Source organism: Sorex fumeus, unplaced genomic scaffold (assembly GCF_029834395.1).
Source record: "Sorex fumeus unplaced genomic scaffold, SorFum_2.1 ptg000125l, whole genome shotgun sequence".
NCBI lineage: Eukaryota > Metazoa > Chordata > Mammalia > Eulipotyphla > Soricidae > Sorex > Sorex fumeus.
The window spans coordinates 3,079,184-3,148,639 of NW_026606182.1; the positions used below are offsets into that span (position 1 = coordinate 3,079,184).

At 57.9% G+C, this 69,456-nt stretch overlaps 2 protein-coding genes across 2 annotated transcripts; both read right to left on the reverse strand.

Moving 5' to 3' along the window:
- Positions 1–5,602: 5,602 nt before the first annotated feature.
- NPTXR (neuronal pentraxin receptor) lies at positions 5,603–30,135 on the reverse strand. Its single transcript, XM_056137473.1, has 7 exons — positions 30,127–30,135; positions 29,556–29,621; positions 24,672–25,676; positions 12,416–12,635; positions 10,568–10,815; positions 6,527–6,706; positions 5,603–5,890 (listed from the first exon to the last, which is right to left on the reverse strand). The coding sequence occupies exons 1-7, from the start codon at positions 30,133–30,135 to the stop codon at positions 5,666–5,668; spliced, it is 1,953 nt and encodes a 650-aa protein (XP_055993448.1). The 3' UTR covers positions 5,603–5,665.
- Positions 30,136–40,424: 10,289 nt separating this feature from the next.
- Positions 40,425–45,811, reverse strand: CBX6 (chromobox 6). Its single transcript, XM_056137394.1, is given in 6 exon segments — positions 40,425–40,671; positions 40,673–41,403; positions 44,986–45,052; positions 45,187–45,252; positions 45,431–45,474; positions 45,644–45,811. Coding segments are annotated over 6 exon segments (1,209 nt in total). The 5' UTR covers positions 45,713–45,811; the 3' UTR covers positions 40,425–40,439.
- Between the last annotated feature and the right edge of the window lie 23,645 nt (positions 45,812–69,456).

A 69,456-nucleotide genomic window follows, 5' to 3' on the forward strand; every position in this document is an offset into this window, starting at 1 on the left:
ACATTACTCTCTCTCTACTTTGATTACATTCAATATTTAGACACCAGACCCACCATTATTATTTGGGATTTTACCCCAACACTCAGATCTGCTGAAGAGGCAACTATAGACAATTTGTTTTCTATTGCTGGTTATGAGTAACATATGATGTCGTGTGGCTGCAGTAGTGGCCGCGTGATTTTGAGATTCCGAAATTTTAACAATTAAATCTGGAGGGATTTCTGCCAAACCCTGCTGGGTTCCGAGATTTGTTCCTGAGTCTTGGATCATGGCCGTTAAGCAGCTTGATCAGGAGCCAGAGAGGCAATTCGTGGGCGGTGACTCGGGGTCTCATTGGGACGGGTAGGAAAGGGATAGCCTGCATTCTTGAGTCCTTCCAGAGACTATAAAAACCAGCTCCCGAAAGAGAACAGTGCAGTCTCCTGCCCCCGCGCCTGGCTGCCGGGGCCCCTTGGAGGGGAGCGGGTTGAGCTTTCCTCCCCGCCCCGACCAGGGCTCCGGCAGCCGAAGACCTCCAGGACCAGCCACCACCATGCTAAGACCACTCTCCGCACACCTGAAGGTACCGGCAGAGGAACAAAGGCAAGCAGGTCCCGGGGCTAAGATCTCCAAGCCTACTCGGATCAGGGCTGAGCATCCTCCACTCAGATCCTCTGAATTCCAGTAGGCGGGGGTCACACCCAATAACTGGCCCCCTGGCGTCGTGTAATCCCATCAACAGCCAAGACTCAGAGACTATAAAAACCAGCTTCCAGAACTGCGCGGCCGCATTCGCGGCCCTGCGACATCTTATTATGACATCTTATTATCTCATTCCTACTTTGGACAAACTGGCAGGCTACTGAATGTAGCCTGCCCACACGGCAGAGTCTGGCAAACTCCCCATGGCGTACCCAATATGCCAAATACCAGTAACAATGATGGGTCTCATTCTCCTAAAGAGCCTTGAATATAGCACTTTCTTAAAAGTCTCAGGGCTAGGATGAAGGAAACGTTACTGGGGCCTGCTCGAGGCAATCGACGAATAACAGGATGGTCGTGATTCGTGATTCCCTTCTGCCGTGAGGCGTCTACTCCAGCATTTCCCTTTAATACTGTCCCTACAACTGGTGCCCAGGGCGGGTCCTGGCTCTCCTGCTGGTTTGCTGTGAGCTGATGCCAGACAAAGGTGAGGTTGCCCCTTCCATCCACGGGCCAGGCTGGGTTCCAGATGGTTGGTTGAGCCCAGGTAATTGCACTTTTTTTTTTGGCTTTTTGGGTCACACCCGGCAATGCACAGAGGTTACTCCTGGCTCTGCACTCAGGAATTACTCCTGGTGGTGCTCAGGGGACCATATGGGATGCTGTGCAAGGCAAACGCCCTCCTCTCTGTGCTATTGCTCAAGCCCCTGTGTTTTTAAGGTTTTGAGCAATACCTGGCAATGTTTGGGGTTACTCCAGGCTCTGCTCTCAGGAATCACTCCTGGCAGTGCTTAGGGGACTATGGGGATTGAACCTCCATGGATGGGCCACGTGCAAGGCAAACGCCCTCCCGCTGTGCTGTTTCTCTAAACCTGGGGACTGGTTTTCAGCCCCTGCAGAAAGCGCCTTCACAGAGGGAAGCTACTTGTCACAGGGTCAGCACAAGCCCCCACAAACCTCTGGTCATGGATTTTATTTTTATTTTATTTCATTTATTTATTTATTTATTTAATTTTTTTTGCTTTTTGGGTCACACCCAGCGGTGCACAGGGGTTACTCCTGGTTCTGCACTCAGGAATTACCCCTGGCAGTGCTCAGGGGACCCTATGGGATGCTGGGAATCGAACCCGGGTCGGCCGCGTGCAAGAAAAAAGCCCTCCCCGCTGTGCTATTGCTCCAGCTCCCGGCCATGGATTTTAAATGAGCCACTCATAAACATCTCAAACATCAGTGCACTTCCTCGTGCGGCTTCTGGGGGAAGCAGGTGGGAGTGACCAGGGCTGAGTGACCAGGGCTGGACAGTGAAGTTTGAGTGGGATAGGGGAGAGATGGTGCTTGGCAAGAAACCCAAGCAAGAGAGCATACAGATGGGATTTGGGGGTGCCAGGCACAACCAATGATATTGAGGGAATCATGTGGTGTTGGGGATTGAACCGGGCGAACCCACCTGAGAGACTATCTGCTCCCGGGGACGTCAAGACATGTGAGTTTTCGAACACTTCTGGATTGGCTGTTGGATCAGATAAAGGCTTGCAACTCGGTTCTGTTGTTTTTTTTTTTTCTTTCCTTTTTTTTTCTTTTTGGGTCACATCCATCAATGCTCAGGTGTTTCTCCTGGTTCTGCACTCAGGAATTACTCCTGGCGGTACTCAGGGGACCATATGGGATGCTGGGAATCGAACCCGGGTCAGCAGCGTGCAAGGCAAACGCCCTCCCCGCTGTGCTAGAGCTCCAGTCCCAACGTGGTTCTGTTTTGAGGTGCGGATCCCGTGGGGCAGCTTTACTCTCTGTGCAGTGAAGTGGGCGCAGCTTTGGGGGAGCCTGGGAAGGTGGACTCTGCTGGCCTCAGTTCCCTGACCAGGGCCTGGGGACCCGGTTCCACCAGCTGAGACTGTCCTGGCAGAGCAGGAAGCGGGCGGTTGGGCCTCGGAGGGTAGAACCTCAGGTGGGTCTGGGTTCTGGGTCAGGGTGGCCGGGCGTGGGGTGCAGCAGAGCTGGAAGGGACAGCTGGGATTTGGGGGACTCTGACAGAGGGACCCTGAGGAGCCCCAAGTGTTCAGGCAGCCTCTGAGGAGGAGATGGGCCGGGACACACCAGCACACCCCTCCCTCCCTCCTCCCCCGGGACCGAGGGGAAGCCATACTTTGGGGTTCACAGGGTCATCCAGGCCGACTAGGACTCCGGGATCACGCAGGGACCTGGATCTGGGGCGCGGGTGGGGACGGGGTACGAGGATTGAGGCCAAAGCACAGGCCGTGGAACTGGGGCGCCTTGCACGTGGGATTTGGGCTCTCACACCGTCCCTGCAGAAAGCGGGGTGTGTCTGCAGGCGGCTGCAAAACCTGACCCGTGTGAGAACAGGAGATGGGGGGGCCTGGGGGACAGCCTCCCACTGTCTTCCCCTCCTTTCCGCCACCCCAGGTAGACCCCCAACCTTGCAAGCAGAACCTCAGAGTAAACACTGTGTTTATTGTCAACGCTCAGATTTACAAAAACAAAGTAACAAAACCATAACACGTCACACACGCGCACACACGCATCTGGAGTCACTTTATGTACAAAAGGGGGCGAGGAGGAGGGGGACCCGAGTGGGGGCACAGGAATCCTGGTGTCCCCCCCTCACTGCTCTGTCGGGTGCCCCCCTCCCCCCAAGAGGGTTAGGGACTGGGGGGAGGTGGAACTTGGGGTGACAGGCATGAGGGAGGAGGAGTGAGGAGCGCGTCCCCCCTAGTTTGCTCACGCAAGGGGGGTGCTGGGGACCTGACAGCCCAGTTGTAGGAGTGACAGGTCCCCATGTGGGGCGAGAGCTGGACAGAGCAGGAAGTTGGGGTCCGGTCTCCCAAATCCCATTCTGCCGCCCGCTGTGGTCCTGGCTTCGGAGCATTGGGGAGAGGGGGTCTGGCCCCCGGTACACGGATGGGGGCATCGCGAGCCCACAAAGGTGGGAAATCTGGCAGGCATGAGCTGGGAAGCACCTGGCTCCGGGCTAGGCCGGAAGCAGGGGTTGGGGGGCCATAGGGGTCCCCCCTTCTCTGCCCGCCGCAGGGGATGGTCTGTCCCTTCTCTGCCAGCTCCCTTCCTCTGTCTATCCACCTCCAGCTGCTTCCTTCAAGGTCAAAGCCACCAGGAGCCATGAAACCCCAGCCGGGCTCGACAGAGTGGGGGTACGCGTGCCCGGGGAGCCCCTAAGAGGTCCTGATCCAACTCACTCCAGGCCCATTCCCCTGTAGCTGGCCCCCGACAGGGTCCTTCATACCTCTGGGTCTTGGTCTCTCCGTCTGTCTAATGGGCTGATGGACAGTCCCATCAGAGCCGAGCTGTGGGCCAGAGCCGGAAAGGGGGTCAGGAGGACTCTTAGCATTGTGACTGACCCTGCACCCCACAGGGGCACCCCTGAGCACCCTCCCCCTGCAGGGGTGGATAGGAAACCGGGACCCCGCCACTCTCAAGGGACCCAAACTTAGAGCCTGCACCCCACATCTCCCAGGCCACGATGGTACCCAGACAAAGGATAAAGGACTTGGGGCCATGCCTTGCGGGGGGGCACTGACCGCCTGCTCAGACTCTCTCCTTCCCCCCAACCCCCCACCGCGGCCTCTGCCTTAAACACGGTCACAGCAGCCCCCCAGTCTCCTGTCAGCCTAGCACCGGCAGATGTCAGGATGAGGAGGTTCGTGACCCAGCTCCGCGGCTGACGTCACATCACGTTGCGGTTACCAGGGCAACAGAGAGGGGACGTGCTGGCTGCAGTTCCCGTGGGGGAGGGGGTGGAGGGAGTGGCGGTGTCTGGGGGCGTCTGACCTATCTACCTGTGCTCTGGAGGTGGAGAGGGAGATCTGGGGGCTCACAAGGCCGGGAGCAGTGTCCCACCCCCCCTCTAACCCCACCCGGCCCAGGCCTGGGTCCTGCATCATTCTCGAATGGAGTCAGGCTCTGTGTCCCTGGGCGTGGAGACGGGCAGAGAGCATCCTGCTGGGAGCATGAACACACTTGGTGGGTGGCTGGGGGGGGGGGGAGGACTCCTCAATTCTCCCCCCCCCCACTCTCCTCATCCCCCCTTCCTTCCAGGGGGCTCCATAAAGGGAGATGCATGGGGGGGTCTGCCCCTCTAATATCTGACATCGCAGTGAGGGAGGCGCTGGGGAGAGGGAGCAGATGCCCTGGGCTGGGTCCTGACCCCGCCCCCCCCATCCCCTGTGCTGTGTGTGCCTGTGTAAATCACTGACCCTCTCTGAGCACTGCCCTGGCCTCAGGCCCGCGGCCCTCTTGCTGATCTTCCGCTGAGCATACAGGTGGGACCAGCTCTTGGGAACGTGCTCAGTCTAGCAGGGGTGCCAGGTGGGGGGCAGAGAGAGGAGGGTTTCACTGTCTGTGCTGGGGGGTCTGTGGCTCACAGGGCCGTGCCCAGCTCTCTGGGGCCAGACACAGGCCTGCAGGCTCTGCTTGCTGTGACACCCCTCGTCCACCCAGGGGTTCTCAGGCTGACCCATCCTGGGTCCCGGGAGCCCAGAGCACAGACCACCCCGCATTTCTCCCGGGGTTCTGGCCAGGCGGGGAAGGCAGAGAGAGGGCGGGACACACACCACACGGCTGGACCGGCCTTGGCTGCTGCTCAGGTGATGTGTGCTCACTCCTCCCCTTCCTTCCCATGCGGAGGGGTCCGCCTCACCTGTCCCCAGCCCTGGGAGAGTGGACACAGCTGTGGGTGGGCACGGGGGGGTAACTATGGCCCTTTGATGTCCCGGGAGCTGGGGTGGGGCTGTCCAGGGCCAGGCACGAAACACTCAAACCACAGAACACCAAGGAGGGGTTCAAGAGAAGGGGGAGGGTGGGGAAGGGGTGCCCCAGAATCCCGGGACCCTCCATCCTCAGCGGTCACCCCAGAGCCGAGCAGGGAGTCCTGGAGGATGGGTGCAGGCGTGGGGGAGAGGGGAGGGGGGAATGTGCCCCCCAAAGTCCCCTCATTCCGCCAAGGCAGGGCCCCTCAGGCCTTAGCTGTCCCCTTGCAGACGTCGAAGGGGGCCTTGGTTGCACCCCCAAAGGCCTCCACCAGCTTGTCTTCCCAGGGCAGGACGTTGCCCAGCAGCGGGCCTGTACAGTTGGCAATGCCTTGGACCTGGGCGGGCGTCAGGACGTGGTCCCACAGGTTAAACTGGGCAATGTCACCCACGAAGGCCTGAGTGGCATCAAACCGGCCGCCCAGGGTATCCTGGGCAAAGAGAACAGCAAAGAAAGAAAGACAGACGGGTGAGAAGGAGCAGAAAAGGCGGGACCTCTTGGCCAGACCCTGCCCCAAAGCTCTAGGCCCCGCCCCCAGGCTAAGCCCCGCCCCAAGCACTAGGCCCTGCCCCAAAGCTGTAGGCACCGCCCCCAGGTTCCAGCCTCACACCAAAGCTATTGGCCTCGCCCCCAGGTTCAGCCCCGCCCCAGGTTCAACCCAACCCTAAGCTCTCCGTCCCCCCCATGATTAGCCCTGCCCCAAAGCTTTAGACCCGGCCCCAGATTCCAGCCCCACCCCAAAGTTCTAGGTCCCGCTCCCAGGTTCAGCCCTGCCCCCAAACTCCAGACCCCGCCCCAGGCTCAGCCCCGCCCTGAAGCTCTAGGCCCCGCCCCAGTTTTCAGCTCCGCCCAGGCTCCAGGCTCCGCCCCGAAACTTTAGGCCCCGCCCCAAACTCCAGACCCCGTCCCAGGTTCCAGCCCTGCCCCAAGCTCTAGGCTTTGCTCTCAGGGTGCCGGACCCCTGCAGGGCTCTGGCTCTTCGGGATTTCTGCAACCCTCTGCGGAACCACTGGTGGACTGCTATGCTCCCCAGTTTTTCTGCTCCACCCCTCCGCCTCAGCCTCACCTGCTCTTGGCCCAAGATCAGGATTCCGTGAGGCTTGATGGGGTGCCAGGCGGCCAGGTTCTCACCAGAGCCCCGCGGCTCTCCGTCCTGGTAGGCAGACCACAGGCCGTCCCTGGTGGTCCAGGCAATGCAGATGTGGTGCCAGGTGTTGTCCTTCAGGCTCAGGGGCAGCTGGGCCACCTAGACAGAGGGCCCCAACTCCAGGTCAGAGGGCTGGGGGTCCCAGGCTAGAGCAGTGGGGGTCCGCCCTCCCCTGCTTGAGTCTGCCCACAGCCCCACCCCGCGGCTCCCTCAGCCCGTGGAGGCTGTTCCAGGGAAGTTTCAGTGGTCTTCCAGGTTGTCTCCTTAGTGTCACACAGTGCTCAGCCACGGCTGGACTAAGTCCCGTGAGTCCTGGGGGCGGGGCGGGGGGAGGGGCTGCTCGCTCCTCCCGATCCCCCTTTCCCCCAGCACCCCGGCCCAATGGATCTAAGCTCCTGTGAGCTGAGAGGTTCTCACTGCCTGTGCATCTGGGGCTCAGGGGCCGGGACAGGGGTGATTCCTGAAATCATGACTGAAGGCAACACTCTCGCTGCCCGCTTGGTGCCACGCCCCGTTCTGGGCTCTGGGACATGGGGTCTGGCCAGAGCCACAGTGAGTTGGGTCCGGGTAGGAGGAAAGGACTGGATTCAGGATAATAAAAACAAGGGGCGCATACAGGGCTCTGGGGTAGGGGGCAGCTGGGGTGAAGGCACAGGGGCCAAGCGGACAGCAGCCGGGGAGTCTCAAGATGAGGGAAGGACAGTGGGGTGTGACTGGTCACCTACAAGGCCCACCACGGGAGGGGACGCAGGAGCCAGGCTCTGAGGTTGGAAGGAGGAGGAGGAGGAGGAGGAGGAGGAGGAGGAGGAGGAGGAGGAGGAGGAGGAGGAGGAGGAGGAGGAGGAGGAGGAGGAGGAGGAGGATCTTAGGATCTGTTGGGTGCCAGGCTGCTAGAAAGACTTAGAAAGACTCCAGCGGGCCAGGGGCAGGCAAGGGCCCTGTCCAGGGTGCTGAACCCCAGCTCTCGATGGAGCCCTCAAGAGCTCAGTACCCAGCTGGGGCAGGCTGCAGCCACAGAGTGTAGGAAGTGGGACCAGTAGTAGGACCTAAATCAAGTGCAAACCCTGGTCATCTTCATCGTCATCTTCTTCCTCTCCTCCTCCTCCTCCTCCTCCTCCTCTTCCTCCTCCTCCTCCTCCTCCTCCTCCTCCTCCTCCTCCTCCTCCTCTTCTTCTTCTTCTTCTTCTTCTTCTTCTTCTTCTTCTTCTTCTTCTTCTTCTTCTTCTCCTTCTTCATTTACTACTTCTTGTTTCATCTACTTTTTATCTTCTTTTTCTTCTCTCAAAGTCTACTTCTCATTCTTCTCTTCTTTTTCATCTTCTTTTTTCTTCTTCCATTTCTTCTTAGTATTCTTATTCCTATCCCCTATTATTTCTTCTTCTTCCTCTTCTTCTTCTTCTTCCTCTTCTTCTTCTTCTCCTCCTCCTCCTTCTTCTTCATCTTCTTTTCTTCTTCTTCTCTTCTTCCTCTTTTTCCTTTCCTCCTTCTTCTTCCTCTCCTTCTTCTTCCTCTTCTTCCCCTCCTCCTCCTCCTCCTCCTCCTTCTTCTTCATCCCCTTCTCCTATTCCTATTCTTCCTCCTCCTCCTTTTTCTCCTCTTCCTTTTCCTCCTCTTTCTCCTCCTCCTCCTTCTCCTCTTTTGGTTTTTGGCCACTCAGCTATGCTCAGGGCTTACTTCTGGCCCTGTGCTCCGGGATCACTCTTGGTTGGCTGGGCTTGGGGGATGATATGCTGGGAATCAAACCCAGGTCAGCTGCAGGTGAGGCTAACACCCTCCCTTCTGTACTATGGCTCTGACCCTGCCTTCCCAGTCTTCTTAGGATCTGTTGGGCACCAGGTGTAATGAATGGCCCCCAGCATTGCCCTCCTCCACAACCCAGCACAGGTCCCTCTGCAGAGCCGTTTGGGGGCGGGGGTGCAGCCACTCCTCACAGCTCTGCATGGCCATGGGCTGGTCAGCAATGAGAAACAGTGCTGTTTCCATCTGGTCTCAGAAGACCACCGGGCTGCAGCAGTGGGCAGCAGGGGAGGCTCTGGGGATGCAAAGACGCTTTCCTCCTTCCCCTTCCCTCTTAGTCACCCACCAAACTGCTGCTACGTAGCCCCTCACCCCCACCCTAGGCTGACCCTTGTCCTGCTTTGAGTCCAGGTAAGAAGAGTAGCAGGGGCTGGAGCGATAGCACAAAGGGGAGGGCGTGTGCCTTGCACGCGGCTGACCTGGGTTCGATTCCCAGCATCCCATAGGGTTCCCCGAGCATGGCCAGGAGTAACTCCTCAGGCAGAGCCAGGAGTAACCCCTGTGCATTGCCGGGTGTGACCCAAAATGCAAAAAAAAAGAAGAAGAAGAAGAAGAAGAAGAGTAGCAGGGCTGAGAGGAGGCGGTTTCTGAACACCTACATGACAGTGACACCCCGTACCAGCTGTGTGGCCAGGAGCTACCAGCTCCCCTCTGCGAACCCCAGCACCCCCTTCTGCCAAATGGGCATAATAAGGGCTGTGGGGAGGGTCTGGCAGTGACGGGGCTTGTTAGTCCAGAGTCTGGAAGGACCCTCACATCGGGGAGAGCATCACGCTGAGTGAAACGAGGCAAAGGGAGGGGACGGGCACAGGGTGACTGCACTCGTTCGTGGGATAGAAAAAATCCCCATACTATGAGACTAATCATTGTCCTCCCATTGTTCATCGATTTGCTCGAGCGGGCCCAGTAACGTCTCCATTGGAGACTTTGTTGTTACTGTGTCTGGCATATCGAGTACGTCACGGGGAGCTTGCCAGGCTCTGCCGTGCAGGCGAGATCCTCTCGGTAGCTTGCTGGGCTCTCCGAGAGGGGATGAGACTAATGGCCAAAGATAATAAAAACAAGGGCCAGGAGGACTGGTCCACGGTTGGAAGCCTGCCTTGGGTGCTGGGGGAGAAGGGAGTTGGGCTAGAGAAGGGACCACTGTGACCATAATAGTCGGAAATGATCACTCTGGATAAGCACTGCGTGCTGAAAACAGGAAGGAGCAGACATAATAATCTCTCAGTATCTGTATTGCAAACCACAATGCCCAAGGGGGGGGGAGAGAGAGAGAGAGAGAGAGAGAGAGAAATAATTTTCAATATCTGTATTGCAAGTCATAATGCCCAAAAGGGGAGGGAAGGGAGAGAGAGAAAAAGAGGGAGATAGAGAGAGGGAGGGGGAGAGATAGAGGGAGAGAGAGAGGGAGAGAGAGCGAGAGGGGGGAGAGAGAGAAAGAGAGAGAGAGGGAGAGAGAGAGGGAGAGAGAGCGAGAGAGATAGAGGGAGAGAGAGAGGGAGAGGGAGAGAGGGAGAGAGAGCGAGAGAGATAGAGGGAGAGAGAGAGGGAGAGGGAGAGAGGGAGAGAGAAGAAAACACCTGTCACAGAGACAGGCTAGGGGGTGTTTGCAGGAGGGTGGTGGGAGGAAAACTGGGGACATTGGTGGTGGGAAATGTACACCGGTGGAGAGACTGTGCTGGAATATTGTATGACTGAAACCTGACCAGGAACAGCTTTGTAACTGTGTATCTCATGGTGATTCAATTGGGAAATAATTAAATAAATAAATAAATAAATAAAGGCGCATCTCCCGCCCATCAAGCTGGGGAAACGCTCCAAGCCGGGACAAACACGTTTCTTTCTGCCCACACCCTCTAAGGCAGAGATCATTCATGTTCCTGCTTTTTAGATCAGGAAACTGAGGCGGGGGATGGATGGCGGGGGATGGGGGGTGGGCGGAGTCGATAAAGGTCACCAGCGGGGAGGTCATAGTCTCCAGACCCTGAGTCACCATCGCAGCTCCACCCCGGGGGCGGGGTGGGGAGCATCTCCCAGAACCCCCACACTCGCGGCCGCTAATCTGGGGAACCCAGAACCCCAGCTGGCCCTTCAGACATACAGAACCAAGAGGACCACCCGGCGGTGCAGGGACCCCCCCTCCCCGGCCCGCACCGCCCTCACCTTGTCATTGATGAGCAGCTCCATGGGGTCCTGGCCGGCCTCCAGCAGGACCAGCTCGTTGGCCTGTCCCGGCACCGAGTAGGAGAAGGGGGTGCCCTGGCCGCCGCCGGCCGAGCGGGAGCGCAGCCACGCGCAGACCGTGAAGGCGTAGAGTTCGGGGACCGCCTTGCGCACGCGCCCGTACATGTAGTTGTTGCGGATGGGGATGCTGAGCTTGAAGGCGTCCGGGGGGCTGTAGGCCGAGGGCCCTGGGGGCGGGGACACAGCGGGGTCAGCGGAACCCAGGTGGGAGAGACCCCGCCCCGCTCGCTCCACGCTCTCGGGCCCTGTGGCCGTCCAGAAAGGCTGGGGACAGCCACACCACCAGCCCCAAGCCTCCTGTATGGGTTTGGTTAGGGGCCAGGCCCGGCAGTGCTCAGGGATCACTCCTGGCGGGGCTCGGGGGACCCTACGGGGTGCTGGGGGGCAAACCCGGGTGGCCCCATGCAGGGCTAGCGCCCAGCCTGCTGTCCCATCACCTGGGTCCCGCTTTCCTTCTCCTGAGGTCCTTTTCCACACCGAAGCCCGATGCCGGCTCTCGGCGCCCCTGGACTCCCGCCCCGTGTCTCCGTTTCCTGAGTGTCGTCTTAGGGTGTCAGAGATGACGAAAAAGAAGGCAGAGCAGATGGAGGCAGGGAGCAAACTTCCAAAGTCCCAGAGTTGGAACCGGAGCGATAGTACAGCCAGGAAGGGGTTTGCCTTGCACACAGCCGACCTGGGTTCGATCCCCAGCATCCCATAGGGTCCCCCAAACACCGCCAGGAGTAATTCCTGAGTGCATGAGCCAGGAGGAACCCCTGAGCATCGCCGGGTGTGACCCAAAAAGCCACTGTCACTGTCCTCCCGTTGTTCATCGATTTGCTGAGAGGGCCCAGTCACATTGTGAGCCTTGTTGTTACTGTGTTTGGCATATCGAATACGTCACGGGGAGCTTGCCAGGCTTTGCCGCGCGGGCGAGATACTCTCGGTAGTTTGCCAGGCTCTCCGAGAGGGGCGGAGGAATAGAACTTGAGTCGGCCATGTTGGCTGCATGCAAGGCAAACACCCTACCCGCTGTGCAATCGCTCCAACCCCCCCAAAAAGCAAAAAAAGGGGCTGGAGCGATAGCACAGCGGGTAGGGCGTTTGCCTTGTACGCGGCAGACCCAGGTTCGATTCCTAGCATCCCATATGGTACCCAGAGCACTGTCCTGAGTGCATGAACCAGGAGTAACTCCTGTGCATCTCCCAGGTGTGACCCAAAAAGCAAAAAAAAAAAAAAAAAAAAAAAAGCCAAGAAAAAATAGAAAAAAGAAAAAAAGAAAAGAAAAAAACACCCCGAATGAGTCAGGAACGGGGGCGGGAGGGGAGCCGGGCCTCTGGGGGCTCGTCTCTCTGCCCTGTCCACCATGCCATCTTTCTCAGAATCCTGCCCACCCCCACCCACCCCCCGCAGTACCAGGCTCTACACAGGCAACACATGTCGGTGTTAGTGAGTTGTGGGCTCTGTTCTCTGGAGTGCTAAGAAGCACAAAGTTTGGAAACTCTGGAGTCAGACCTAGACTTGACCTTGGACAAGTCCTTTGACCTCTCTGGACCTCATTTTGCCTGTCTGTGAAATGGCCAGAACCGCAGCACAGTCCGTGAAGGTTTAAACCCCCTAGTGAGTTGGGTCCATACCGCCTCCCGCCCCCGAGGGGAAACGCCGATGACTCTCCCGGGGGGTGGGTGGGGGGCTCTCAGCCTCCCCGGCTAGCATCAGTGCCCAGAGAGCAGGATGGGGTCTCCCAGGGTACGTGTCACCCTGGGCCGGGAGGCTGCCCACACTCACCATGCTCCAACTCGGTCACACGTCCTTGCAGAGCGTCCAGCTCCTTCTCCACCTCCTGCCGCTGCTGGTGGCTGCTGTGGCTCAGGGCCGCGCGCTCCTTCTCCAGCGCCAAGACCCTGGCCAGCAGCTGCCCCTCCAGCTCGTCCATCTTCGCGTGCAGGGCCGTGGGCACGGCGGGCGCTGGGCCAGCCGAGAAGTTCACGCGGGCAGGCAGTTCCTGCTGTTGGGGGGTGCAGAGAAACATGCAGGTGAGAGGCCCCGGAAGGGCAGAGGGAGAGAGAGGCGGGGAGGGGGGCCGGGAGAGCCTCAGTTTCCCCACATGGTCATCTCTCTGCCCCCACCCGGGTCGGGAATTGGGGAAGCTTGTGGTCATCCACTCACTGGCCCCTTGCCACTGTTCCATGATGGGGGTCCTTCTAACTCCCCGGGGGGCTGTGCACCCAACACTGCCTACATGCGGTGCCTCCGTTTCCCCTCTGCCCCTGACAGATGGGACACAAGGAAACAGGAGGCGTGCATACCTGAGCAGACAGGAAGCTCGCTACCTCCAGAACCTTCCCTGGGCCCAAACAGTCCTCCCGGTGCCGGGGCCAAGCCCCCTCTGCCTGTGGACTCCCTGGAAGCCTTGGGGGGACCCACCATGGCTCACCCCGAGTGTGCCGCACCCCAGGCCAGACGCTGAGACTGTCCACCCAAGACTTTTCAAAGCCACTCATGGTGGTTGGGGGAGAGGGGCGATGTTTAAATACCCACTTCACAGATGGGAAAACTGAGGCAGGCTTCCTTTGAAGTCCCCACAACAGCGAGGCATGGCCCTGAAGCTGCCACATCCCCTTCCCCCCCGCCCCTCCCTGGAGGAGCCTGACGCCTGCCAGGAAGGAGGGACAGACAGGCTGAGATTCACAAGGAAGTACGAGTCGAGGGCTGGAGCACAAGCTGTTCCTTGGTGAGCGCCACCGCGTTCCAGGACAGGAAGGGCGGGGAGCGGGGGGTTCTCTGGATCCGTCGTGCGTATCCCCCCCACCCCAGCACCCCAAGTCTGAATCAGAAGAACGTGATTCTGACCACCCCACTCGCCCATCTGCTGCGTGCGGCGGTGTGTGGGCCCCTGGCCCCGAGCCAGGTGGGCCTAATTGGGCTGGGGGTGGGGTGGGGGGATGGTCCAGCATCCCCACTCGGCTCCTGAGGGGGGCAGGGAAATGGGGGCTCGGGGCTCCCCCCCGGACTCCCGGAGTCCCTGGTTCTGGTCCAACTCAGCACCCACGTGCGGGCTCCGCAGACTGAACCATGCAGCTGTCCTTGTCCCAGCAAGACCCAAAAGGAAGCCCTGGAGAAGCACCCCAACTCCTCCTGACACCCGGAGTGCCAAGGAGACCCTCTGACGGAGCAGGGAAAGGAGGCTCAGAGAAGGCAAGTCACCCAGTGAAGGTCACACAGCCTCTAAGCTGTTATGCCAGGACTGTGATGTACACACCTCTGAAAGCAGGCTGCCCACAGAGAATCGAGGGGCCCTGAGAAAGCGGGGGGGGGACCCAGCAGGCTGTATCAGGTGGAAGTGGGGGGCAGCTTTGTGGGGTCCGGGGAGAGGGGAGGTGCCGGGGTCCAAGTCTCACTCTGGAGAGTGGCCCCACCCAGGCCAGCTGGGGCGCGTCCAGAGGTGGCTGCCCTCCCTCCCCCTGCACCAGCCAACCCATTCCCAGGCCCTCAACCCTCACACTCACACCCTGCTCCACCAGCTGGGTGGTCTGAGGGTGCCGTGCCTCAGTTTCCCCATGGTCAGAAGGGAGCAGAGATGACATCGTCCCCTAACACCAGGGAGCGGATGAGTGTGTTGAGAGCTGTCGTGCCTCAGTTTCCCCTTGGTCAGAAGGGATCAGCGATGACATCATCCCCTAGCACCAGAGAGCAGGTGAATGTGTTGAGAGATCGCAGGAACTGTGCTCTGATTATCTGTTGGGTTTGGTTTCAGGGCCATGCCCGAGAGTGCCCTGGGCTGGATCCGGCTCTTGTCTTGTGGCATCTCTCCTGGCAGTGCTCAGGGAACCAGACGTGGTGCCCAGGATCCAACAGGGATTGCCCATGGCAAGACCAGTGGCTTTCCGCCGTGCTCTCCCTCTGGCCCAAGCACTTTGATTCTGAATGAGGATGCCTGCCTCTGCTCTCAGTTCAGTGCTCATTAAACTCTTGAGACGGGACGGAGTGATAGTCCAGTGGGTAGGGCGTTTGCCTTGCATGTGGCCGACCCGGGTTCGATCCCCGGCATCCCATCTGGTAGTTCGAGTACTGCCAGGAGTAATTCCTGAGCACTGAGCCAGGAGTAACCCCTGAGCATCGCCGGGTGTAACCCCAAAAGACAAAACTAAATAAATACATACATAATCTCCCGAGACAGCTGACATTTCTTCACAAAAAAGGTTTGGCGGGGGTCCCTGTCGCCAGGGAAAGGCTCAGGAAAGGGCCATGAGTCTTTAGGGCACGTGGGGTGAAGCTAGAATGTTCCAAGGGGCCTTCCCTTCATTTTGGTTTGTTTTTTGAGGGGCCACACCTGGAGGTGCTCAGGGTTTCCTCCTGGTGCTGTGCTCAGGGATCACTCCTGGCAGGCTCAGGGACCGTAGGTGATGCCAGGGATCAAATCTGAGTGGGTTGGTTCTGGAGTGATAGCACAGCGGGTAGGGCATTTGCCTTGCACACGGCCAACCCGGGTTCGATTCCCAGCATCCCATAGGGTCTCCTGAGCACCGCCAGGAATGATTCCTGAGTGCAGAGCCAGGAGTAACCCCTGAGCATCGCTGGGTGTGACCCAAAAAGCAAAAAAAAAAAATCTGAGTGGGTCACACACGAGACAAGCGCCTCCCTGCTGTCCCACCTCTCCGCTTGTCCCTGCTGGACAAGCTTGATGCCCCCATGCATCCCCAGCGTTCATCTGCCGCCGCCTGCCCCTCCCTCACCAGAGTCCCCATCTGTCCCCGGCACCTCACCCCAGGCCCTCCGCACACTCGATTCCTTCTGCCAAGAACTCCCTTCCCGCACCCGCCTTTCCGGCCACGCGCCAGCCTCCAGATGGCAGCTTTGCTGGCGCCTGAGTGAGACACCCCGAAGGCGGGGGAGGGAGAGGGCTTCTCCGGTGCCCCCACCTCACACTCACTCAGACTCTCAGGGGGCACTTCCGGCACACCCACTGACCCATGTGTGGCCTCGGACACGTGGCCTGACTCCCTCCGCTGTAAAAGGGGGTGACGGCGTGTGTTTCCTTCTGGGGATTCGGAATGAAAGAATACAGAGCCTGGCTTTCCAGGAAGTGGCCGTGATTAAGATCATTCTCCTTTTTTTCACTGCTTCCGTTTTGTTTTGTGGGGCCACACAGGGCGCTCCTCAGGGCTGACTCCTGGCTCTGTGCTCAGGGCTTGCTCCTGGCGGGGCTCCAAGCACCATATGGGGTGCCGGGATCAAACCCTTGGGTTCATCGCATGCAAGAAGAGCTTCTCTGGTCCCCCATGTTATATATATATATATATATATATATATATATATTTTTTTTTTTTTTTTTTGCTTTTTGGGCCACACCCGGTGATGCACAGGGGTTATTCCTGGCTCTGCACTCAGGAATCACTCCTGGTGGTGCTCGAGGGACCCTACGGGATGCTGGGAATCGAACCCATGTTGGCCGCATGCAAGGTAAACGCCCTCCCCGCTGTACTATCACTCCAGCCCTTGGTCCCCCAGGATTATTGCCTTTTTTTTTCTTTTTGGGTCACACCCTGCCTCTGCACTCAGGAATCACTCCTAGCTCGGGGAACCCTATGGGATGCTGGGAATCGAACCTGGGTCAGCCGCGTGCAAGGTCAATGCTTTACCTGCTGTGCTATTGCTCCAGCCTGGACCAAAAAATAATTAAAAAAAAAATAAAAATAAAAGAGTTCTGGGGACCCTACCTCATTCTCCCTGCGGGGGGCGCCCCTCCACACCCCTGCCCCAGCCAAAGGCCTCACAAAGTGGCCAGTGGAGCTAAAAAGCGGAGAAAAGTGCTCAAGCCCCGTGAGTCAGCAGAGCCGCAAAGAGGCCAGCGGTGAGGCTGGGCACGTGCGCGGGCGACCTCGCCAAGGCTGTCGGCGGCGCGCGCGGGCGGGCGCGGCGCGGCGCTGGCTGCCACTCCGGGGACGCGCGTGGCGGCTCCTGGAACGCCGATGCCGCCTCCTGGACCCACGCGCCGCGGGCCTGGGAAGGAGCCAGAGGACTTTCAGCATCTGGCCGCCAGAAAAAGCAGCGTCCCCCGCGCGCGCGTCAAGGAAAGCCAAGTCTTTAGCAGCGGCTCGGGGCGGGGGGACCAGTCCTGCGGGTGCCGGCGACAGGTTCCACCCCAGCACCACCCAAACACACCCCGGACCCTCTCCCCAGCAGCGGCTGTGGGGGCCGCTCCAAACTGCGACTCACTGTGTGTCAACACGTGGTTTAGCCCACGATGCATCCATCGCCACTGAGTCCGCAAAGAAGGGGAAGAGGAGGGGGGAGGAGGGAAGGAGAGGCAGTCCCGGGTGGGGGGGTTACCAAGCACCGGAGCACAGCCCAGCGATGCCAAAGGCAAGTCCCCCCCGCATCAGGTAGCCCGAGTGAACGTCCAGACGACCTGTGAGTGACAACCAGAGACAAGCAAGTGCATGTCCTTGGGTCTAGTTGCGTGAAACCCAAACATGCGAGAATCGGGTCCACCTGGGCCAAGGTCGGCAAGGTGGTGCCTGAGGGGCTGGGTGGGCGTTAGGTGGGGGTCACACACAGGCATCTGGGCACTGGAAGTGATTGGATTCTGGATTTTTTTGGAGGGTCACACTCAGCGATGCACAGGGGTTACTCCTGGTTCATGCACTCAGGAATTACTCCTGGCGGTGCTCGGAGGACCATATGGATGCTGGGAACCGAACCCGGGTCAGCCGTGTGCAAGGCAAATGCCCTACCCACTGTGCTATTGCTCCAGCCCCTGGATTCTGGATTTGGGGGGCACCTCTGTGAGTGTCTTGCTAACATCTGCATCTCTCTCTCCGGTGAGATCCGGAAGGGCTGACCTAATGGGGCGACAGCAATGGACACAGGAGGACAGAGGCGGGGTGGGGGGGGGTCCTCGGGAGGCACCTGCCACCCTTCCCATTAGGCAGGGGGAAACTGAGGCTCCAAGTGGAGAAGGAATTTCCTGAGGCTGACACAGCAAGTCAGAGCTTGTAAAATGCACTGCTTCACCTGAGCCACAGCACTTGGGGGTCTGCCCTGCTCGGGGCTAAGCCTGGTTTAATCCCCAGCGTCACACAGGGTCCCCCGCCAGGAGCGACCACTGGTCACAGAACCAAGACTGTCATGGGGCTGGAGTGATGGCACAGCGGGTCGGGCATTTGCCTTGCACGTGGCCAACCCGGGTTCGATTCCCAGCATCCCATAGAATCCCCGAGCACCACCAGGAGTAATTCCTGAGTGCAGAGCCAGGAATAACCCCTGTGCATCGCCGGGTGTGGCAGAAAAAGTAAAAAGAAAAAATCAAGACTGCCAGGTGTGACCCCAAAATGAAGGACAAGACACCAATTTTCTTGCAGGAACCAAAGAGCAGGAACTGGAGGGGTACCCCAAGTCGATACCCCAACCTAGCTCTGGGGGTGGCCAGCCAGAGAGAGGGAGGGGGTGTTGGGGTCTGCGGGCAGCTGGATCGGGACCCCCAAAGCTTTCCCAGCCCCCCCATCTGTAGTCTCCCAGCGACCCCCACAGAGCTGGAAGCTGGGCCCTGGGAATCCTGGTTTGGGGGACCATGATTCCACGGCTGGGAGTGGACACAGCACTAGCCCCCCTGAGAGCAGGTGACGCCCCACATGCAGCGATGATGGAGGAACTGAAGTCTGAGAAGTCATCAGCAGAGCCTAGAAGTCATCAACCCTCCTCCGCAGGCTGGTCTCAGGATGGGGGCCCGCGATTTTGGGCTGGGAGCTGGTGCCCCCCATCTGTAACCCACCCCCCAATAATTCCCATTCAGGAGACGGCTGCCCTAGAAAACCAGAGTTTACCCCCCTGGGATTAAAGCTTGTCTCTTCTGCGTCGCCCCATTTCACAGGGGAGAAGACTGAGGTCGGAGAGCGAGTCCCCAGCAGGAACTCTGCCAGGTGGCCCTGCAACGCTTCCCACTCCAGCGTGCACAGAGGTCGGGGGGTTCTGGGGAGGAGGGTCTGGCCCTCTGGGCCACTTTCCAGAAGGGAGACAGGAACACGGGGTCTGCCTGACTCTGCATGTCTGTCCGGACCAGTGGCCTCATCCCTGCCTCACGATGGTCCCGGAAGTCCGAGCTGGACTGTGTGAACCCCATGGCCCCGACCATGCACAGGGCTGAGGAGGGGGATGGGGGGCCGAGGCGACAGGGGGGTGCCACCAGGGTCCTTCCCGTTGCTCGTCTAATGGCTCCGAGCAAGGGCTCCTGGTGAGCCTCTGGTTCTCTTGCGGTTGCTGGGCAGCCTCTGAGGGTCGGCGGCACCTTCTCACCAGCCCCTGGGAGGCAGCAATGATTCCGGCGTCCTGAGCAAGGCCCAGCCGCGGGCACAGCTCTGCCGGGCCCTCTCTCTCCTAGAAGCTGAGGTCTGGGCCATCCAGACGGAGGGGCTTCACGGCGAGAGCCAGGGTGGGCGGGAATCAGAGGCCTGAGGGCACCCACCTTGCAAATATTAGGTCAAGAGTCCAACCCCCAGGGCCCCACACATGTTAAACACCCATGCCCACCAGGCCACAGCCGGGTTTGCGTCAGCAGCACAAAAGCGTGCAGCACCCCCAGGAACACCCCCAGGAACACCGCCACCTCATACCCGACCCCTGGGAGGCATCACAGCTAAAACGTGCAAACACCATACAGTCTCCCCGCCCCCAACACCGCAAAAATAACGACGACAGGAAGGGAAGGGGAGGGGAGGGGTAAATTTTTTTTTTTGGCTTTTTTGGGCCACAGCCATTGGTGCTCAGGGTTACTCCTGGTTCTGCACTCAGAAATCACTCCTGGCAATGCTGGGGGTTGAACCCAGGTTGGCTGCATGCAAGGCAAACCCCCTACTTGCTGGACTATCACTCCAGCCCCAGTTTTGTTTTGTTTTGTTTTGTTTTGTTTTTTTGCTTTCTGGGTCACACCCCAGCGATGCCCAGGGGTTACTCCTGATTCTGCACTCAGGAATTACTCCTGGTGGTGGTTGGGGGACCCTATGGGATGTCGAGGATTGAACCTGGGTCAGTCACGTGCAAGGCAAACGCCTTCCCCGCTGTACTATCGCTCCGGCCCGGGGAAGAGGTCAATTAAAGTAAACAGTGAATTAAAGTAAACACTAAACACAAGGCTTGGGACCCAGGCACTGACAGGCTCCAATCCGGTGTCTGTGGCGGGGTGGCTTTTTGTTTATTTGGGGGCCACATCTGGGTCCACTCGGGGGCTATCTACGACTGATGCTCGGGGCTCCCTCCCAGAGGTGCCCAGGGAACCATAGGCAGGGTCGGGATTAAACCCAGGCCTCCCCCACGCAGAGTGCAGCCCAGCCCTTGCTGTGAACCTTCCAGCTCCTGGCAGTGCTCAGGGGCCCAGAAGGGGTGCCAGGGATCGAACCTGGATTGGCCTCATGCAACACAAGCACCCTTGCCGCTCCTGAGTATTTCCTGCCCTCTACACCTTAGTTTTCTCCTCTGTCCTGGGGGACAGACTCCGTCACTGAGCACTTTTCTTTTTAAATCACACCCGGCGATGTACAGGGGTTACTCCTGGCTCTGCACTCAGGAATTATTCCTGGCAGTGCTCAAGGGACCCTATGGGATGCTGGGAATCGAACCCGAGTTGGCCGCATGCAAGGCAAACACCCTACTAGCTCCAGCCCCTGAACACAAAAATATTTTTGGCTTCTGGGGTCATACCCAGTGATGTTCAGGGGTTACTTCTGGCTCTGCACTCAGGAATTACTCCTGGCAGGGCTCAGGGGACCCGATGGGATGCCGGGGGTTGAACCCAGCTCAGCTGTGTGCAAGGCAAACGCCCTAACCACTGTACTATCGCTCCGACCCCTCACCAAGCATTTCGGAAGATTGACTGAGATTCCACGCAGTGCCGGACTTGGCATGCTAAGTGCTCAGTCAGTGTGCCCTGTGCTCGTTCTGACAGCGAGACTTGGGGCTATTAGCATCGCGGGGCCTGGAGACCTGGCCGTGAGCAACCTCAGTTGACCCGTCTGTGGCTCTAGCTGGGGTCGGGGGTGGGAGGATGCGACCGGCCTGCCAGGCTGGGTTCAGGATGTCATTTGTATCCAACGCGCTCTGCTCAGATCAATCTTGAAGCTTCATTACACACACAGATTGCATTAGTGGAAAAAAAAAAAAGGAACATCGGGTTCTGTGTGCCCACGTGGGTCGGCCCATTGCTTGAGCGACTCGCGGTCCCAGCGCCACCAAATCCATCTCCGCTGACCTGCTAACACAACCCCGGGGATTCAGCCGCAGAAACAGTTCCACAAGACGCAAAAGAAACAAACAAGCCGCGAGGAGCCCGGGACAGGACGGGTCAAGCAATGAGCATCTAGCAGGGAAGTAATTAGACGCGTCCCCCGCCACAGGCGGCCATAAAGGTGCTGATGGATGGCGGCAATGGGTCCCCGGAGAAGTCGCATCGTTAAAATGCTGTCAGCAGTGTGGCTGGCAGCCCGGGAACCAGGCCTGTGGCAGCCTCACACTGGAAGGGCTGCAGAGCGGCCGGGACGGTGGGACTCAATGGAGGGCTGGGTTTTTTTTTTTAACCTTTTTAAAATTTTCCTTTTTTTTTTTTCTCTCTCTCTTTTTGATTTTTTAGAGTCCGGCAAGCTATCGAGAATATCTCGCCCACATGGCAGAGCCTGGCAAGCTACCCGTGACGTATTCGATATGCCAAACACAGTAACAACAAGTCTCACGAAGGAGACGTTACTGGGCCTGCTTGAGCAAAATCGATGAACAACGGGAGGACCGTGACCGTGAGCCTTTTGTGGTGTGAGGACCAAGCTCAGATCTCTAAGCTCATCCCTGCTCCATCCATTCACCCTGAGTCTTCCCTTTTCTTTTCTTTTTTTTCTTTTTGGGTCACCTCCAGTGATACACAGGGGTTACTCCTGGTTCTACACTCAGGAGTTACTCCTGGCGGTGCTCAGGGGACCAAATGGGATGCTGGGAATCGAACCCGGGTCGGCCACGTGCAAGGCAAACGCCCTACCCGCTGTGCTATCTCTCCAGCCCCACGTTTTTTCTTTCTTTGGTGTGTCTTTGGCTTTCGGCCACATCTGGTGGTACTCCATGGCTACTCCTACTTCAGTGCTCAGGAAGCCCCTCCTGGTGGTGCTCAGGGATTTGTGTGGTGCTGGGGGCTAAACTTGGGCCTCTGGCAGGAAAAGTCCTTGCTCCAGCCCTTTGTGTTATCTCCCCCCCCAATCCCAGATTATTATTATTTTTTTCTTTTTGGATCACACCCGGCAATGCACAGGGGTCACTCCTGGCTCATGCACTCAGGGATTATTCCTGGTGGTGCTCAGGGGACCCTATGGGGTGCTGGGAATTGAACCCGGGTTGGCTGCGTGCAAGGCAAACGCCCTACTCGCTGTGCTATCGCTCCAGCCCCAATTTTTCAATAACAACAACAATAAAAGACCCACAACAGCAATACAAGCCTAGAAAAAGGAGACAATTGTTCTTCCAATTGAGGCCGGGGGCAGCAGGCCATCCAGACCTGTCCTCCCCTGTGGTGGTTGATTTGATGAGGTCTGAGAGAGAAGGAGGCAGAGATGTGCCGGGTGGAGATGGGCAAGGGTGTGTAAAGATGATGGGAGCATAGTTGGGAGGAAGGCGGGGCCAAAGTATAATCAGGGAGGGCCCCTAGGAGGAGGTGTCCTCAGAGCAGTCTCTTTAAGTGAGGAGTTGGTAGGGGTGGGGGTACAGCGGGAGTACTCCAGACTCAGAGAGCCTCGACCTGAAGAGCAGCTTGGAGCAGGGCGAGGGGCGTAGCAGCCCTAGGCAGTCTCAAGATACTGAGAAGTGGGGGTGGCTTGAGAATCTGTGGGTGCTCTTTGAAGGGAGGAGGGAAGCTACAGAGGTGGGCATGGGAGGATCATGAGGGGCAGTGCACATGCCTGGCGTGGCTGAGGCCGGGGCAGCTATGATGGTCCCAGGCACCGCCGAGCAGGGTCCCAAGAACGTTTTTCTAAATTCATTTTATTTTATTCATTTTTTTTTGGTCACACTCAGCAGTGCTCAGGGGTTCCTCCTGAATCTGCACTCAGGAATTACCCCTGGCGGTGCTCAGGGGACCATATGGGATGCTGGGAATCGAACCCGGGTCAGCCGCGTGCAAGGCAAACGCCCTATCCGCTGTGCTATCACCCCAGCCCCCAAAAAACGTTTTTCTAAATTCATTTTATTTTGTTTTTTTTTTTTTTTTGGTCACACTCGGCAGTGCTCAGGGCTTACTCCAGGCTCTGCACTCAGGGATCACTCCTGGCAGTGCTCAGGGGACCCTAGGGGATGCCGGGGATTGAACTCAGGTTGGCTGCGTGCCCAGGTTACCCCCAGCCAGTTTGTTTCTGTCTGCAGTACTCGGACCACCAGGGGTGGGCGTGGGGGAGCCCTGGCCAGCCCCTGCCAAGTCCCAGCCTCCAGACCCCCAACTCAGGGGTTCACCAGAAGGGAAGCCCGCCTGCCAAATGCAGCCCGGTGGGGGGTGGGGAACCCCAGCGGCCTCTGGGCCTGGGGCAGTGCCCGAGGTTGGCAACCCAGACCCGATCTGCTTTATTTTCTGTTTCACATTCATCAACTCTGTTTTCTAAAAGGAGGGTTTGTGCCCATTTTTAAATAGGAGGACATACTTTGTTGTTACCTGTTTTGTTTAGGAGGGCCATTCCCGACAGTTCTTAGGGCTGATTCCTGGCTCGGTGCTCAGGGATCACTCCTGGCAGGGCTGGGGGGGAGCATATGGGGTGCTGGGTATGGAATCCAGGTCAGCCCCAGGAAAGGCAAGCACCTATTTTGTGGGCCCTGGGCCCTGTTTTGTTTTGCTTTTTTTAGATCAGCAGTATTCGAGCTTAATGATTAAAAAACAGACGGAGCCGGAAATTGATTCGGCCAGAAGGTCGCATAGGGGGCCTTCCTGGACCACTCCTGCTGACCCCATTCCACAGGTGACGAGACTCGGGCTTCTCTGAGGACTCTTCGCATCCACTCCTGGGCCTCTGGTCTCTCAGGTCACCTCCTGCCTCTGCCCTTCACCTCCCCTGGGGCATGCACACAACTTCAGACCTGGTGGTTGTGGATGGCGGGGAGGGAGGGGGTGAGTCCATGGGGACAACCCACCTCCGGCCAGGGGACACTTGTGTGCTCAGCAGTACCGTGGCGGAGAGCCAGGAGTGGGTCCCCCCTGTGGGTCCCTGCCAGCCTCCCTCTGCCCCTGGATGCTGCCTTGGCTCCGTCTGGGGCAGGGGTGAAGCTTGCTGCCTCCCCCCATTTCCACAAATCCAATCTCGTTACCTTCTCTCGCCACAGTCTGGAATTGGGGGAAGGGTGATAGGGGAAGACGGGGGTCTTTGGGGTCTGTCTCGGTTGGTCGGTCCCTCATCCCCTCCAGAGGGCCCCGTGGGGGTCTGGGAGCGAGCAGGATGGGGGACCAGAGCCCAGGCCGGCATCAGACCCCGCTGCAGTCCAGGAGTGCAGTGAAGGTGGTGATCCCGGCAGTGCTGAACCCTGCTCTGTGCCCAGTGCTCGCCCACCCCCAACCCCCGTTCGGCAGCAGGGAGAATTCACTGTCTGGGCAGTGATCCCAGTCGGGGGGGTGGGCATCTAGGGGAGGCTTGGAGGTGAGGGGCACCTATGTGGTTCCCTCCTCTCCGGCGGAAGCGAAGAACCCCGAATCCTTGGCCGCTACCGTAGGGAGTGAGTGTCCGGGCCGGCGCGGGTCCGGGGGACAGAAGGAAACAAAAGGGGCGTGTCGGGAGACGCCGGTCGCCGCGGCCCCGCGTTCCCTCCCCTGAGAGACGGCGACTCTCCAGCGCGGAACGGGAGCCGTTCCGCGCTTTTACGCACGCGGAGCGGAGCCGAGAGGCGCGGGACTAGGGTGCGAGAAACGAGCGAGCGCGGGCGGCGCCGCGTCCCCGGAGGGAGCCGGACGGGAGAGCCGGGGTGAGGGGTCCCCGGGGTCCCCCGCGGCGCGCGCGCCCCTCCCGCCCACCGCCCCGACGGCGCGGCGCGCGCGCCTCACCTCCAGGCGGTCGATGCGGTCCCGCAGGGCGCGCACGGCGTCCTCCAGCTCCCGCAGCAGCGCGGGCGAGTCCCAGGCGCCGTCGGCCATGGTGTCCCGGCGGGGGCCCGCGCCCCCCTGCAGGCCCCGCGGCAGGCCGCCTTCGCAGCGGCCCAGCTTGCCCGTGAGCTCGCGGATGGTGTCCTGGTCGGCGCGGATGCGCGCCTCCTGCTGCAGCGCCGTCTGGCGCAGCTGCTCGGCCGTGCTCTGCAGCAGCAGCAGTTCCTCGCGCTCGCCGCCCGCCGCGTCCCCCGGCTCGGCCCCCGACGGGCAGGCGGCGGTCAGCGGCGTGCACAGGAAACGGCTGAACAGGGGCACGGGCGGCAGCGGGTGCGCGCTGGCCGCCGGCGCCCCGGGCAGCGCGGGCGGCCCGGCCGAGCCCCCCGCGCCGTGCAAGGCGCTCAGGCTGCGCTGCGGGCCCGGGGACGCGCCGGCAGAGCCCGGGGCGGCCGAGGCGTTGTCGCCGCCGCCGCCGCCAACGCCGCCACCGGGCAGCGCCCGCGCCGGGCTGGCCGCCAGGGGCACGCTGGCAATGATGCAGATGACGGCACCGAGGAACGCCAGCATGCCCGCGGCCAGCAGCACGGCCAGGAACTTCAGCGTGAGGCGGGCGGCGGGGGTGCCCGAGGCCCCCCGAAAGGCGCGGCGGCGGGGTCGGGGCGCGGGGCCCGGCGCGGGAGCGCGAGCGGCGGGGGAGCCGGAGCCGGAGCCGGAGCTGCTGCCGCGGCCGCTGCTGCCGCCGCTCTGAGCCGGGGCTGCGGGAGGAGCGGGCGGCGGGCGGCGGGGAGGGGAGCGGGTGCGGCGGCCCCGCCCCGCGGGCTCCCCGGGGCCCGCCCCGGCCCAGCCCCGCACCCGTGCCGCGCCGGCCGCCGAGACGGGGGCGCCCCCGGGAGGCGGCGCGGGGCTGGGAGCGGCGCCCAGCGGGTCCCCGCGCCGAGGGGCGGCGCCCCCGGGGGCCGCGGGGGTCTGGGAGATGGGAGGGGGGGACCCCGCGCAACCCCGATGCGCTCCGCGCCCTTCCCGTGGCGGGGACGCAGACCGTTCCCCGGAGGGCAGCCGCGGCTCTGCTCCGGGAGCTCGGCGAAGGGAGCGGCTGGCTGAGCGCAGGCTGGAGATCCCAACGGGGGAAACTGAGGCCCGGGCGGAGTCTAGGACTGCGCTGTCCAAGGTCACAGAGCTTGTGACCTCCGAGCGCGGTGGGAGGGCGACCCGGCGTGGGGCGGATGTGATCTGTGCCCACCTAGCACGGCCCGGCCCGGTCCGCCGGGTCTCCGCTGAACCCCGGACCTGGGCGAGGGTGGGTGGGTGGGTGGGGGCGGCAGAGGCGATTCCCCGCTCAGCTTGCGTCACGACACACCAGGATGGGGGAGTACAGGGCGCGGGCGGACCCCCTTACTTTCTCCTGTGTAAATGAGCCTCTATTTTGGTGCCTATTAACTGGGCACCCCAAACGTTGAAAATCTCGAAGGAAATTCCTTTCCACGGCACCACCAGCTCCCTTGTCCACGACGAAGCCCTGTCCGGTACTGCGTCCAGGCGGGTTCTAGGATTGAGGGTGCTCGTGGCAGAGGAGGGATCTCCTTCTGGTACCAAGGGGCCCCCATGTTCAGCACCCGTCCCTCAGGCGTCTGCTCCTTCCCTGACGCCTGACCACTCCTGAGTTCTCAAGGCGCCCCACACCTGTGGGCAGGGACAAAGCCTGGTGTGCCGGGTCCCCTGAGCCGGGTCCTTGACCTGGAGAACAGGCCCCGCAGCACCATGCAGGGACCCTCTTTAAAGGAGGGGGCACCAGTTCCCCGAAAGCTGAGACAGGCAGCAGAGGCCCAGGGAAGACGGACCTGGGTGAGACACTTGCACACTTGATGCCTTTGTCCTTTGTGAAGACGGAAATGTTGTGCAAGTGTCCCCAGGGAGAAACCGTCCTATGGGAAGGACAGGGTGGGTGGGCCCAGAGCGGTCCCCAACAGTGCCCCTCTAAGTGGGCGGCCCCAGGACATTGGGGGCAGCTGGCTAAGTGGGGCCTCTCAGCTGGCTAAGGTGGCTTTTGGTTTATTTAATTCCTGTTGGGGCTGGAGAGATAGCACAGCAGGTAGGGCGTTTGCCTTGCACGCGGCCGACCCGGGTTCGATTCCCAGCATCCCATATGGTACCCTGAGCACCGCCAGGAGTAACTCCTGAGTGCAGAGCCAGGAGTAACCCCTGTGCATCGCCAGGTGTGACCCAAAAAGTGAAAAAAAAATTCCTGTTGGTTTGGGGACACACCAGCTGGTGCTCAGGGCTCAGGGCTCTCTCCTGGTGGGGTTTGGGGGGCCCTGTGTGGTGTTGGGGATCGAACCAGGGTTGGCCTGTGCAGAGTAAGCACCCCGCCATTGTACTTCCTCTCTGACCCCTTATGGTGATTTTTGGGGTTTTGGTTTTAGGGTCACACCTGGCAGTGCTCAGGGCTTATTCCTGGCACTTAGGGATCATTCCTGGCAGGCTCAGGGGACCATATTGAGTGACGGGGAATGAACTTGGGTCAGCTATGAGCAAGGCATGCGACCTTCCCGCTGTACTATCGCTCTGACTCCAACACCTCTCTCTTTTTTTCCCTCTTGGCCCCACCTGGCTGTGCTCAGGGCTCACTCTTGGCTCTGCTCAGGGCTCACTCTTGGCTCTGCTCAGGGATCACTCTTGGCTTTGTGCTCAGGGCTGACTCTTGGCTCTGTGCTCAGGGACCACTCTTGGCTCTGTGCTCAGGGACCACTCCTGGCAGTGCTCGGGATTATGTACGGTGTCAGAGATCAAACCAGGGTTGGCTGCAGGCAAGACCATTCCTCCTCCTCGCTGTTCTCCCCCTAACCCCCTTACCTTAGCACCTGCTGCTTTGTCAGACAGTGGAAACACATTTCCCAGCATCCTCACTGCCTGCAGCCATAGGGGAGCATGGGTGATTGTCCCCCCCAACCCCAGAAATGTCCCCCCACCCCCAGCCTTGGGCACACCAAGTCCCTTCCCCCTACTTTAATTCATCTCCAGGCCTGCTGGGGGGCACAATTTCCTCTCCCCTTGCTGGTAGCCGGGGGCAGCTGGGACAAAGTTCATCTCTCTGGGGGTCCTGGGAACCCCCCCTCAATCCTAGCAGAAAACAGAGATGCTGAGGGGTGGGTTTGTGGGGGCTGCCGTGGCCCTTCTGGGTCTTGCTTTGCAGTGTCCCTCCTTCCCGCCCCCTTCCTGCATTGGGAGGGACGCCCGCCCTCTGGGCTGAAGCATCATTCCCTGAAGCCCGTGTTCTGAGGGGGCACGGTGCCCACCTCTGGGGGTCTGGCAACCAGACAAGCTCATCGTTTTATTCTAATGGGGAAGGAGGCAGTAAACTAATGAATAATTAACTAAGCAAGTGTATTTATAATCAGGCTGGGAAATCTAGAGAACACGAAGCAGCCAGGGGGTAGAAAGTTCTAGAAGGTGGGGCCGGGTGGTCCAAGGTAAGGCTGGTAGGACCTGGGTGTGCTGGGAGCAGGAAGAAGGCCAGGGCGGCAGGAGGAGCAGGCTGAACCCCCCCGCCCCCCGCTTCCCTCACTCCCCTGGAGGGCAGGGGCTACAACCCAGTTCTGCAACGCTGGCCAGAGGATCCGGTTTGAGGCTCGGCAGGGAAGGACGATGCGTGGCTTGTGTTGATGCAAGATCCCGTGGCCGGTTGCGTGGAGACGGTCTCCAGGGCCCCGAGGCAGGCAGGGAGGCCAATTAGGGGAGCGGAAGGGGGAGCCAGTGATGGCAGGCCCTGGGATGGTTTGGGGGTGTGAGCAGTTTTGAGGGGCTCAGACCTGGGGAAGGTCGGGGTGGGCAGACAGAGGCTGGTGGGGTCTGCAAACACCCCAGCTTCCTCCCCCCTGAGCTCTCCTAAAAATGCCCACCAGGAAACCTGCTTTGGGAAGACCCCCGAGCCCAGACCCCTCTGCCCCCTCAACCGCGGAGGGCAAAGCTGGGAGATGCCCCAAAGGTTCTCCAACACCCGCGGGGGGGGGTGATGCTCACACAAAACCTGCCCCCCACCGGCGCTTTACAGACGTTCCAGCTCCCGTTTCCGGAGGGCAGAAGCCCCCCCCCCCGCCCCGTGGCTTCTGGGGTACAGCCAGACAACGGGTATTATTCAGGGGCAGGAAGGAGTGAGTCACTGCTGGGTCGGGAGAGGGGGTGCTGAGAGAGACGAGACAGTTCAAAAGCCCCCCGGTCGCCTGGGGAGCCGCGGAGGGCAGAGACCAGCTGAGCACACGCTGGCAGAGACGCAGAGGCAGAAGCGGGCAGACGGCCGCCTCGGGAAGAGGGGTGAGGCTCCGCCCTCCCCCACAGGCCTCCCCGCAGGGCGGGGGAGATGGGGTGCGGGGGGGGGGGGTGTGCGAATGCAGGGGAGGTTGAAAATTCACAGATTCCCAAATTCAAGGCGTTATGGAAACACTATGGAAACAGTTTAAAGGCCCCGTGGTTGCCTGGCGTGCTGGGGACGGGGGGGGGGGGGGGGGGGGGGTGTGGGCGGGGCTGGGGGGCGGGAGATGGAGAAAACTGGACCCTCTGCTTTATTGGGAGCAGCGGAAAACTCCCAAGGAACTAGCAAACGGGGCGGGGTGGCGTAGCCGTAGCCCAGCAGGGAGGGCATCTGCCTTGCACGCGGTCGACCCCAGTTCGATCCCCGGCATCCCATAGGGTCCTCGGAGCACCACCAGGATTAATTCCTGGGTGTGGAGATCCGCTTCTCCACACAGATGCTCCCTGGGGGAGGGGTCCTGAAGAGAGAGGACACTGGGGAGGGAACACGTTGCAGCCTCCATCTCTGACCCCAGCTTTCCCGGACCCTCCCTTTCTCACCTTTGCTGTGGAAAGAGAAGAATCCGCCTCTCTTACCCGGCGGTGGTCGCCCAACGTGCAGCATGTCTGGGAAGAAGCAGGAAGAACAGATGAGGCCAGGCAACCTCTGATCTGGTCGACCTCTTCCTGAAAGAGCAGGAGAGGGTCTGAGCGATAGCACAGCGGGGAGGGCGTTTACCTTGCATGTGGCCAACCCGGGTTCGATTCCCAGCATCCCATATGGTACCCAAGCACCACCAGGAGTGATTCCTGAGTGCAGAGCCAGGAGGAACCCCTGTGCATTGCCAGGTGTGACCCCAAAAGCAAAGCAAAAAAAAGAGCAGGTACTTTGGGGAACTGGGAGCTGCCCACCACCCCCAAGTGCAGGGGGCCAAACTCGAGCTGGGCAGCTATCCCGCCTCTGACACTCTGCCTGACTCCCCAGAGCCCGGCCAGGAGCTTGGAGTGTACGGCGGCCCCTCCTGACCCAGGGGGCTCGGCCACTCTCTTGCAATGTCCACACACACTCCGTGCTGGTCCCTGATGGGGGTAGAGTGAACCTGTCGCCTTGTCCTGACCTTGGGGTCCTCACCCCGCCCATGCCGCCCTCCACTGCAACGCCCCCACCCTACCTCCCAACATTGAGCCTTGGGGGACCCTGGACCGGCCTCACCACCCATCCTCCTTCTCTGCACCCATCCTGGCACTTGGGGTGCACGTGCCCCCATGCCTGAGGAAGTACCTGCCAGGACTTCCTTTCCTCAGCGGGGTCAGACGCGGGGCGAGAGAGCGCAGCCATCTCCCTCCCTGCGGCCCTGACTCAGGGACCAGAGCTGCCTCAGTTTCCCCATCTCTAAAGGGGGCCCAGAAGAGGGATCGGAGAGATTGTTCGTGCAGGAGTCCGAGGGCAGGGGCCCTTCCAGCCAGGCTGCCCTATTCCAGAGTATAACAGTGCCTGACCCTGGCTCTTCTGGGTGACTAATAAGAGCGTCCCATCCTCACCGCCCCCCTTCCCATCTCAGCTGGTGCTTCCTGCTTCCTGGGTCCTTCACAGCACTCCTAGGCGCTCAGGCGACATTGCCCTCCTGCCCCCCAGTACTGCTCCATCCTGACGGCTTCCCAAGCAGTGCCGGGGTGGTACCCCCAAGCGACACTCAGCATCCCCCCCATAACTCAGTCAGCTGCAGGTATCAGGGGGGCCCCCAAAGTGTATGTCTCTGCGAGGGATGCTGGAGTGGGGGGCAGTGCCCAGGGGCAGAGCACCCCCGGGTTCCTGGGGAAGCCCAGAGTTTTCCATCCCAGCTTTCTGTTTCCCTGGGAGCGACAGGAGGCGGCACGCGGTGGCCAGGGCAGGAAGGAGGCCATCTGGCCCGGGCAGGAGGGAGAGGGAGAGCCCGCAGGAACGGGTGTCCTCCTGGCAGGGTGCTGAGAGTTGGCTGAGGGGGGTGGGAGAGAGGCCAGCAGGAGTGGGCGCCTCCTGCAGGAAGAGGGGACACCCCGGGCTCAGGGCCCCAGGAACTCTGGGGGCCGCCTGGGATTTGGATCCGGGTGTCCGCTGCCTCCACTTCCTCCAGGGCTGGGGGCAAGGAGCAGCTGACCAGCACCAAGTGCTTCCGGGTCTTCCTCCCACCCCGGCCCCGACCCTCCACAGGCCCTCATGGGACCCTATGCCCCTGGCCACCTCTCCCAGCCCAGAAGTCCCAGAGGCCGGGCTCTGCCTGGCTCTGTGTCTGGGTTGCTGCCCCCACCCCGCCGTGTGTGCTGGGGTGGGGGAGACCCGCTTTGTTTTTGCTTTTTTTGGGGGGGGGTCACGCCTGGCGATGCACAGGGGTTACTCCTGGCTCTGCACTCAGGAATTACCCCCAGCGGTGCTCAGGGGACCATATGGGATGCTGGGAATCGAACCCGGGTCGGCCGTGTGCAAGGCAAACGCCCTACCCGCTGTGCTATTGCTCCAGCCCCGGGGGGACCCGCTTAGGCACAACAGGATGAGAAGTTGAGGTCTCAGCCCCTCCCAAGAGGACAGCTGTCCAGCAAGGCCTGCACCCCCAGAGAGGGAAGTTAGTGGGCCAGGAAGCCTGGGGTGGTACCTGGGTCAGCACTGGGGATTGAACTCCTGGCCTGTTGCTTTCAAACATGGGGTCTGGATGCCAGCCGTTTGGATGGCAACCTCAGTCCCATACTTACCCTGGGAGCAAGGGACCCTAGAAACCCACCCAGCACCTCCCTCCCCCAGTTTCCCTGACTGCCAGCTGAGCAACAGGAGTGGAGAGTGCAGGGGCCCTGAAGCCCGTGAGGGCGTGTTATCAACACATACCCATTCTATAGAGGTGGAAACTGAGGCACAGAAGAGCTAAGTAACATGTCCGTCCCCACCCCCCAGCCGGTCAGTGCCACACAGCTGAGTGCCCTCGCCCACGTGCCAGGCAGGAAGGATGCTGGCATGAAGGGACAGGTGTGGAACAGCTTTACCTTTGGGGGTCTCGCCTCCCCGACATAGATGCAGGGGGTCCTGTGCTCTGCTTGTAAGGCTTCCGTGAGCGAACCTGTATAACCCCCCTTGGCCAAGTGAGTCGTCCGTCCCCACCTTCCCCTTCACACTCACGGCACTTCCGGGGGCGCAGTCTGGCGGTGTTCATGTGTGTGCGTGTCGGGGGGTGCCTGAGCTGTGGGGTCACTGCAGTTCCCACATGTGCGATCGCCGAGTGGGGGCTGTCCCGCATCTTGGTTGTGAACCTGCACACGCCTGGCTGTGTAGTATTGGGGTCCCAGACAGCAGACAACCTGGTCGGCACTGTGGATTGAACTCATGGCCTCATGCACCCATAGCTCGGGTCTTGCCTTGCTCCTCGGAGCAATTCTAGCTCAAAAGGATGGAACCAGTTTCTTTCTTTTTCTTGAGGGAACTTTTTTTTTTTCCTTCTTGGGTCACAGCCAGCAATACTCAGGGATAACTCCTGGCTTTGCACTCAGGAATTACTCCTGGCAGTGCTCAGGGGACCATATGGGATGCCGGGGATTGAACCTGGGCCGGACGTGTGCAAGGCAAACACCCCTTAAGGGAACTTTTTTTAAAATTTTATTATTTATTTATTTGCTTTTTGGGTCACACCCAGCGATGCACAGGGGTTACTCCTGGCTCGTCACTCAGGACTTACTCCTGGCGGTGCTCGGGGGACCCTATGGGATGCTGGGAATCGAACCCAGGTCGGCTGCATGCAAGGCAAACGCCTTACCTGCTGTGCTATCGCTCCAGCCCAGGAACTTTTTTTTTTAAATTAATTAATTTATTTTTTGCTTTTTGGGTCACACCCGGCGATGCTCAGGGGTTGATCCTAGCTCATGCACCCAGGAATCACCCCTGGCGGTGCTCGAGGGACCATATGGGATGCTGGGAATCGAACCTATGTCAACCATGTTGGCTGCGTGCAAGGCAAACGCCCTACCTGCTGTGCTATCGCTCCAGCCCCCCGGGAACTTTTTAAAATAAAAAAAAAAAGGTGTTTGGGGGCTGGAGTGATAGCACAGAGGGTTGGGTGTTTGCCTTGCAAGCAGCCAACCAGGGTTCGCTTCCCATGTGGTTCCCCCAAGCACCGTTAGGAATAATTCCTGAGTGCAGAGCCAGGAGTAACCCCTGAGCATCGCCAGGTGTGACCCAAGAAGAAAAGGAAAAAAAAAAGGCGTTTGTTTGAGGACCACAGCGTTGGTGCTCAGGGGCCATTCCTAGCCCTGTGCTCAGGAGTCCAGCGGGCATGGCCAGGTGTCCTCCCTCCTGTGCTAGCTCCCAGGCCTCTGGCCTATTTTTTTTTTTCATGATGAAAAATGGTTTTGATTGAAACTTACTATTGTTGAAAGAACAAGAGACAAGCATGCAGAGATGTGACGCGTGCACAGGGGGAAGGTGGGCTCAGAGAGCGAGGGCCCCTTTTCTTCCTTTTTTTATTTTCTTTTAAGGGTCACACCCGATGATGCTCAGGGGTCCCTCCTGGCTCTGCACTCAGGAATTACCCCGGCGGTGCTCGTAGGACCCTATGGGATGCCGCGGATTGAACCCGGGTCAGCCACGTGCAAGGCAAATGCCCTCCCCACTGTGCTATCGCTCTGGGCCCCAGAGATTCCCTTTTCTGGAGGACTGTCCTCACCTGGCAGTGCTCAGGGCTTACTCCTGCCTCTGCATTCAGGGATCACTCCTGAATGTGCTGGAGACCACCCGGGTGCTGGGGATCAAACCCTGTGGGCAAGGCCAATGTCCTACCTGTCATACTATCGCCCCCCCTACCTCCCCCCCGCCTTTTTAAAAATATTTTTATTAGTGAAACACCATGAGGTACAGTTGTAGACTTACAAATTTTGGTGCTTGGGTTTCAGTTGTACAATGATCGAGTACCCATCCCTCCACCAGTGCCCATTCTCCACCACCACCAATCCCAGTATCCCTCCCATCTCCAATCCCCCCATCCCACCCTGCCTCTGTGGCAGGGCATTCCCTTTTTTTTTTTTTAAATTTATTCTGAATACCCATCCCTCCACCAGCGCCCATTTCCCACCACCACGGATCTCAGTATCCCTCCCACCCCCCAGCCCCCACATCCCACCCTGCCTCTGTGGCAGGGCATTCCCCTCTGTTCTCTCTCTCTCTTTTTGGGTGTTGTGGTTTGTAAAAGAGTTAAGTCTGATTTTCAGGGAGAAACGTTGGATGATTTACTTTCCATTGATCACTTTGTATATAAGAAGTCACTTTGTATATGAGGTTGTGGGCGTGGCTTCCGGAATCAGAGGTTGCCTGGGAGCTGGGGCAGCCCCAGTGCAGTTTGGAAAGAATGTCCTGGGGCCCTCTTGTAGGCTCGTGGTCATCGGGGTTCCATCTGGAGAAGGCGGGATGCAGCACCTACCCCATCTGGGACCTCCTGGTGATTTCGGCTCTTTTTGGGACCTGGAGCATTCTCTGAGAGGTGTGGCGCCCCCCAGGGGCATTCCCTTTTGTTCTCTCTCTCCTTCTGGGTGCTGTGGTTTGCAAAAGAGGCACTGAGTGGCAATCACGTTCGGTCTATAGTCTACTTTCAGCATGCATCTCCCGTCCTGTAGCCCAGAGAGGGTGGTGGAGTGACCTGAAGTCACACAGCTGGCAGAGCCAGGCCCCAGGTTGTCACAGGGTCCCCAGGCTGTCACGGGGCGCTGGGAGGGAGCACGGGGAGCTGGAGGTAGGCCACGCGTGGTCAGCCAGCCGGCACCTCCTCTCACCCATAGCCACTCCCACCTCTCTCCCACCCCCGGTCTCAGGAAGCCAAACTGGCCAGGGCAGGGGTAATCAGGGTCTTGGCCATGGGGGAGGATCGAGAACTGACCAGGAACGAAGGGGCTGGTCCTCTGACAGGGGTGAGAGGCAGGGGTAGGGGAATGCGAGCTGCAAGGCCCCTGGATGGGATCCGGAATAAGGCAGGGAGTGGAGGGGTTGGGGGGTGGGGTCTGGGAGTAGAGGGGGGGGTCCCAGTCAGTAGGGAGGGGTCTGGGCCAGGGAGTGGGGGGAAATCCAGGCCAGGGAGATGGGGGGTTTGGGGCCAGGGAGTCAGGGGGCTCCAGTCCAGGGAGTGGGGGGTCCGGCAGGGCATGGGGGCCCCGGGGGGACGTGAGCGGGCTCTGGAGGTGACTGCTGTCAGGGGTCAGGAGCACTGAGTGCTGTGGTCTGTGCACAGTCCTCTTTTTCCTCGCTGGCTCGCAGCGGGGCCTCTGAGCTTCAGAGCAGTCGCCCCGTCCACAAGAGCGTGAGCCGGGCCGGCCCCGGGGGAAGCTGTTAGGCCCACCAGAGAGCCCCTGGCACCGGCTCCGGCTCCCCAGTAGACCCCGGCTCTGCAGGGGGGCTGCCAGCTCATAAAGGCAGCTCCACAGCGCGGCCTTTGGGAGATGACGCCGCTTCCCTGCCGCTCGTTGAAGGTCACGTCCCGTGCGGGGGTCCTGTTCCCGTCCAGCGCCCCGCGTCCCTGTGAGTCACCGGCACACAGTCGCATCCCCCCTCCGATCTCTTTGTTCCTAAGAGACCTCAGAAGTCAGCAGACGCGAGGCGAGGCGCGGTAGACCAGGGCGACAGGCCAGACGCGCCCGCTCTCGGCTTTGTTCCCACCGGCTGACACCGGAGCGGAGACGCTTTGGAAGCCGGGGACAGCTGGGGGTCCGCTGTGCGCGCGCTTCCAGCTGGGCTCCAGGGCCGCTGGAACGTTTCTTGGAACTTTTGGAAATTGGGGGTGAAGCCAGACCTGCATTTGCTCCTGCCACGTGCTCTGGGAGTGGAACACACCGTGTGTGTGTGTGTGTGTGTGTGTGTGTGTGTGTGTGTGTGTGTGTATTTTCTTTTCCTTCTTGCTTTTCGAGTCACACCCGGAGATGCACAGGGGTTCCTCCTGGCTCTGCACTCAGGAATTATTCCTGGCGGTACTCGGGGAACCATATGAGATGCTGGGAATCGAACCCGGGTCGACTGCGTGCAAGGCAAACACCCTCCCCGCTGGACTATTGCTCCAGCCCCAGTGTGTGTTTTCTTTATTTCCAGACGTGGGCATTCAGGGACCACACAGAATATGCTAATTCAAATCTCAAATCCATGTCAGGGAAAGTCTAAGAGCTTTTTTTTTTTTCTTTTCAATTATTTAATTCCATTTGAACTGTGAGTCATTTATGAAAAGCCTTTTTTGAGATTTCTTTTTCAACCCACTCAGTAGTCTGCGTATTTTGGGGAGAGGGGCTACGCTCCAATTATCCGGGGGCAGTGCTTGGAGAGGGCCAGGTATGCCAGGGATCGAACTCAGGGCCTCGGGACGGACAGCACAGTGGGTAGGGTGCTGGCCTTGCGCGCAGCTCACCTGGGCTTGATGCCTGACAGCCCGAGGAGTGACCCCTGGGCAGAGGCAGGACTCAGCCCTGAGAACCACTGGGTGTAGCCCCCAAACAAGACCACTCGGGCCTCACATGTGCTGCAGGTGTCCCAGCACTCGGCCCCCCACAATGAGGGCCAGATTTCTCCTCATGCGGCAACAATGCCCTTTGCCCTTCCACCTGGGGGTGTTCCCATCTGCCTCCATGGCAGGGTGGGGTGCAAGGGCGTCTGACTCGGAGACCAGATGCCTCTGTGCTCGCTTGCGCCCCCCTCCCTGGCGCCAGCATCTCCAAACCCTTGGAGCGCACCTCTGAGGCCCAGCCGGCACCACCGTCCTCCCAAGGGAAGGGGACCCACAAGGTGATGGAGAGTGGGGTGAAGCTACAGGCTTCGGCAGGAGGGGCAGATGTGAGGAGCAGCTGGGGTGTGGGGTGCAGGTGGGAGGGCGCCCCCTGCAGCCTGGCAGGGCATGTGCCGGGAGGATGGTGGGTTCTGGTAGGTTCCCGGGGGGCCTAGGAAACCCTGTGGCTGAGAGGGCGGAGGGGCGGGAGGCATTTGGGGGTGAATCCAGGGCGGGAGCGAAGGGCCAGTCATGCGCTTTGAAGCCCGGGGGGTCTAGGAGGCGCTCACGGAAGTCCCCCCACCCTGAAGGATTTGAGTAGGGGGGGGTCCAGGGACTTCTGGGGCCCCCAGCTTGGGGATGCAGCACACTGCCTCCACCCCAGGTAAGCTCTGGGCTCCACGTGGCACCTGTTTTATCTTCCTGGGTGGGGGTGGGGACCTACCTTGAGTGTAGCGAGGCAGGGAGAGGGCCTGGGGTCACTGCAGGGCCAGCCAGTGGCGGAAGGAAGGAGACACGGGACCCCCAGCCCAGGGGCTGGCTCTGAGCTTCGGAATGTGACCATTTATTGGGGGGGGGGCAGGAGAGGGAGGCTTCACCCCCCTTCCCGGCATTGGTACGATATTGAAGAGCAGCGGAACAAAAACGTACAAGACGAGAAAAATTCGGCACAGCCCCGCCCTCCCCCGAAACAACCAAATCAGGAACGAAAGAGCCCAAACCCACCCCCCACCCCCACCTCCCGGGCAGTCCTTCACTGCCCAGCCCGCCCTGTGGGGGTCGCCCCCCTTGGCGGGCTGGGAGGCCACCCCCAGGCCCACTGGGCCGGGAGGGGTCAAGGGTGCGGGCGGAAGGGGGGCCAGGTTTAGCCAGCTGGGAGCTGGATGGTGGCAGAGAAAGACGGCGTCGCCCCACACCTGCACGGGACCCTTGGGGTGACCCGGGGGTCCCCTCCGCTAGGGCCACACGTGGGTCCAAGACCCATTTTGTCCGCCTCTGCATTCTTGAAATTAGAATCGAGTCTCCTATCTGCTCCTTCCCCTCTCCAGGTGGTGGGGGGGGGCGCAATCCCCCCACCCTGGCCTCGGGGTCCCCTTTAGCCCCTTCTGCCTCCAGCGGCGGGAGTGGGGTGCTGACTCCGCCAACCCGGGAGGTGGGCGCGCAGAGACCCCTTTCTTCCACCCCCTACTTGTCTGCATCTGGATAGGGGGGCGTCTGGGGAGGGGGCAGCAGCCCGGATCCTGGGGTCCCTCCTGCCAAGTGCAGATGCAGCCAGAAATGGAAGGAAAACCTCCCCGTGCACCTCTTTCTTCTACAAAAGTGAATCTTTAAAGCCTCCGAGGGCCAGGGGGGATGCCACGGGCCTAGTGTGCATGGAACCCCGCAGGTGGGACTGACCAGGCAGGGACCCTCTGGTCAGGCCTGGGCCAAGTGCAAAAAAAAAAAAAAAAACAAAAACAAAAACAAGGAAGGAAGAAAAAAAGAATAAACCCAACAGAACCCCAAAGCAGGAGGAGGCAGCCCACCACCACCTTTGGGGAGGCGGGACCCCACCCTCGGACAGGGCCTACCCACCCGCAGCCGCCTTCCAGGCCAAGAAGTGCCCCCCACACTTGGAAAGGGTGTGCCCCCTACCCCAGCATCTCAGGACGAGAGGAGAGAGCCAGAGCTCCTCCTGCTGAGCCTGAGGAGAAAGGGGGTGCGGGAGGACCCCCACCCCCACCCAGGAGAGGGGGCCGGAGCCCACGCCCCTCTTCACACCCGAAAACGGACCTTGCCTGCTCCCCAGCACGGGAGGGGCCGGCAGGAGGCACAGTGGGGAGGTGACTGATGCCCCAATATTAAACACGGACCAGCTCGGGCTTTGGGGAATGGGGCGGGGGGGGGGGGGGGGTTGGGGAACGAGTCACGTATAAAAATAAAGCGAACCAGACGGCAGCCTCTGCCCGGCTCTTAGGCAGACAGCAAAGCAGCTAGGGCGCTAGGGTGGGGGGCTGATCCGTGCAAGTGTTGGGGGCTGCTGGCCTGGCTGACACCCCTGGGAGAGGTTGGGGGCCTCCTCCTGACCCTGTGCCCATGCGCCCGTGTCCCGGAGGGGGGCCCTCCCAGAGAACACAGTTCCACCTTCCTGAGCCCGCGCCCCCCGACTGGCCAGGGACGCTGGGGGGGTGTGTTAGGGTATTGGGGAGGGAGACACCCCCAGGGGGCTTCAGGGGAGACCCCAAAAAGATGCCCCCCATCTCAGCTCCCCTCAACCTCCACGTTTCTGGCCCCTGCCACTGTGACCTGGGAGGGTGCGCAATCACCCCCCCAAGTCCTCACATGTGCAATCACCGCGATACTTTGTTTCTTTAAATATCTCTCCCACCCGCCCCGCCCCACCCCACCCCTAGGAACCCCACAGTATTTTTTTCTATTTCTTTTTTATCCCCTCTTTTTTTTTTGTTTTTGTTTTCTTGCAAAACTAACTCTCACTTTCCTGTCATAAAATCACCTCTGAAAACAACTTCTTTACAAAAAAAGGTCACGAATGCCACGAACTCTCTCTCAGAAACACGTTTTCTATGGGGTCACCTGTCTCGGCCCCCCCCCCGGGAGGGGGGGAGGAATCACCTCTAAGACAGAGGAGACATACCAGCCCTTGGGGGGGGACGGGCCACTTGGCACTTGGATGGCCATGAAGCCAGCACAAAGGGCGGGTGGGGTCCAGGAGAGCCCCCCCCCAAGCCCGGGAGGCGGGGCAAAGGGAGGCAGGGAGGAAACCACCGCACACTTAGGCCTTTGCTACCTAACCGGGTCTCCTCCGGCCCATTCTCCTACAGCTTCTCACTCCTTCCACCCACCTGCGCCCGCCCAAGGTCCTCTGGAAGCAGCACAGGAAGGGAGATGGGGGGATGGGTGGGGAGAAGGCCTGTCCTGGGGGGTGCCGTCTGCCTGCCTCTCCAGGGGGCTGTGTCTGCTAGCACCTCGAGAAGAACCGGGTGCAAGAGCCGCACCCACGGGGGCGCTGGGAGTGACAGGAATGGCCCAGGTCTTGGACCCTGTTTTGTGGGATTGAGCCGGAGGCCCACAAGGATGCGACAGCACCAGGTGACAGCGGGGGACCCGAGCGGCTCCTGGAAGCACCTTTGGTGGAAAACCGAGGGCCTGGGGGGAGAGGGGTGCGGGGAGGCCCCTGCCCTCCCCGCTCCCCACCTTCCCGATGGGAGTCAGGAAAAGGGGGGCCTCCAGCGCAGGCCCGCGGAGGGGGGCGCGGCCCTCGCAGCTGCCAGGTTAGCACCGAGAAACCAGCCGGGCAAGAGCAGGGGGCAAGCTGGGGAGAGGCATGGGGCAGGGGCGAGGCGAGGAGGGGCAGCTGGACCTCGGTTGCTGGGGGCCCCAGCGGGCCCTACTGTGCGCAGGCAGGGAGGGCGCAGAGAAGCGGTGCCCCGGCCCAGCGCCCTCGAATCTGGTCGAGGACCGCCCCTCCCTCCGGGCCTGGGACTTGGGGGGTGCTCCGACTTCCGGGCCCCGGTGCGGGGCTGGAGGGGGCTGGGGGGTCCACACGCAGTGGTTTGGAGACGAGCAAAGCACAGGCAGAGGGTCGGCGGGAGGGGGGGGCGCGGGCGGGCGGGGCGACGCACGCACGGGCGGGCAGGGGGGACCCTGGACCGCCCCGCCCAGCCCGGCCTCGCGCGGTGGGGGGGAGGCGCCCCCCTCACTTGCCGGCCCCGCCGCTGCCGCCCCCCGCCACCCCCGCGGCGGCCACCTTCTCGAAATCCTCGGGGCTGCAGAACTCCTTGATGGTGACCGTCAGCAGGTTGCTGGTGACGTCGGTGACGACCACGTTGGCGCAGGGCGACATCTCGGGGCGCCAGTCCCCGGCGTCGGCGGGGGGCTCGGGGCCGGCGGCGGGGGTGGGCGCGGCCGGGCCGGGGGCGGCGGCGGCGGGGGGGCGCGCGCGCGCCGGCGACCCCCGGCTCGGGCTGGCGGGACAGGTCGAGCACCTCGGGCTCCCGCCAGTGCGCGCGGCCCGGGGTCTCGGGGAGCAGCTGCGGGGGCGCGTCGTCGGGGTCGGAGGAGGGCGGCGCGGGCGACGGGCAGCCCGAGGAGCCGGAGCTGCGGGCGTCGAGGGGGGCGGCGGCGGGGGGCGCGGCGGGGGCGGCGGGCGCGGGGGGCGGCGGGCCCGCGGGGGGCTTGTAGAGCGCGAACGAGCCCAGCTTGACGTGGCGCAGCTGCGTCCGCAGGACGCTGTCGCTGAACTGCTTGCTCTTGCCGATGACCCGGTTCCGCGACGGCACCTTGGGGCGCGCCAGGGGCCCCGCGCCCGCCGCCGCCGCCGCCGCCGCCGCCGCCGCGCCCGCGGCCGGGCCCTTGTCGAGCACCTTGAGGTTGAGGATGATGCGGCTGCGCTTGGGCTCGCGGGGCTTGACCTTGCGGTTGATGATGCGAACCGTCTCCGAGAAGGGCGAGATGGGGGGCCGCAGCCCGGGGCTGCCGCCCTGCGGGTCGGGGCGCGGCAGCGGCCGGCGGGACATGCGGTGGCAGCGGCGGATGTCCTTCTTGAGCCGGTGCACGGCCGCGCTCGAGTGCAGCTTGGGCGACGAGGCGCTGGCGCTCGGCTTGACAGAGAAAGGCACATCGCTGACGCGGAGCGCCTCGGCCTGGGCCTGGGCCCGCGCCTGCGGGGGGCAGAGGGAGGCCGTGGGTCGGGGCTTCCCGCCCGCCGCTCTCCTCTGCGCACCCCGCGGGCCCCGCCGCCCGGGCTCCGACGAGAGCCCGAGCGCCTCGCCTGCGGGGGCTTGCCAGGGACGGGGTGCGGGAAAAGGGGGACCCGAGCCACCCGGCGCGCCCCCGCCCCCCGCCGCGGAGACCAAGCCACCGCCCACAAGCCCCTGCCCCGACTCGCTGGCACTGCGCCAGCAGCGACCCACGGGGACAGACGCGAGCCGCCGCCGCCCCACCGGCCCGGGAGCGCCCGCGCTGCTACACTCTGCAGGGCCCCAGGCGCCCTCGCCTCGGAACTGCCTGGACCTCAACTTGGCCTCGGTCCCCTCCCCTCCCCCGCCGATCCCCCCCAGACCTCCTCCTCTGAGCTCCCGGCCCCCACCCCCATCTGGATCTGAGTCCTGAGTTGGACCGCGGGGACCCATGCAGGCGGGGCCAGGAACTGCAAACCCGCCATCCAGCCGCTGTGCCAGGGGTGTGAGCTGCCAGGGACACTCTCCCATCTCCCTGTCCCCCACCCCCCTGCCAGCTACATGGGGGTCCCCCTGCCATGCTGGGTTCAGTGCCAGGGAGCCCCCGAGGCCATTGAACCTGCGAGCACCTCAGCCAATCTCCCCTTTGCTGAGGACTAACAATCCCAGGAGGCTGATGCATCCTCTGCAGCGCGCTGGGCCCCTCCCCCCACCATGGAGCCCAGTAACAGGCGGCAGGGGTGGGGGGCTACAGGAGCAGAGATTGGGGGGGCAGGGCCTGGATTCTGGATGCAGAGTCACCGGGCTGGCTGTCCCAGGGGGGTACTGCAGCAGGCAGTAGGGGCAGAGCGAGCCTGGCGGTGAGAGAAAACAGGGCACAGAGGCGTTGACGCTGTGCCGGGCTGGGGGGGGAGGAGGTCCTCTACTGTGGGGGGATGTGTGAGGGTCCCAGTGTGTGCCTTGAATCGGGCCTCTCGGGTGCTGCTGCTTTAGCCAGTGCCGGGGAGGAGGGGGCATGCCCAGGTCCAGCCAGGCCACCGTGGACTCGACCACAGGCCCCCAGAGAGGTATTTGGTGGCTGATGGGCAGCGTGTGTCTGTGGGGACAAGTGTACCTGAATGCAAGTCTCCCTCCCTGGGTTCTCACCAGGCCGCCCTGCAACAATCTCCGTGGCCACTAGGTGGCAGCACACAGGGCGTGCCCACCCCTTCAGCTCCCAGCGGTTGGGTGGGGGGGGGGAGGGGGGGGTCGTGTCGCGCGGGCTCCCGGGGATAAGGAGCACACTGGACCCAGACCAAGGCGGAAGAACGCCCAGGGCCGGCAAAGCCCGGGGTAGGGGCTTCAGCGAGTCTCGCAGGAGCAACAGTTGATGAAGATGCAGCAGAAATGCAGTGCTCCAGTGCAAGTTTTCACTAGGAAAGCCGACAGATTCCTGGGGCGGGGGGGGGGGGGGCCCTGTCGTGAGGGGGTGGTCTCTCCTTTCTCTAATGTTTGTGTCCCAAACCTGCTAGAAGGGCTGCTTCTTGCTTCATAACTAGGAGGTATTTCTACAGGGGTCTTTCCTAGGAATACTCAAGTGGGGGCAGGCCTGACAGCGCTGGGTGGGGGGGTGCATGTGATATCTGGGATCAAACTCGGGGCCTCACACACGCAAAGCACCTGCGCCAACCCCACTGAACTCTCCAAAGTTAAGGCACTGGCCAGGCATCCTACCTGGTTTGATTCCCTGGGGTATCACATACAGTCCTCCTAGCCGCCAGGGGTCACTCCTGAGCCAAGTCAGGAATAGACAGCCCCCCCTTCCCGTTCCCCTCCCCTCAAGGGGTAATTTTTAAGGGTCCAGTGTCCTTCTTATCCTCTCTGGGGCCCTGAGTGAGAATCCCCTGAGAGAGCCCCAAGCTGCCTGAGGATGACAGCAGGTGGCAGGCCAGTGGCCCTAACAGCGGAGAGGTTCGTGGCAGCCGGCGTGGATTCTGTGACCCTGGGTAAACTGTCCACCCTGCTCTGCTCACCCCCTGGTGGAACATAACGGAACCCTTCCTCGTTCCGGCAGGAGACTACAGTGGGTGATGTGAAGGGCAGAGGCTTCCGGCCGCCCCGGCCAATGGACTGGCCACAGTCCTGCCACTGTCTAGGTCCCTTAGGCCTCTAGTCTGCCTCTCAAACCCCGAGTGTGTCTGCATGTGTGTGTGTGTGGGCAAGGCGGGCACTTCCCCCCTCCCCCAATCTGCAGGGGTCCTCTCTTCGCACCGGGATGAAGTCAGAAAGGCCAGACAGTGGGACTTCACGTTAAAGGACTTCTTCCCGGGCCTTGATTTTTGCATCTGTGAAACGGGGATAATACTCTCCCCTTTGGAGTCGGGGGCTGGAGGGGATGAAGGAGACGATCCGATTGGGGGTGGGGGTGGGATTCAAGGCCCAGAGCTCAGAAACCAGAGCAATCAAAAACAAAAAACACCAAAACACCAAAACAAAAGGCATTCTGTCCGTCAGTGACCATGCGCCATTCCACGCGCCACCACTAGAGGACGCCCCGGCAGCGCGGAGAGGCTGTCAACCAGCCGGGGCCCTGGGCAGCCTCAGCTCAGGACCAGGGGTGCTGAGGGGTTAAGGCAGCACCCCGCCTCCCGTGTGTAGGTTGGGGGGGGGGTCTCAAATGTGCCATTCTGGAAGCCGATGTTTCCTCTCACTTCTGCTTTAAATCCAGAGCAAACCTTGACATCTACGAGGGGGGAGGGTCCCAACCCACCCTCCCGGAGCTGTGCCCCTTCGGAAGAAACCAGAAATGGGTGGCCCTGCCGTCTCATTTCGGCACATCCACGTCTTCCCGTGAAAAATCACCCATAGGCACAGGCTTGGGGACGGGGGGTGCAGAGGTCTCTACAGTCATAATTCATGGAGGGGGCTCCCGCCCGCCCTTCCTCACCAGTAACGGGATAAAATGCACCCCAAACACTCTAAGATGGCTTTGTCGGGGGATGGGGTCCTCCCGGGGAACTGCCACCCCCCACCCGGCTCCCTAGAACCTGCAGAAACGGGGTGAGGTGGGCCCTGGCTCCGAGCCCAGCTGCCCGGGCAGAGGCTGTGGGCGAAACTCCAAGAAGAGATTGTTGGTCAAACGTCCCTCGCTGGCGCCCCTGGGGGGGTGGGGGGAGCTAGAGGTGAGCCCCAAGTGGCTCCCTGCTGCTTGCCCTGAGCGCAGCTGACCCCTCCAGTTCTAAGCTCTGCCGCCCCCCGGAATGGTCAGCGCCCCCCGTTCCTGCCGGGTCCTGGGGTCCGCGTTCTCCCCGCTTCCTAGGGTGCTCGAGAGCCTGACGTTTCCCGGGCTGCCCCCTCCTCCCAACGCCCAGGCCCCTCGGGTTGAAGCTGCAGCGGGCTGAGGCCTGGTGCCAGGGGCTTTTCGGGGGGCTCCCGCCACCCCAGGACCCGGCTGGGGCCCCGCTCTGCAAAGGCCCGCCCAGAAGGGCGGCGGCGGCGGCGGCTCGGTCCCTCCCTGGCGGCCACGCGCGGCGGCGGCGCCGGGCCGGGGGGCCCGAGAGGGGGTGCCGGGGCCGGCCCGGTTACCTTCAGCAGGAAAGTTTTGGGCTTGGGTCCCCGCTTCTTGGGCCCGTACAGCTCACGCTCCCTCTCCCTGCGGGACCGAGAAATGCCACAGGTTAAGCGGGAGCCCCCCCACCCCCATCCCGGCCGGGCCCCGCCGCGCGCCGGCCGCCCCCCGCCCCCCGCGCGGGGCCCCCGCACCCCCCGCCGGCCGCCCCAACTCACTTCTGCTCGAAGGCGGCGATGAGCCGCGAGTCCAGGATGTTTTCCTCGGGCTCCCAAGTGCTGTACCTAGCGAGTCACACACGCACAACGGGAAAAATTAAAAAATGAAAACCCGACGGGGGGCTGGGGGGGGGCGGAGGATGCCGGGCTCCCGCCGGGGAGCCAAGGTGCGCAGCCCCCCGCCGCCCGCCGGGGCAACGGGAGGGGGGAGGGGGCGCGCCCTGGGGACCCCCGCGACACTCACTTGATGGCCCAGCCCTTCCATTTCACCAGGTACTCGATGCGCCCCTGAAAAGAGAGGGAGAGGCGAAGAGGGGGTGGGGGCGGGGAGGATGCGGACAGGCGCGGCGGGGGTGGCCCTGGGGAGGGGGGTCCCGGCCTCGGCGGGACCCGCTCGGCCCCGAGCGCCCCCGGCCGCGCCGCGGGCCCCGGCGCTCGGCCCCCGGCGGCCGCTCACCTTGCGGATGCGCCGCTTGATGATGGATTCGGCCGCGAAGACCCGCTCGCCCACTGCAGACAGCTCCATCTTGCTCCGCGGCGCCCACAGCCCATAATACTCCCGGCTCCCGCGGCCGGTGCCGCACCGCTCGCGCACGCGCCGCAGCGCTCCAGGCCCCCGGCGGGCACGCGCGGGCGCGCGCGCGCCAGCTGCGGGCCGTCACGTGACCCCGGCCGGCCGGCGCGCCGTTGCCAGGGCCTCCCCCTCCCCCGGGGGCGGTTGCTAGGGAAAGGGAGCGCTCGCGGGGCCGGGGCGCGCGCCGGCTCTTAAAGGGGCCTCGCCGGGCGGGCTGGCGGGCGGGCAGCGGCGGCCGGAGACCCCGGCTGGCTCGGTTGGCGCGGGGTCCCGGGGAGGGGGCGGGGTGCCGGGCCGTCGTGTTCCCCCTCCCTGTCCCCCCACACACACCGTTTCCCCCCCTTCTTTCCGCACCCGACGCTGCCCAGGGGGCCTCGGTCCCCTGAACTCCCCCCCCCCCACACACACACCGGCCTGTGGAGTTTGCAAACAGTTAAATATGATACAGCAGAAATGCATTTGCTGTTGCCTGGCCGGGCCCTGCGGGAATTTCTTTAAAACAGAGCCCCAGCACCACCTTATCCATTATTTATGTATTCGTGGGAGTGTGGTTTTGTAACCAGTTCAGATGAATTAAAACAAAACAGAGGGGGAAAAAAAACGCCACCGCGGGAAAGGGCGTGGGGGCGGGCTGCGGTGTTCGAGCCCCCCACCCCACCCACCCCACCCCAGAAGGACCCCGTGTGTGCATCGGGGTCCCGGGCCCGCACCTGTCTGCACCCCAGAGGCCGGGTGGAGACCTCAGCGGGGCGGGAGGGCCGGGGCCGGGCTGCCGGGCCGCGGGTCAGCCGCCGGTCACTCGCAGCCTCGCGTGCTGTCGCCGTGCTCTCTGCTCCTCGGCCCGGCGTCCAGGCAGCTGGCCCCAGCCAGGCTCGGCCAGGAGGCAGGCGGGGACAGCAGCCCCCCCAGCTTCGCAGATGGGGGGCCTGGCTCCCAGGGGGGAGGGGAGGGTGCCGATCGCACGCCCAGTAGCCCCGCACCCGGATGGCTCCGTTTCTTTTCATTCTGAGTGGTTTAAACTTTTCTTTTATTTAGATCACACCCAAAGCCGTGCTTTGCAAACACATTTTTAAAAGCCATTCGCTGCGAGGCCCTTCCAGCCGCCGCCGCCGCCTCGGGGGCCTGCGCAGGCATTGGGATTGTTTTCGCCCCGCCGAGTCGGATGCTGGAATCCGCTTTTCTCCATGATGCCGAGGGAGCAGCGGCCTCTCAGAGTCAGAAAATACAGATTTCATCCTGGTTTCCGCGGGCGGGGTGGGGCGGAGCCGGGAGGGAGGGGGATCGGCAGAGGGGCGGGGGTCAGGGCTGCCTCTTGGACGTGCTCTGTGTTAGAAATGAGTTTGGCCTTTCTGGACGGGAACCTCAGTCCTTCTGGAGGGACACTCAGGGAAGCTGCGGCTTCCTGTCTCTGCCAGTTATCACCTTGGGGTTCCCCTGCCCCCCTTTAAAAACTGCACAGCCCGAAGATGCTGTTCGCTGCAGGCTGAGGGGGCCACTGAGCTCTCAGACATGTGTGCACGTGTGTATGTGCATGAGTGTATGTGTGTGTGCGCATGTGTGTATGTGTGTGAGAGTGAGTGTATGTGTGTGTGAATGAGCATGTGTGTATGTGTAAGAGTGAGTGCACACGTGTGAGAGTGTGTATATGAGTATGTATGTCTGTGTGTGAATGTGTATGTGTGTAAGACTGTATGAGAATGAGTGTGTGAGTGTGTGTGAGTGTGCGTGCGTGCACATAGGCTTGTGCATGTTTTGAGGCTGAAGGAAATCTCTGCTTGGCTTGGGTGCCAGGGACTGAACCCAGGTCAGCTGCGTGCAAGGCAAACGCCCTTCCCGCTGCCCCATTGGCTCCTATCCTAGTATTAGCTCATTTAATGCCTGTACCATTCCCTTGTTGGTGCTCTGGTCATTCTTCTCGCACTGCGGCGGGTTCCAGAGGCGAGAGGCGCTGATGCAGGCAGAGCTTAGCTTCTGTGTCCCGTGTCCAGCCCTGGCGCATCTCCAGTGGCCCCAGGACCCTGTCTGTGGTGTCCTGTGACCCACGAAGCTCAGGACCGAAAGGTGGAAGACAGACCCCGAGATCTCGCTGGTCGGCCTCCCCCTGGTACCACGTGCTGCGAACCAGCGCGGCCGAGAAAGGCTACGGAGCTATTTTTAGCAGGAGGACAACAAACCGCTTGGAAATATGCCTGAATCCGGTCGTAACCGGGCAAGGGAGCCTGGAACAGCGGGCGTGGCGGTGGAACCTTCTGGAAATGCCGTCTCACTCAGTTGTTCCTCCGTCAGAGCATCGTAGACGCTAGAAGAAGCCTCCGTCCCCAGCCAACTTGTGGATGCTTCTAGAAGAAAAGCCACTTTCTCTTACACGGCCAAGTGTCCTTCCGAGGCATCCGCTCCCTGACCCCCCCCCCATCCTGCATGGCCCCTTCCTCAATACCCCTAGAGCTCTCGGGACTCAGTCCTGGGGCTGTGTCTGAAGCTTCATTGGCCCGCGGTGACCTGGCCACCTGCACGGCCTCGGTCAGGAACCCAGGGGCACCTCCGGTCTCGCCCCAATTCCTCCAGTGAGGTGTGAGCTTACCAAGGCCAGGGACAACCCCCCAACATATTCCGTGAAGACCAGACAAGCCACCCCTGGGTGCCAGGCACATACCCCTCACTCACAAGACCACACAGCAGGGAGGAACTGGCAGCTGGGTGGGCCACTCTGTGCAAATCCTTTGAAGGGCCCCTGTCACAGATGGGACCCACAGGTGGCAGGCACAGTGGGCAGCTGCCCCGAGCTGAGCAGCAGGAGCCGCAGGTGCAAAGGCCCTGGGGTAGGGCCTGCTCAGTAATCCAGGAAGGCAACCAGTGGGGCTGGAGGCGACGGGTGGCCTGGCCTGGAGACTGTGTTCTCAAGGCGGATGGGGTCTTAGAGGCAGTGCAGAAGGGGCTCGGACTTCTAGGAGAGTAAAGGGTGTAAGAGGGGGGTACTCTAACTCCCACAGGTAAGGTGTGAACTAGAGAGAGCGCCCTCTAGTGGGAGAATTGGTTTGGGTGCATGGGTGGCAGATCACCCCCAAACAGAACCACGTGTCCCTTCCAGAGACCCCTCTGCTGATTGAACCCGGGGGTTCCCTCAGGATCCGGCCACAGGCTGCCCTCCCCGTCGACTAATCCGGAAATCCAGGTACAACTAGGGGGTGAGTCCAGCTCATAAATTTATGCACCCCCACCCCTCCTGGGGGACCCACGACCAAGGAAGGCAGGTGGGGCTGCAGAGAGGGCGGGCAGGGGCCTGGGCCAACCTGTCTGCTTCCTGCTCTTCCTGTTTGGCTGGAAACTGTTTTCTTCCAAATTCTTCTCAGTTGCATATATGTGTGTGTGTGTGTGTGTGTGTGTGTGTGTGTGTGTGTGTATGTGCATGCTATGGGGAGTTATCTCTCAATTCTCTCTTTTTTTTTTCTTTGCTTTTGGGGTCAAACCTGGCGATGCTCAGGGCTTCCTCCTGGCTCTGCACTCAGGAATCACTCCTGACAGTGCTTGGGAGGACCCTATGGGATGCTGGGAATCGGACCCCGGTGGGCCGCATGCAAGACAAATGCCCTCCCTGCTGTGCTATCGCTCCAGCCCCTCTCAATTCTCTTTTGCTACCCCGCCAACAAGGAGCTGGGAGGTGCCCAGAGAAGGGAACTCGGCAGTGGGTTCTACTCCCCAGGGCTGTGGGGGCTGTGGGGTGGCAAGGGGCATGGACTGGTCCCCGCGCCCAGGGCCCCTACTCTCAATGGCCCCCCCCACACTGTGTCCCCTCCCTCTGGCTTTTTCTCCTGGTCTGGACCTCATGGGGCCTCCTCGAAGCCAGTTTGGACCAAAATCTTTTTTTTCCTTTTGGATTTTGGGCCACACCCTATGTGCCCAGGGCTTACTCCTGGCTCTGTGCTCAGGGATCACTCCAGGGCAGTGCTGGGGGGACCACATGTGGTGCTGGGGATCAAACCCGGGTCAGCCACCTGCCAGGTGAGAGCCTTAACCCCTGGACTATGGCTCCAGCCCCAAAGCTGATCTGTTATAGCAGTCCTAGAGCTCCTGACAAAGTAAGATTTCTTTTTCTTTTTTTTTTTTTTGCTTTTTGGGTCACACCCGTTGATGCACAGGGATTACTCCTGGCTCTGCACTCAGGAATTGCTCCTGGCGATGATCGGGGGACCCTATGGGATGCACCCCGGTTGGCCGTGTGCAAGGCAAATGCCCTATCCACTGTGCTATTGCTCTAGCCCCCCAGATTTCTTTTTCTTTCTTTTTTTATTTCCTGGCAGTGCTGGCGATCCAACCCAGCCCTCCTGCATGCTGGTGTACACAAAGCAAGGTTTCAATTCTTGGGGCTGTAGAAGGCTGTAGAGGCAGGAAAAGGCATTTGCTTTGCACATAACCAACCTGGATTCTATCCTTATCACCACCAGGAGTGATCTCTGAGCACAGAGTCAGGAGAAAATCCCGAGCATTGCTGGAATGACCCCAGTCCACCCTCTGACTCCCCACCCCACCGAAAGATCAGCTACTAAGAGGTTTGGTTGGAAAATTCTTTTAACTTTCCGAGCTTTGCTTCCTCAATGCCTAGTTCACAGAAAAAAACAGGAAAAGATGCTGCCAGATGCTATACCCAGCGAGGCAGCCCAAACCCAGGCTGGGGCGCCGGGGTCCCCCACATTCCTGGGAGGAATTTTTCAGGTCGGCAGAGCTTTTGCTGAGCAGGTTGGCCATGGTGAAGGACAGGAATGTCCTGCCATGGACAGGGAGCTGCCAGCTGGTGGCCCTCCTGTCCAAGCAGGTTGCCCTTCGTCACCACGAAGTGGCCCCCAGGCTTAGAGAGAGAGAAAAGGTGGTCGGGCCCTGACCTTGCAGGTGACTGACCCAACTTCCATCCCCAGCATCCCATATAGTCCCCTGAGCACTGCCAGGAGCGATCCCTGAGCTCAGAGCCAGGACTAACCCCTGAGCATCACTGGGAGAGACCCGAAACTCAAACAAACAAAAAGTCTATGCAAGGCTGGAGCACACGCCTGGCATCAGAGGCCCTAGGTGTGATCCCCAGCACTGGATGGTCCCCTGAGCACTACTGGGGTGACCCTGGTGTCCACCCCATTGCCAGGTGAGAGGCGAAGCCGGACCAAGTATCTGCAGGAGTGCTCCCTGGGCTCCTGAGCACTGCTTGGAGGCCCCCTCATCCCCGAAGGTGTGTGCAGCAAAGATTATTCAGTGTGTGTGTGTGTGTGTGTGTGAGGAGGGGGTTATTCAGGGGCCAGAGAGACAATACAGTGGGGAGGACACTTTCCTTGCATGCAGCTGACCTGCGTTCAATCTCCAGAACCCCATATGGTCCCCCAAGCCTTACCAAGAGTGATTCCTGAGCACAGAGCCAGGAGTAAGTCCTGTACAGACCTGGGTATGTTCCCCCCAATATATATATTTGTTCAGGGGTTTGCTTGAGTGTAAACATTTAACACCCAATTTATTAAGGTTACACATAAAGGGAGGAAATCCAATTTGTCCTTAAGCTTTTAATTTCAGCTTACGTGACTTATAATTTTAATTATAGATCTAGCAAATTCGAGCAATCATCTTTAAAGGGGACTTTGATTAATCTCTGGTCTCCCTCGCTAGACTCCGTGATACGTTTCATATCTCACTTTCCACCACATGCAAGATATCTAACTTCCTCGGTGTAATTGGCCTCCTGACCTTCCTAAGCATTTGAGCAATTCTTATCAATGTAACAGGCTTGGCCAATAAACTTGGCAGCTGTGCAGCTTGATAAGCCATCCCTGTACTGTATGTAAAGGAGAATAAGCCCGAGTGTAGATCAATTACTCAATTACTGACAATTAAAGCAGGATCACAAGGCAATCCAGTTTTCAAAGAGACTGAAATCCCTTCAAAAATGATTTTTTTTTTTTTGCTTTTTGGGTCAACACCCAGCAATACTCAGGGGTTATTTCTGGCTCTACACTCAAGAAGTATTCCTGGGGGCTGGAGCGATAGCACAGCAGGGAGGGCATTTGCCTTGCACGCAGCCAACCCGGGTTCAATTCCCAGCATCCTATAGGGTCCCCCGAGCACCACAGGAGTAATTCCTGAGTGCAGAGCCAGGAGTAACCACTGTGCCTCATCGGCTGTGACCCAAAAAAATAAAAAAAAAAAAAAAGGAATTATTCCTGGTGGTGCTTGGGAGACCTTCTTCTTCTTCTTCTTCTTCTTCTTCTTCTTCTTCTTCTTCTTCTGCTTCTGCTTCTGCTTCTGCTTCTTCTTCCTCCACCACCTCCTCCTCCTCCTCCTCCTCCTCCTCCTCCTCCTCCTCCTCCTCCTCCTCCTTCTTCTTCACACTCCTGGCGATGCTCAGGGGTTACTCCTGGCTCTACACTCAGGGATCACTCCTGACGGTGCTCAGGGACACTGGGAACCTTCTTCTTCTTCTTCTTCTTCTTCTTCTTCTTCTTCTTCTTCTTCTTCTTCTTCTGCTTCTTCTGCTTCTTCTTCTTCTTCCTCCTCCTCCTCGTCCTCCTCCTCCTCCTCCTCCTCCTTTTTCTTCTTCTTCACACTCCTGGCGATGCTCAGGGGTTACTCCTGGCTCTACACTCAGGGATCACTCCTGATGGTGCTCAGAGACACTGGGAAATTCCTCCTCCTCCTCCTCCTCCTCCTTCTTCTTCTTCTTCACTGGGAAACTTCTTCTTCTTCTTCTTCTTCTTCTTCTTCTTCTTCTTCTTCTTCTTCTTCTTCTTCCTCCTCCTCCTCCTCCTCCTCCTCCTCCTTTTCCTTCTTCACACTCCTGGCGATGCTCAAAGGTTACTCCTGGCTCTACACTCAGGGATCACTCCTGACGGTGCTCAGGGAGACTGGGAACCTTCTTCTTCTTCTTCTTCTTCTTCTTCTTCTTCTTCTTCTTCTTCTTCTTCTTCTTCTTCTTCTTTTTCTTCTGCTTCTTCTTCTTCTTCCTCCTCCTCCTCCTCCTCCTCCTCCTCCTTTTTCTTCTTCTTCACACTCCTGGCGATGCTCAGGGGTTACTCCTGGCTCTACACTCAGGGATCACTCCTGACGGTGCTCAGAGACACTGGGAAACTCCTTCTCCTCCTCCTCTTCCTCCTCCTCCTCCTCCTCCTCCTTCTTCTTCTTCACTGGGAAACTACTTCTTCTTCTTCTTCTTCTTCTTCTTCTTCTTCTTCCTCCTCCTCCTCCTCCTCCTCCTCCTCCTTTTTCTTCTTCTTCACACTCCTGGCGATGCTCAGGGGTTACTCCTGGCTCTACACTCAGGGATCACTCCTGACGGTGCTCAGAGACCAGAGACACTGGGAAACTCCTCCTCCTCCTCCTCCTCCTCCTCCTTCTTCTTCACTGGGAAACTTCTTCTTCTTCTTCTTCTTCTTCTTCTTCTTCTTCTTCTTCTTCTTCTTCTTCTTCCTCCTCCTCCTCCTCCTCCTCCTCCTCCTCCTTTTTCTTCTTCACACTCCTGGCGATGCTCAGAGGTTACTCCTGGCTCTACACTCAGGGATCACTCCTGACGGTGCTCAGGGACACTGGGAACCTCCTCCTCCTCCTCCTCCTCCTCCTCCTCCTCCTCCTCCTCCTCCTCCTCCTCCTCCTCCTCCTCCTTCTTCTTCTTCTTCTTCTTCTTCTTCTTCTTCTTCTTCTTCTTCTTCTAGTTCTTCTTCTTCTTCTTCTTCTGCTGCTGCTGCTGCTGCTGCTGCTGCTCAGGGGTTACTCCTAGCTCTACACTCAGGGATCACTCCTGACAGTGCTTAGGGACACTGGGAACCGAACCCGGGTCGACCGAGTGCAAGGCAAATACCCTCCCCACTGGACTATCAATCCAGCCCCTCCTTTCAATATTGTAGAAACATAAAATTACAAACAAAACTGCTTTAATGTAAAAGCATCAATGCTGGGTCAGAACAACAGGACAGCGAGGAGAGCACCTGCCCTGCATGTGGCCGACCTGGGTTTGATCCCCAACACCCCACATTCCTCAGCACCCCCAGACCCCCGAGCCCACCAGGAGTGATTCCTGAGCTCAAAGCAGGGTCTTTTGACATTGCTGATCTCAGTCCAGACGTCCTGGAGGGAGAAGTGTGTTCTCCCCGGGGCAACAATGGGGGCTTGTTTGGGGATATCTCCTCCCCCAGCCAGTGGGTGCCACGTGGGGACCCCCGGGATCCTCCCAGGGATAGAGGGGCTCTCTCGTGCTTCTCACGGGGGGGGGGCGGGAATCTCATTGCAACCGGGACCGCCCGGGGTCACTCACACCAATGAGTTTAGCCCCAGACAAACTTTGTCTATTCCTGACGGTTTGAAACTCCAACTCCCTTCCCACTCAGTGATGAGATTTTGTTTCGTTGTCACTTAAGATATGAAAGTGTCTTAAGCGGAACCAGGGGCGGCTCCGTGGCCAAAAGCCGTCTGCCTGGTGAGAATGAGGCCTCAAGTCCGATCCCTGCCCACTGAGCAGTCCCAGCAACTCTGCGCCTAGGCCAGGACAGGGGGGGTGTCCCCAGCAGCCATTATGTGCGAGCACTGAAAGATGAGTGTCAGGCCTCCAGTGAGAACCAAAGACAGAATATGTGCAAGTCCCAAGGCTGAAGAGCAGACCACAGCTCAGGGAACGGAGGGGGGAATGAAATTAAATATATATATACATATATATTATGCATACAACAACAACAAACATTCTCCTTGTTCCGTTGTTCATCGATTTGCTCGAGCAGGCCCAGTAACGTCTCCATCGTGAGACTTGTTATTGTGTTTGGCATATCAAATACGTCATGGGTAGCTTGCCAGGCTCTGCCGTGCGGGTGAGATACTCTCAGTAGCTTGCCGGGCTCTCCGAGAGGGGCGGAGGAATTGAACTCGGGTCGGTCATGTCGACCGCGTGCAAGGCAAACTCCCTACTGCTGTGCTATATATATATATATATATATATATATATATATTTGATATTCATCATGATCTCAATGGCTGACATTTATTGAGGCCAACTGCATGCTCAGAATAATTCACTCAATTCTCCTGACAGCTCTTGAGATAGGTACTGGTATTTCCAAAAAAAAAAAAAAGAAAGAAAGAAAGAAACTATAGCCCAGAGAGGAGAAGTAACTTACCCAGAGTCACCCAGCCAGGCCCATGGCCACGGTCACGTGACTCAGGATTCAAACCCAGCTCTGCCCTGGGTAATTGGAGTTTTGCCTTTTTTGTTTTATAACCCTGATCAGACTTGCAGAATGATGCAGACCTGCTGACTACTTGGGACTTTGCCTCTCATGATCGCCTCCCTCCTCCCCGCCCCACGCACACACATGTATACATGTGCATACACACACATGCACACACACAAGGATATGTGCACACAAATATGCGCACACACATACACACGCACACACAGCATACACATGCAAGCACACATGAATATACATATGTGCACACACAGATGAGCGAACACACATGAATACAAACAGCACACATATGCACACACATGCACACACACTTGGACACACCCTGCGTACATGCGGACACACACACTTCCACCTGAGCTTGACTTCTGCTGTTCCAGCCTCTGCCTGGGAGTGGGTCCCCTTCTGTCCCATCCTATTAAGTGGATCTTCATGGTTTAGGAAGTGGCCTTCTCAGTTCAAAGAGATATTGGGGAGACTGTCATTGTCACTGTCACTGTCCTCCCATTGTTCATCAATTTGCTCCAGCGGGCCCAGTAATGTCTCCATCGTGAGACTTGTTGTTACTGTGTTTGGCATATCGGATACGTCATGGGGAGCTTGCCAGACTTTGCTGTGCGGGCGGAATACTCTCGGGAGCTTGCCGGACTCTCCGAGAGGGGCGGAGGAATCGAACTTGGGTCAGCCATGTTGGTCGCTTGCAAGGCAAACGCCCTACCCGCTGTGCTATCGCTCCAGCCCGCTGGGGAGACATTTTAGCCAAATATAAACCACGGGCTTCTATCAGGAAGCTTTTGCTATACAACAACATCCTTCCAAATTCAATGTTTCAAAATAATATTTATTGATTTTTTGATTTATTGAAGTTTGTATTCACTTAGGGGTGGGCTATACCCGTCTGTGCTCAGGCCTTCCTCCTGGCTCTGTGCTCATTCTGGGATCACTCGGTTGGTGCCCAGCGGTGCTGGGGACTGGAGCATCTCAGTAGTTGTGGCTTATAACCTTGAACTGTGAGTGAAGCTCTGTCCCAGGCCTCTGGGGGCGCCTAGTTTAGCATCATCCATCATCTGAGCTGCCAAACAGAGGAACAGTGTTTACAAACTGAAGATCGTGTCCGCCTGATTGGGAGTCGTGCCAAATGTCATTTAGGGTGAATGCAAAAAAAAAAAAAAGAAAAGACCAGTTGGCACTAGCAAGGCCTTAGGCAGCTTACTACTCGTCAATATTTCAGGAAAAAGCTTTTCAAGGATCTGCTCCAAAAACAAACAAATCAAACCCAGCAGAAACACAGTGTAAGACTAAATCAGGAAGCGCCCTGGGAGAAGAGTTTAGTATTTAGGGCACCTGCTTTGTAAGCATATGGTTCAGAGTTCAATCCCTGGTGCCCCCACATGTGCGAAACTTGATCCTGGCTGTTCTGTTGTCTGTGATGCCCAGAGCCAGGACATTTCTTGCGGCTCCACAAATGAAAAGGGTGTGACCCCCGGAAGTAGCCCCAAAAGGTGAGTGAGTATCTCCCCTGGAAGGAGATTTCTGTGGGAACACAGCAACGACGGCCAGGGAGGACTCAGGTGTGTGGATGTGACCCCTGCAGGCAGGTTTGCGAGCACCTGGGCAACTTCAGGGCTGAGTGGGAGAGAGCCTGTGGTAGACCCCCGGCCAGCACCAGCATAAGAATGGGGGTGCGACCCCCAATTAGTGCAGCAACCATGGCAAAAGAAAGTGGGAGCCAAAGAATAAAGCAGTCAAGTGTTGGCGCTAGAGCGATAGCACAGAGGGTAGGGCATTTGCCTTGCATGCGGCCGACCCGGGTTCGAGTCCCAGCATCCCATAGGGTCCCCTGAGCACCACCAGGAGTGATTCCTGAGTGCAGAGCCAGGAGTAACCCCTGTGCAACACCGGGTGTGACCCCCAAAAAAAAACAAAAAAAAAAGCGGTCAAGTGTATCCTGAGCCTGGATCCCGGAGGGGGCAAGTGTGAGTTTTGTTTGTTTGCTTGTTTTTTGCTTTTTTGGGTCACACCCAGCAATGTTCAGGGGTTACTCCTGGTTCATGCACTGGCAGTGCTTGGGGGACCATATGGGATGCTGGGACTCGAACCCCGGTCGGCCGCGTTCAAGGCAAAGGCCCTCCCCGCTGGACTATTGCTCCAGCCCTGCAGATGTGAGTTTTAATACAGATTATGCCAAGCACATCTGGGGAGCGTTTGCTTCAGGCCGGACTTTGTTCCCAGCGCCCTCTGTACCAACTTGTCCCCTTCTCCAGACAGCCGGGTAAGGATGATCCAGGACCCTCCCCACCACAGTAAGCCCAGTCGGAGGCCGTTTGTCACTACAGAAGCACAGAACCAGTGACTAGCTCATTCGAGATGACGCCAAGGAGGCCGGACTCCAGCACCTGACTCCCAGCTCTTGCAGTGTGATGCAGTTGGAAAGGAAGAATTTCCAGAATGGAGAAAAAAAAAGTTTTGCTGGGGAGAAGACTCAAAGGGCTGGAGCACTTGCTTTGCATGTGGGAACCCCAGGGTCCATACCCAACACCACACGATTCCCCAGCTGTGGCCCCTCCACATTGAATTGAATTCTAGCCATTGAGCAGGAGTGATAGTACAGCGGGTAGGGTGTCTGCCTTGCATGTGGCCGACCCGGGTTTGATCCTCAGCATCCCATATGGGCCTCTGAATACCTTTAGGAGTGATCCCTGAGTGCAGAGGTAGGTAATTCCTGAGCATTGCTGGTGTGACCCAAAAAGTCAAAAAAAATTCTAGCTAGGTTTGGGGAGGAGGATTGGGCCACCTCAACCTCTCCTCAGGGATCACTCCTGGCAGTGTTGGGGGACCGGATGTGCTGTGGGGTATGAAACTGGGGTCAGGGGTGTCTACACAAGCGTGTTAACCCCTTTACTCTCTCTGGCCCAAAAAGCAAAAAAAAAAAAAAAAAAAAAAAAAGAAAGAAATTACTCCTTGCGGTGCTCAGGGGACCATACAGGATGCTGGGAATCAAACCCAGGTTGCCGCGTACAAGGCAAAAGCCCTACCTGCTATACTATTGCTCCAGCCCTGGCAGCTAATTTTTTTTTGCTTTTTGGGTCACACCTGGCGATGCACAGGGGTTACTCCTGGCTCTGCACTCAGGAGTTACTCCTGGCAGTGCTCAGGGGATGCTAGGAATTGAACCCGGGTTGGCCGTGTGCAAGGCAAATGCCCTACCCGCTGTGCTATCACTCCAGCCCCAAACACTCACTTATTTTATTTTGACTTTCAGCGTTTTGGTGTTAGACTCAAATCTCTTATGTTTTCAGTCAGAGGATTATTTGTTTAAAACTCACTCTGGCCAGAGACATAGCTTAATGAGTTGAGCACAGATTTGCATGCAAAAGGTCCCCTTGCCATTATATATGGTCCCGGGAACATCACTAAGAGCCAGGAGCGGTCCCCAACCTACCACCAGGTGTGATCCAAAAACAACCCCTCCAAAGCCATGGAATAAATATAATATTTGGGTACATGCCAACAAATTCTCTTCCCAGAATACACTCATGTGATATTCAGATTTTCCTTGCCCCACTGTTAAAACTAGAGGCTTTATATATTTAAAATTGGTCTTTGTAGTCTCCGCAGAAGTTGATTTGAGGGGCTGGAGCAACAGTACAGTGGGCAGGACATTTGCCTTGCACGTAGCCTACCTGGATTCGATTCCCATCATCCCATAGGGTCACCCGAGCACCACCAGGAGTAATTCCTGAGTGCAGAGCCAGGAGTAACCCCTGACCATCACTGGGTGTGACCCAAAAAGCAAAAAAAAAAAAGTTGATTTGATGTCTCATCTTTTTTGCCCTTTGTTAGCGGGAAGCTTCCCAGATCATCGTACTTGAGAGTTGAAGAGGGTCTTTCAGATTTAACACACTGAACTCTTTCTCTGAGGAAAACTTGCTGAGTTAGCGATCTGAGGCCGAGCTGCCCAATTAAATACACATTTTCACTTCGATTCAGTGCCTTTGGCAGACTGGCATCTTTACTAGAAATACGAACAGTTTCCTTCTATTCTTTGAACACAAGGGCCCGAGGTTAGCCTGAGAAGAGAGTAACTCTTTTGGATTCATTTCCAACTTTTTAGATGTTTGGCTTTGAAATGAACGGCTGTCATTTCTGACCATAAGGATGGAGGGGGCTGGAGCAATAGCACAGCGGGTAGAGTATTTGCCTTGCATGCAGCCAACGTGGGTTTGATCTCCAGCATCCCATAGGGTCCCCCGAGCACCGCCAGGAGTAATTCCTGAGTGCAGAGCCAGAAGTAACCCTTGAGCATCTCTGGGTGTGACCCAAAAAAGCAAAATAAATAAATTAAATTAAATAATTTTTTTAAAAAGACTTGATGGTTGGTTATTTGATTTCATTCATTTTCCTTGACATCTCCCAAGCAGTGCTCAGAGGTCCTAGGGCCACTCCTGAAAATTAATTCTCAGTGAACCAGTCTGGACAAGGAAGTGTTTCATACTTGTTTACTTGGTTTGTTTTGGTTTTGGGTCACATCTGGTGGTACTCAGGGCTTACTCCTAGCTCTATGTTCGGAGATCACCCCTGGCAGTGCTCAGGGCACCATATGTGATGCTGTGGATTCAAACCAGATTCAGCAACATGGAAGGCAAGAGACTTTAGCCCCTGTGCTAACTCTCTGACTCTCATACTCCTTATTTTTAGGGGCGCTATGAGGCTCAAACTTCAGTTGTTGGTACCGGAGTAATAGCACAGCAGGGAGTGCGTTTGCCTTGCACACGGCAGGCCCAGGTTTGAATCCTAGCATCCCGTATGATCCCCTGAGCACTACCAGGACTAATATATGAGTGCAGAGCCAGGAGTAACTCCTGAGCATTGCCAGGTGTGGACCAAAAAACCAAAAAAAAAAACAAATAAACAAACAAACAAACAAAAAAACACTTCACAGTAAAGGTGTTTGGTTCCCAAACAAGAAACTATAACCAATGAACTCAACGAACCACACACACCCAATGCTGGGGGTTGTCCAAATGCATCGGGACTCACCACCTGCCCATCCGACAAGCTGACATGGTGCCCAGGAAGGCCTCTTCCTCCTCTCAGGAGGTCCCTGCCTGCACCCACACTTTGGTTTTTTTTTGGGGGGGTCACTCCCGGCGATGCTCGGGGGTTACTCCTGGCTTTGCACTCAGGAATGACTCCTGGTGGTGCTCAGGGGACCCTATGAGATCTGGGAATTGAATCCAGGTCGACCGTGTGCAAGGCAAACGCCCTCCCCGCTGTGCTATCACTCCAGCCCCCTGCACCCACACCTTGATGGTGCTGACCTGCTGTAGGAAGGGGCCCAATGCCAACGGAGTTTCCCTCCTTTGCTTCGCCCTCCTCCCCGCAGACCCACTGCGCCCCACCGGGCTGGCCTATGGCTCTCTACTGAGACCCCCAGACTGGGTCTCCGCTCTGAAAATGTTCACTGTGGGGCCGGAGAAACCATACAGTGGAAAGGGCGTGGCCCTGCATGCGGCAGACCCGGGTTAGACCCCCTGCATCCCCTGGGGTCCCCTGAGCCCCAACTGGAGTGATCCCTGAGCACAGAGCCAGGAGTAATCTCTGACCACTGCAGGTGTGGCCCACCCACCCCAAAAGGGGGGAAAAGGCAGCCACACCAGTGATTTGAGCAGAAGGAGTTTATTTATAATTTAAAATATAAATATTTATTTAGTTATTTTAGATCAGTTACCTTTTATTTTCATTTATTTATTTATTTATTTTGCTTTTTTGGGCCACACCCAGAGATGCTCAGGGCTTCCTCCTGGCTCTGCACTCAGGAATTACCCCTGGCGGTGCTCGGGGGACCCTATGGGATGCCGGGGATCAAACCCGGGTCGGCCTCGTGCAAGGCAAACGCCCTCCCCGCTGTGCTATCACTTCGACCCCAGTTACCTTTTATTTTAATTTTAATTACAAAGTTGTTGATGATTGGGTTTCAATTATACAATGTTCCAACAACCCAGAGATTAGTACCAGGAATTTTGCTCCATGACTTGGAGGCCAGCCACACGTGCCAGGGGAAAAGGAAGCTCAGATAGAGAAGAGAGCACCAAATAAAGGGTGTTGGGAGGATCCTCCCAGGGTGGGAGAAGCATGCTGAAAGTAGAATATAGACCAAACATGATTGCCACTCAATGCCTCTCTTGCAAAACACAGTACCCAAAAGAAGAGAGAGAGAACAAGGGGGAATGCCCTGCCACAGACGCAGGGTGGGATGGGAGGGATGGGGGGTGGGAGGGATGCTGGGACCCGTGGTGGTGGAGGATGGGCACTGGTGGAGGGATGGGGACTTGATCATTGTATAACTGAAACCCAAGCACAAAAATTTATAAGTCTATAACTGTACCTCATGGTGTTTCACTAATAAAAAAATAAAAAATAAAATAAAATAAAAAGTCTGAGAAAAAAAGTCAAAAAGAAAAAAAAGAAAGAAAAGAAGGCAGCCTGGGCTTTCTCCTCGTCCCTAGTGATCCCCTACTGCCCCCTACAGGGACTAAGCAACCGTCTCCCCGACTCCCTCACCCGCCCTCCACACCCCGTCATTCCAGGGGTTTGTTCTGGGCCCCCTCATGAGTCATGGAGCAAAATTCCTTCTCTCTCTCTTTCCTTGGCATTTACTTGCCTCTGGAATCTGCGTTAGTGCTTCGCCCACCTTTGCTGCCTGTCCGAGAAACACGATGCTGTCTGGAACCGCAGATGAGAGGCGGCATGGGCTGTTGGCTCCATCCTCACGCCCCTGAGCTAAGGTCCTCTGGATTCATCCACGTCACAGACCGTGGCATGATCTCGCCATCCCTGATGGCTGAGGACCATCCCACCCAAAGCCTCATTGTCCGCTGTCCGCCCCGCGCTGGCGCTGGGGTCCCCGGTTCTTTGCATGTGAAGAAATGTTTCCTTGTAGGAAGCGCAGCACCAAACATAGGGTTTTCCAAGTGAATATTTTTGCATCTTGTGGGTAGGTAGCAGGCAGGATTTGGTTGGGGGGGCCTTGGAGGGGTTAATCTTGGTTAATTGGTTCGAAGCCACACATGGGGGATGGGAGACGGTTTCACATGTGTTACGGGCTCTCATTCCCAGCTTCCATATGTGGTTCATGGAAGTAATGGAAAACAAAAAAGACCAAACCACTGCGGATTAAGAGATCCGGGAACGAAACTTAAAGAACCCTCACCCATTAGAGAACACGCAGAATGGGGAGAAATTTGTAAGTGGCAATGACAGGGATGGAAACAAAACTTGTGAGGCTGGAGCGATAGCAGAGCGGGTAGGGTGTTTGCCTTGCATGCGGCCAGCCCGGGTTCGATTCCCAGCGTACCACAGGGTCCCCTGAGCACCGCCAGGAGTAATTCCTGAGTGCAGAGCCAGGAGTGACCCCTGAACATCGCCGGGTGTGAGCCAAAAAAATAGCAAAAAAAAAAAAAAAGAAACAAAATTGTAGCAAGGGGCAGGTGGGTATTTTATATCAGTGGTCTTCATCCATTGGTCCGTAGACCGGCGCTGGTCCACCAGTGTAGAAAAGCTGAAAACTCCTGTTCTAATCCCTTCGTTATAACTGGGTCCCTGGGCTGGTAGGTGGGACAGGAGCTGGGCTGAGGATGAGCAAAGGTTGAAGAAGCTTCATTTATGGGGCTGAAGCAATAGTACAGCAGGTAGGGCGTTTGCCTTGCACACAGCCAACCAGGGTTCAATCCCCGGCATCCCATATGGTCCTCTAAGCACCACTAGCAGTAATTCCTGAGTGAAGAGTCAGGAGTAACCCCTGAGCATCACTGGGTGTGACCCAAAGAGGAAAAAGAAAAAGAAGCTTAGTTTAGGTGAACCTAGGTCTTACTCCTGACTCATTCAGGGGTCACTCCTGGTTGGGTTCAGGAAACCATATGCAGGTGACCATACTCAACCTGGGTTGGCTGCATGCAGGGCAAATCCTTCTGTCCTGTCCTTTCTCTCTGGCTCTCCAGAAGTTTTCTTGAGAGAATCGTCCCTTCAGGTCACAGAACATCGTGGAGACTGCAGCTAGGTTTGGGTCACATCCAGCAATGTGTCACAAAACTAAGAAAATGAACAATACCCAAGGCAGGTGACCAGAAAGATAAACAAGTCCGACCCCCTCTGGGTGCCCCTTCTTCACTGTGAAACATGGTGACTGATGCAAAAGGCCTTTCAAAAGGCCGACACAAAACTCTGAATTTTTTTTTCTTTTTGGGTCACACCCAGTGATGCACAGGGGTTACTCCTGGCTCTGCACTCAGGAATTACTCCTGGTCGTGCTCGAGGGACCATATGGGATACTGGGAATCAAACCCGGGTCGGCTGCATGCAAGGCAAATGCCCTCCCCACTGTGCTATTGCTCCAGACCCAAAACTCTGACTTTTAACTCAGTCCTAGACTAAGTTCCTCCCCACCTGGGAGCTCTTTTTCCTTGTCTTTCCAATAAACCTCTCCACTTTCCAACTCTGAGTCTGACCATCTTTATTATTTAATTTATTTTTCTTTTTGGCTCATACTCGGTGATACATAGGGGTTACACAGGGGTTGAGCTGGAGTGATAGCACAGTGGTAGGGCATTTGCCTTGCACGCAGCCATCCTGGCCGAGCCAGGTTCGATTCCTCCGCCCCTCTCGGAGAGCCTGGCAAGCTACCGAGAGTATTCAATATGCCAAACACAGTAACAAGAAGTCTCACAATGGAGACGTTACTGGGCCCGCTCGAGCAAATCGATGAACAACGGGAGGACAGTGACAGTGACAGTGACACAGGAGTTACTCCTGGACTGTGCACTCAGGAATTACTCCTGGCCGTGCTCGGGGGACCATATGGGATGATGGAAATTGAACCTGGGCTGGCCGCATGCAAGGCAAACGCCCTCCCTGCTGTGCTATCACTCCAGCCCCTATTCAATATTTTCATTCTTGAAAATATTAAAGAAACAGGGGCTGGAGTGATAGCACAGCGGGTAGGGCATTTGCCTTGCACGCGGCCCGACCCGGGTTCGATTCTCAGCATCCCATATGGTCCCCCGAGCACGGCCAGGAGTAATTCCTGAGTGCATGAACCAGGAGTAACTCCTGTGCATCGCTGGGTGTGACCCAAAAAGAAAAAAAATTAAAGAAACTGGGAATCACAAATGAACTTGTGAGAGGCCCATTGCCGCTGCTACTGCCCCCGCTATATGGATAGCATCGTGGCTTCTCGTGGGAACATTTTCTTTTCTCTTGGAAACATTCAAACCCTCCAGGACTCAAAGTTCCGAGGAGAGGAAGTGAGAATTCTGCAAGCAGGTTATTAGATGCGAGAGGGAGAGACAGCCAACCCCCCACGCCTGCCCATTCCTTTCTGGATTGATCTCCGTCGGTGGGAGGGAACAATCCTACAGGGTCAGCTGCATCCTGGAAGCCAAACCCGGGCCCTCCGGCCACTGTCTCTGCCGGGGAACAAGGCCTGGCCACATCTTCATCGTCTGAGCTTTGACCCTCACCAGGCTGGGCCCTGGCGTGTGGCTTGTCCATCGTGTGGCTCTTTCAATCGGTTGAAACAAGTCTTTGCCTCCGCTCAGGAAAAGCTTCTTCCTGGATTTAATTACCATCTCTCCCCATCTGTTCTCATTTTGTCTCCATCTGGAACCGCTATTATTTGTCTATTAGACCTTCTGCTTTTGTTCGCCAAGTCTCTTTTCCCTCATCAATTACATTTTTTTTCCAGGGGGATGGGGAATTGATCAGGTCCATTTTCTTCTTCATGTTTCTAGCTATTTCCCGCTTGTCCTCTTCAAGGTCATTAACTGGGTCTTGACAAGGGAGCCGGTTAAATGGTGTGTGTGATCTAGACAGATGAGGCACCTGTTTATCATTCAAACTGTCCTGCTACATTTTTTTTAGTTGAGAATCACGTTTTCTGCTCCAAGTCATCGGAATCTTTTTTTTTTTTCTTTTTGAGTCACACCCGGCCATGTATAGGGTTTACTCCTGGTTCTGCACTCAGGAATTACTCCTGGTGGTGCTCGGGGGACCAAAGGGGATGCTGGGAATCGAACCCGGGTTGGCCGCATGCAAGGCAAATGCCCTCCCTGCTGTGCTATTGCTTCAGCCCCCCCCCCAGTCTTGTATGTGAGTGTGAATGCTACCCTGTTGGGTTAGAGATGGCGGGAGGGGGCACGGTGATCCCTCAGCAGGTTGGAGCCTTATACTTTGCATGTGGGAGGCCTGGGTTCAATCCCTGACTCTGCAGTGTTCCCAGAACACTGCTGGGGTAAAGGACCTCAGAGCACTACCCTGAGTGCTGCCCCCACCCCCAAAAAGGAAGCAACTACGCTAAAGGAAGCATTTCTACTTTACTAGGTCCACTAGTTTTCCACTGCTAGTATAACAAGCAGGTGCAGATTTACTAGTTCACAATCCTGGCGGGCAGGAATCCAAAAGCAGTTTTGTGAGCTAAAACCAAGGTGTCTGTCACCCTAGTCCTTTCTAAGGGCTCAGGCAAGACCCCGTATCTTTAAGTGGTCCCAGTTTCTTTTTTTTTCTTTTTTGGGTCACACTCAGCAAAGCACAGGGGTTACAACTGGCTCATGTGTTCAGGAATCACTCCTGGCAGTGCTCGGGGGACCACGTGGGATGCTGGGAATCGAACTTCAGTCAGCCTTGTGCAAGGCAAACGCCCCTCCCGCTGTGCTATCACTCCAGCCCCGAACAGCCCCAGTTTCTTGGGGCTACCCCACCCATGGCCTCTTCCCCCTCTCAGACATGTCTCCCTCGCCACAATGCTGTTCCACATTTCCTTATTCAAAATTGCATTTCATTTTTGTAAAGCTATTCACAATAATTCCTTACATTTAATAGTCAAACACCAATCTCACCACCATGGCACCTTCCCACCACCATATTTTGAATATTTCCACCCCAAATCCCAAACCCTGGCCCCCCAAAGCAGAACAAAAAAATGAATTTTGTATTGCTTGTTATGGGCTGGAGTGATAGCACAGTGGTAGGGCATTTGCCTTGCAAATGGCCGGCCCGGCCATGCCAGGTTCAATTCCTCTGCCCCTCTCGGAGAGCCTGGCAAGCTGCCGAGAGTATCTCGCCCGCATGGCAAAGCCTGGCAAGCTCTCTGTGACGTATTCAATATTCCAAACACAGTAACAAGAAGTCTCACAATGGAGATGTTACTGGGTCCGCTCGAGCAGATCGGTGAACAATGGGAGGACTGTGATACAGTGATGCAGTTATGAATAATCTGCTAAAGATGGTCCAATAAAGTTTCTTTAGAAGAAAGCGTGCAGGGGGCCAGGGCGGTAGCACAGCGGGTGGGGCGTTTGCCTTGCATGCGGCCGACCTGAGTTTGATCCTGGCATCCCATATGGTCCCCCAAGCACCGCCAGAAATAATTCCTTAGTGCAGAGCCAGGAATAACCTCTGAGCATTGCTGAGTGTGACCCAAAAAGCAAAAAAAAAAAAAAAAAAGAAAAAAGAAAAAAATAAGAAAGCCTGCAAAGATTGTTGAACTTCATCCTGGAGCCATTAAGCCCTTGCATAAGAGATTATTAACATGTTTGTTAAACCCCATCAAATGTTGTGTGCTACTCCTAGTATGTCAGTGGTGTAGAGTGTGAGAGATCACATGGCCTCATTTGCGGCTGTGTGCTCCAGGAATTCTAAAATTTAGAATATGGCTATAGAGACTCACTCATGGGAGTTCCACATTTTCTTTCTCTGTAATTTTCTTTTTTGGCTTCTTGGGTCACATTCAGTGATACTTGGGGGTTACTCTTGACTCTACACTCAGGAATTACTCCTGGTGGTGCTCAGGGGATCATACAGGATGTCAAGGATCGAACCTGGGTCAGCCATACGCAAGGCAAATGCCCTATCCACTGTGCTATGGCTTCAGCCCTTTTTGTTTTTCACCAGTTTGAAAGCTGATGTTTATTAACTGACCAGATTACAAAAGGGACCATTGTTCATCCATCTAATCACCCACTTGACCTGGTCTTCTATGACCCCAGCAACTCCACCTCCGATTAGGTGGTCTTTTCTTCATCCCACCCCAGGGATAGAATTATATGCACGGACAGATGAAATTGTTTGCCTCTTGGAAGCATTTTCCAACCATAGAGATCCCATGAATCAGACTATCCATGCAGACAAAATCATATTTACCAGGGATTCGCACTACCAGTGCATTAACCGTAAGGGTGATTTGTTTCTTGTGGATTTTGCCATAACCATGTTTGTAGGATTTTTTCTTTCAGTTTCTAAATTTTTATTTTTATAAAGTTTTCTGCAATAATTTATTGCATTCGATATTCCAACACTAATCCCACCACCATTATACATTCCCACCACCATATTCTGGCTTGATTTTGAGACATTACTGAGGAAGACTGCATTCACTGATTTAACCAAAGAGGAAGGTGAGGAAGAATCAGAGATGGTTCTTGAGTTGTTGGTCTCAGGGACCAGAGGTTGGGAATTGGGAGGTGATAAGGCAGATATTGGAAGCAAAGGCAAGGAAAGAACGTGACCCCTGAGGCCAGAGGCAGAAGGGAAGGAGAGGCTGGGACGCAAATTCAGAGCAGTCCGATTGAGGGGCTTCAAGATTGCATGCGGCTCCGCTAGGGGAAAAGGCAGCCCAGATAGAGAAGGGAGCACCAAATAAAGGGTGTTGGGAAGATCCGCCCAGGATGGAAGATGCGTGCTGAGAGTAGACTATAGACTGAACATGATTGCCACTCAATGCCTCTTTTGCAAACCACAGCACCCAAAAGGAGAGAGAGAACAAAAGGGAATGCCCTGCCACAGAGGCAGGGTGGGATGGGGGGGATGGGGGGTGGGAGGGATACTGGGATCCGTGGTGGTGGAAAATGGGCACTGGTGGAGGGATGGGTACTCGATCATTATATAATTGAAACCCAAGCACAAAAATTTGTAAATCTACAACTGTACCTCATGGTGTTTCACTAATAAAAATTTAAAAAAATATAAAGAATCTCAGAATGGAGCAGCTCACTACAGAGATGCCTCCGGGCCTTGCACCAGGCCTATTTCGGGGGGGTGCCACACACGGGAGAGGGTGTTGTCCCTCCACCTGCCCCCTAGGAATCCCAGTGGCCGCCATCTTCCAGAACCCAGTGAAAAGCCCAGGTACTCAGGATTAGTGATGCAAACTCCAGGCCTCAAGGGATAGGGGATGGGCCACTCCTTCTCAACCCCTGCCCCCATGGGACCCTGGATGTCACACCCACAAGCTGCCTCCAGTGACTATTTAAGTTCATTAACGGCCATGATCCAGAGACACACAAAAGAATCTCAGAACTGAGCAGCTTACTGCAGAAATTAGATATAATTATATCTAAAATTTTAGATTTCTAGGTGCACGGGGCCACTCTTGTAATAACACAACATTCTATGTTATTCAAAGCAGGCAATACAAATAAATTATCTAGCACCTGTCTATTCAGCAGGTTTGAGTGGTGGTGGGAAATTCAAAATAATGGTGATGGGAGGGTGTGATGGTTGTGGCACTGGTGTCAAAATATTGAATGTAATCCAGTATTGTGAACAATTTTATAAAAATAAAGTAATTTTTTAAAAAAATTGCAGGAGCTGGAGCAATAGCACAGCAGGTAGGGCATTTGCCTTGCATGCAGTCATCCTAGGTTCAATTCCCAGAATCCTATATGGTTCCCTGAGCACCACCAGGAGTAATTCCTGGAGTAACTCCTGAGCATCGCCGGGTGTGACCCAAAAAGAAAAAAAAAGATTGCATTACTCGATCATTGTATAACTGAAACCCAAGAACAAAAATTTGTAAGTCTACAACTGTACTTCATGGTATTCCACTAATAAAATTTAAAAAAAAAATAGGGGCTGGAGCAATAGCACAGCGGGTAGGGCATTTGCCTTGCATGTGGCCGTCCCAGGTTTGATTCCCAGCATCCCGTATGGTCCCCTGAGCACCGCCAGGAGTAATTCCTGAGTGCAGAACCAGGAGTAACCCCTGTGCAATGCCGGGTGTGACCCAGAAAGCAAAAAAAAAAAAAAAAAAAAGAAAGAAAGAAAGAAAGAAAAGAAAATCGTAGTCAGGTATAAAAAATTTTTTAAATAAATAAAAAGATTGCATGCGGGCGGAGATCGTTGCTTTCAGTGATCAAGCAGAAGAATTTAAGAAACTCAGTTGACAAATGATTGGTTCTTCTGTAGATTCTCACTTTCGTCATCTGGCATGGATCAATACACCCAAGAAACAAGGAGGACTGGCACCCATGAACATTCCCTTGGTATCATACCCTAAGCTCAGGACTATGGTGTCTTAAAGCCTGGTAAAGGCATCTCTTTCAGGGGTCTTTTTATCACTGATGATAAGGGTATCCTTCAGAAGATCACTGTAAATGACCTCCCTGTTGGTCGCTCTGTGGATGAGACTCTGAGATTAGTGCAGATTTTCCAATTCACTGACAAACA

Coding starts and splice junctions, on each gene's coding strand:
- NPTXR (XM_056137473.1), bottom strand. Junction 25,677..29,555: donor CTTCTCTTTCCACAGCAAAG/GTGAGAAAGGGA, acceptor CCCATCTCCCAG/ACCCCCGCGGCCCCCGGGGG. Junction 12,636..24,671: donor ACCGCATCGACCGCCTGGAG/GTGAGGCGCGCG, acceptor ACCCCCCAACAG/CAGGAACTGCCTGCCCGCGT.